General features: G+C 38.5%; 3 protein-coding genes and 1 long non-coding RNA gene across 5 annotated transcripts; 2 read left to right on the top strand and 2 right to left on the bottom strand.

The window, feature by feature from the left end:
* Positions 1-20,891: 20,891 nt before the first annotated feature.
* LOC141611679 (polyadenylate-binding protein-interacting protein 5-like) lies at positions 20,892-23,291 on the top strand. The gene is made up of 3 exons (XM_074430266.1): positions 20,892-21,141; positions 21,921-22,267; positions 22,735-23,291. Exons 2-3 carry the CDS (start codon positions 21,944-21,946, stop codon positions 22,882-22,884), a joined length of 474 nt encoding a protein of 157 aa, XP_074286367.1. The 5' UTR covers positions 20,892-21,141; positions 21,921-21,943; the 3' UTR covers positions 22,885-23,291.
* Positions 23,292-24,615: 1,324 nt separating this feature from the next.
* On the bottom strand, positions 24,616-30,545 carry LOC141611681 (E3 ubiquitin-protein ligase At1g63170). Of its 2 annotated transcripts, none has more exons than XM_074430267.1 (5): positions 30,193-30,545; positions 28,707-29,422; positions 27,019-27,144; positions 26,654-26,927; positions 24,616-25,126 (listed from the first exon to the last, which is right to left on the bottom strand). In XM_074430267.1, exons 2-5 carry the CDS (start codon positions 29,357-29,359, stop codon positions 24,911-24,913), a joined length of 1,269 nt encoding a protein of 422 aa, XP_074286368.1. In that variant the 5' UTR covers positions 29,360-29,422; positions 30,193-30,545; the 3' UTR covers positions 24,616-24,910. The 2 variants fall into 2 exon arrangements, with proteins under 2 accessions (XP_074286368.1, XP_074286369.1); XM_074430268.1 differs by lacking the exon at positions 30,193-30,545 and adding an exon at positions 30,087-30,179.
* A 14,007-nt stretch (positions 30,546-44,552) lies between these two features.
* Positions 44,553-47,788, bottom strand: LOC141614882 (uncharacterized). The gene is made up of 3 exons (XR_012529438.1): positions 47,723-47,788; positions 45,211-45,285; positions 44,553-44,738 (listed from the first exon to the last, which is right to left on the bottom strand). It is a non-coding gene; the product is annotated as an uncharacterized LOC141614882 (long non-coding RNA).
* Positions 47,789-53,596: 5,808 nt separating this feature from the next.
* Positions 53,597-54,121, top strand: LOC141613476 (protein FAR-RED IMPAIRED RESPONSE 1-like). Its single transcript, XM_074432215.1, has one exon. It carries the CDS (start codon positions 53,597-53,599, stop codon positions 54,119-54,121), a length of 525 nt encoding a protein of 174 aa, XP_074288316.1.
* The last annotated feature ends 17,968 nt before the right edge of the window (positions 54,122-72,089 follow it).

Consider the following 72,089-nt stretch of genomic DNA (forward strand, 5'->3'; position numbering starts at 1 on the left):
ATGGGACAAATCTTGAGTGAGCAATACTGCAAAATACTACTGCGCTGGATATAAGGATTTGAGCAAATCGCAAAATATCTGCTTTACTGGATATAAGGATTTGAGCAATACGCAAAAATCTTGCTTATTTGGATATAAGGATTTGAGCAATGCGCAAAAATATTCTTATTTGGAGAAAAGGATTTGAGCAATCTTGCAAAAATCTTTGCTGCTTATTTGGAGAAAAGGATTTGAGCAATCTTTGCAAAAATCTTTCTACTTATTTGGAGAAAATGAATAGGGGTGTGTCGAAACATTGTCAGATAAAATACGCTCGTTGTTGCAAGCGAAGTCTTGATAAAGTACTGCTTCTGATACTCACCTGCATGGTTAGTAGCCACACAAGAATGCAATCTAATATGTGCACGTAAGCAATTATCACATGGACCTCGAATGAGGAAACACATAGGCTTTGCAAAACTTGTTTCTTTATAAAAGTTGTTTAAAACTTGTTCAAAGAAGTTTGTCATTTGTAATGCGTTATGCATATTCAATGGGCTTTAGACACGTGACTGACGCGACGTAGACCCTTTAAAGACGCGAAATGTAGACTTAGGTTTGACTGACGCGACACTAACTTAGATTTGACGCGACACAGGGATGACTTTGACAGACTTTGCTTAAGTATGCGCAACCCCTAGCCAAGTGTGGGTGACAATGCATATCGGTTCCAAAGGTAGAAGAATTGCAAGAATGATGAAGGCATATAAGGGTAAGGCATGAACCATGGATCAGCTGTCTACTTGGACATCTTTTGCCACCGTTTGCTGTGAAAGAGATCCCCTCTCTAAGGCATGATAACTTCGAGAATCGATCTAAGACCTTTGTCATTGTCCGGACCGAGTACTAGCTTGGCTTAAAATAAGATAGGAATAAAGGAAGGGTGGCATCTCGGAAGAGAAGCCCCCAGGATGAGAATATGACTCTGGACTTTGGTAAAAAGGAGGCTAGGCGACAATTAGGAGCCCCCAGTATAGAGGTAAATTTGGTTGTGGAAGGGATGTTAATTGAGGTTGGAAGTTAAAAGTGGGGATGGTTGAGGTGGTTGATAATTGAGATTGAAAGTTGGGATGGTTGGGTCCTTGAGGACTGCCTACGTATTCACGTGAAGTGAAATCAAACCAGATCGTAGTTCTGGGGTTTGGTTAATTTTGTTTGGGTGTTGTGGTTGTATCCTTCTTGTGTAAGAAAGCACTGCCTACGTATCCACCTGAGTAGGTGAAATCAAACCATGCTCGCAGTTCAGGTATGTGCCTAAGCTATTTTGTTAGGACCTTAAAGTGCAGAGGTCACAAGGGTAATATTCCTTTGGTGACTCGAAGAATCGATTTGAGATAACTCCCTCCGATCATAGACCAAAGAGGTAAAATTAATTTTGTAAAAATTTCCTTGTCGTGTGAGCACATCTAAAAGTGGACCCTAAGGATGAATTGGGTATGTCCCATTCTAGGCAGCAAAGTATTGAAGACTCCGTGTATGGGTCAAGGTAAAACTGGATTGGATATTTGGAATGTGGAGCTCGGAAATAAGAGGCTTTGATGAACAAATCTCTGGAGCTTTATTTTGTGGAGTTAAGGCTTTATGGGGTTATGGCTTGTAATGTGGCTTGGAAATGGAATCTCCTGGCTTGACGTAGCCTGAGCACATAAAGGTAGGTTAAAATGATGTGGGTTCAAGTTTCCATGTCTTGGCCCTAAAGGATGGGTATATTTGACGAGCTTGAGAGGATTCTCAAAATTCCTAACTATCTCCCTGGTAACGGTCTCGAGAAGGACTTAGGGTGTGTGATGTGTGAAAGGCTAAGTGAGGGTGCTAGATGACCATCTTTATTGATGTCTTGATTCTATACTGTAACTTGATTCAGATTCACATTCTTGGTCTAGAACTTATCTTTGCTTTTGCTCAGATTCTTGATCAGGTTTTGAAGGATAACGTTGACTTTCGATATTGACTTGTTTGATTGAGCCTTCTTCTTTTGACTCTTTTGTCTTGGATATTGATTTGCTTAATTGAACCTCTTCTTTTGATTCTTTTGTGTTGGATTATGGGCATAATTGTGGCCTTGGATATTGACCTCAGCTTCTCTTGATTGAGCCTTGTCTTTGATCGTGGCTCGTATCGTCTTGAATTTTCTTGCAAAACATGGATTTGGGTCCGACTAGCACCTTTGGTGTGAAACGGGTTGGTCTTTCAGTAACACGGGTTGTTTATTGTGGGGAATGGGCTTGCCTTCCGTCATGGATCGTTTAACAAGGGAGATGGTCTGGATTCGTCCTAGAATCTCTTGAGATAGGCTCGTCCTAAACAAGGGTTATATTGTGGTTTCTATTGCCAGACATGGAATAGGTAAGAAAAGAACACGGAGTTTCAGGTCCTCTACAACTCAGAACGGAACATCGTCTAAGTGCACTCACATCGACTGTCATGTGTTGTTGTTCATTTTAAAATGTCTCAAATCAATTCTTGTTGTCACAGGAAATGGTAAAGGAAGAGACAGGATAGAATATGTGGATTGAAAATTGTATTTTTATTGAAATGAAGAATAAATGTATTTAACATAGACTTGAGAAGACATGTGACTCGTGGGACAGCCCCCAGGTTGTCACCAGGAATGGAAATGGACACGAAGAAAGTTACTAGAACAAATATGAAATAGAAAGCCTAAAACTCGGACTCGGACTCGGACTTTGACTCGATCCTAGAACAAGACTCGTAATCATCGGCCCACGCTCGAACATTTTCTCTTCCAGCAACTGGCTTCGACATCCGGCTTTGAGCATTCACCCATTTGAGCACCTCGTCCTCATCATCGGGAACATTGGAAGGATAACAGTCAAGAAGAGTTTCTTGATAAGTGGTATATCCATGAGGATTGCCTAAGCTACCTTGTGGGTTAAAAGTAGAGAGAGACAATTTCCCGTTTTCGATCATATCCTGAATGACATGTTTGAGCTTATAGCACATCTCAGTATCGTGTCCCCTTCCCCTGTGATATTGGCAATAAGCGTTCTCATCCCAGAACCTAGACTTCTTTTCTGGATCTGGTGTAGGACCGGTAGGCTTCAATATTCGTCGCTCCGTGAGCCTACGAAGGGCATCGATGTATGTAATACCAATGTTGGTAAATTTCCTAGGAGGTGTGCCCTTATTTTCGGAAGCCTTTGTAAATGACCTTGGAGGGTTGTTAGGAATAGATCGTTCACTAGTTACTTTCTCCTTAAGACTGTCAAATTGAGGGTTTGTCTGGACACTTTTCATCTTGAGAGGTTGGGCATCAAACCTCTTACCCATTTCAGCAAATTGATTCTCCATCTTGGAAAGTCGAGAGTTTAGATTATCAATAGCTCCCTCTATTTTGGAAAGTTTATTGTTAAAGGCCATGGAAAGCATGAGCATTCCATTTTGGATATCTTCGTCTTCGAGGACGTTGATTTCTTTATCATCATGATGATTGAGGAGATGAGAACAATCCAGGAATGACTCTTCATCATGCTTAATGATATTAGACCCAAGAGGGTCGGTCTTCTTGGATTTCTTGGCGGAAGGTGGCTTAGGAAGCTTGCCCTCTTCGATCATATCCTGAATAATATGCTTTAGACAAAAGCATTCCTCCGTATCGTGTCCCCTACCTTGATGGTACTGACAATATGAATCGCCCTTCCATCTAGGGAATATCTTTTCAGGGTCTGGGGTTGGACCGATTGGATAAAGTTTTCCCTGGGAAACCAGTCTTTGTAGAGCTACTTTATATGTGGTTCCGAGGTCAACGAATTCCCTATGAGCTCGTCCCGGCCTTCTGAGTGGAGTTTCCAAGAGGTTAACTCCCTTGTCTTCATTGGCCCTTTTAGATGGGCGAATCGTGTTGAAGCTATGCCCTGGCCTTAGGGTATGAGAAGATGGTAAAGGTTTCATCATGCCTATTTTGTTTTCCATATTGATGACACGAGCGCTCAAGTCTTCGACGGTGGCCCGGAGCTTAATGACTGCAGTACTTAGTCCCTCGACGATGACAGATAAACGTTCTTGAACACTTTCATTGGAAATTGCGGAATTCCTACCGAGAAGAAAATGATACGCATTACAACTTGATTTGACATGGGATCACGCATACTAGAGCAACAAACAAAGGAAGGGACAAGATGACAAATCTAGACTTGACTTGTTAATTCGTGAAATGTCGTGAGCGACTTCTCGTGTTTTGAATTCACGGTGCTTGACTTTAATTTAGACTCGAGTGTTGACTTTGACGGAGTGACCCTTATATGATTGACCTTATTGACGGGATTGAAGACACGTGTTGATTCTGGACTCGAGGTTTGCTTATAGGTGTTAAGAAGACTGTTGTAGTTTAGACTCAAATATGAGGCCCATTGAGACTCGTGTGTTGAGCCTCGGAACGTGTGACTCGAGTGTTTAGATCCTAACTGAATTGGGGTAGGGGGTCCACAATGACGGCGTGACGCCTTAGGACTTGACTTGAATTTTGAAAAGATCCAAAATGTAAAAGGAGACGGGTTTATGACTCGACATAGTTCCGACTAGGACATAGTCGGTTTGAATTTTTGACTCTAACTTAGCCCAATTGAATTTACATATCTACATTTACATGGTTGGAAAATATTTTGATTAAAACGTTTTTTTTTTTTTGGACTTTTTTCTTTTTCTTTTTTTTTTTTTTTTACGTTTTTTTTTGTTTTCGTTGGACTCTTTTTTTTTGTTGTTTTAAAATGGGTTTTAGGCCCGACGTTTGACTCGACAATTGGACAGAGTTTCGGCTTAGGCATTTTTCGAAAAAAGGTTTACAAAAAGGTTTTTGATTTTACAAAAAAAGGTTTTGTTTAGAAAATGGTGATCACATAAGGTACAAACAATATACAAGCATTATAACGGGATGCTGAGTGCATTTAAATGGGTTTTGGTTTAAAGGGTGGGTTGCCATACCGAACCATCAAACCCGGAGTCTGTGGAGAGGCTCGTGCCAAACAAGAGTAAGGCCAATTCCTAGTCCATTTCCTCAAGTAGTGAAGGCCCTTGATACAAACAAGAGTAAGCATCATGGTATGGATGACGTCAATCGCTATCCATCCTTAGACCCAAATAAGAATTAGGACCGTTTAGACGGGACGATTGGTCGAATGGGTTGGGTTGGGCCTAGGAAGGCCGAATGAAACGGTCTAGGAAGACCGAGTTATGAAAACCGACAATTGTCTTGTACAAACTATTCCCTAACCTTGTTCAAGTTTCACCCTTAGCTACACGTAAGTGTATTTTCCCCAGCAGAGTCGCCAAACTGTGGACAGCAGGCCGCCCACGGGGGCGCTTGGGAGGAAAGAGAAACAAGCGTTTGCATTTTTGTTGGAGTCGCCACCAATTTTTATGGGAAATTGGAACCGTTCGAATACCTCGTGTCATGTCAAGACACAAAGTAAAGACATGAACACTAAGCAATCGTTACCCTTAGCATTCTATGTCTAGAATGACTCTCGTGGATGCCAATGAACACGGGTGTTCACGGAGATCTGGAGTAAGGGGTGAGGGTACGTATTAGGAAGCTCTTTTGATCGAACACCTAATCCCGCCCGCCTCGATAGCGGCCTCTACTAATGATTAGGGAAGTTATTCGTACTTGATATATCGTCGGCTATATGCATGCAATGCAACATCCAAGTTTTAATCCTAGCATGTGAAGATTAGACTAAGTCGGTGAACACGTAATTAGCATACAATTGGGTTGAAGTAGGATTTAATGCTCATTTACATGTGAAAACATACAAGCACTAAAAGAAATACAATAATTATAGAAATACAATAATGAAAATTACATTAATTACATCGGAATAGACGATTTATGTCGAAAATACCTTTAAACGGATAATTTGAGAAAAAGGAATAAAAGAAAGAAATTAAATAAAGTAACGAACAGGAATTAGCGCGATATTACGGTTAATAATTAGATATACGCATGCTAATAAAACTAGGTCAAGGCAAAACGGAGTTCGGTGACGAACTCGGCCAGAACAAGCAGCAGAAAGCTGCGTCCTTTGGAATAGCGCGCGTGACGCTGCGTCTGTTCCTTGGCTCGGTCTCCGTCCGCCGTGAAGCCGTAATTGCAAGCCGTTAATGTTAATTGGTGATTTTAATGATGGATTAAATTTTTTACTCGGATGGAAGTGATTAATAGGTTATTTAACATATGAATGAGTCGTAAAAAAATAAAACATGAATGAGACGGAATTGAAGCAATTAATATAAGATGGATTAATGATAGAAGTGAAAAATATTAATGAGTGAACAAATTAAATCAATTAATTAGGTTAAATACGATGGACTAATGACGAATATGCGATGAACACAACAAAAGACAGATGAATACTATATCAAAGGTCGAATTCAAAACCCAATATTGATGAATTGAATCTCTATAACCGGAATTGAATTTAGTGACGAAAACCCGCAAATATGAGATTATTTGGGATTTAAGTCGGATTTTAATGAACTAAACATGTTAATGATGAATAAATAATATACATGTGAATTATTATGCTATGATGTCAAAGAATTACAGAACAAACGAATACAAATAAAACAAGAACGAATTACAGAGGACGAGGAAGAAGAAAGGAAGCAGGAACTGCGGCAACCTCACGAAGAGGCGCGGCAGAGGCTGCGCTCCTTCGGAGAGAGGCGCAGCGATTCTTTGCGTCCTTTCTCGACGGTTATCTCTGGAAATCCGTAAAAAGAGGTTTTAAAGCATGGTTTTAGAAATCGGTTTTAATGGTATTTTCGACATAAACCTTACAATTGATGATACAATAAATAAAATACAATAAATAAAGAGAGATATACACCCTCAGACTTACATGTTGACGAAACGAGAAGGACTAAGATATTGATTAGTGATGCTCGACGCGAATGCAAAGAAAGTGCCCTCGTAAGAGGAAAACGATTAAGTTGATTGATTGATTAGATTGATTATTGTGTAGTTGGTCAAATTGGTCGGTCATGCAACGGAGAGGCTGGTACCCGGAAAGATCCGAGCTTACGTGGTCGAAAGTTCAAGCACGTAGGCGCCAATAAGTAAGAACAAAGTCTAGAATGCAAAGGGAGAAGAGAAGGGCGGACACTCGCGTGAGAAATATGAGGAACGAAAGCTCCTATTTATACTAACCACGCGGAGGAATTATGGTAAGAGTTGGATACGGAAGGAAAGATCCGGAAACAACCGACTTAGGTTAAACACGGAAACTTGGACAAAAAGAAAACCCTGGGAAAAGGCGCAGCAGGTGCTGCGTCCTTTGGAAGAGGCGCAGCACTTGCTGCGTCCTTTCCCGGGTAGGTTCCTCTGCGCGTAGAAAACGCGTTTGACAGCCTGTCGTATTTTAGGCATAACTTTCTCTACAAGACTCGTATTTAGGTGATTTCGGTGGCGTTGGAAAGCTAAGAGAAAGATCTAGAACTTTCTGTGAAATAGGCCTGACCCAAAAAAGTCGTTCTCACCTCGTAAAACGGGCCTAAAGTTCGGGTTGTCATTTTAACTAAATGAAATGCACATTTTGTAATGTAAACTTGTAGTTTAGCCTAATGAAGTGACATGAGACTCAAAATGAGATATAATCTCAACATTTTATGACATCCTAACCTTAGGTAGACAAGCACATTGCTTTGACTCGGGATTTGACGGTTTTAGGAAATGAAGACGGTTTCTGACCCGGACTCCAAATGTACTCTAATTACTGCCAAAACGACCGTATCGGCGCGTAGATGACAACTAAGAGGTAGACATTAATGTTTGAGCAATCACTTGACGATAATCTTACGAACTGTCAAAAATTGTTCCGCGAATCAAACATGCGGCCCAATCATCACCGGGTGGTTTGCGGGAGGTGCAGAAACGAGGTGTCTACACATTAGCCCTGATGTCTGTATGCACAGGATAGAGTTGGAAGAAGGCCACAAGCCTTATAGACAGGGTAAACGCAAGTTGAACCCAAAGATGCAGGAAGTTGTTATGGCTGAGGTGATGAAACTACTTGATGCAGGTATTATTTATACGATTGGCAACTCCAAGTGGGTTAGCTTGATTCAGGTGGTCCCGAAGAAAGGAGGGACTACCGTGGTTAAAAATGATAAAAATGAATTAATACCAACTCGAGTAGTGACAGGGTGGCGGATGTGCATTGATTATAGACAGTTGAATGCCGCCACCAAGAAAGACCATTTCCCCCTCCCTTTTGTTGACCAAATGACTGAAAGACTTGCTTCTAACAAATTTTTCTGTTTTCTAGACGGATATTCAGGGTTCTTTCAGATCCCTATTCATCCGGACGATCAGAGTAAGACTACTTTTACTGTCCACGGGGTGTTTTTGCGTATCGTAGAATGCCTTTCGGATTGTGTAACGCCCCCGCTACCTTTCAGAGGTGCATGATGGGGATTTTTTCTGATTATATAGAGAATATTATGGAAGTATTCATGGATGATTTCTCAATTTATGGTAGTGACTTTGATCGTTGTTTAGCTAACCTTGATAAAGTCATGCAGCATTGTATAGATGTTAATCTTGTTTTAAACTGGGAAAAGTGTCAGTTTATGGTCAATGAGGGAGTTGTGTTAGGGCACCTGATTTCTGACAAAGGTATACATGTTGACAAGGCAAAGGTGCAGGTGATTGAGCAATTACCTCCTCCCGTGAATGTTAAAGGAGTGAGGAGTTTCCTTGGTCATATTTGGTTTCTACCGGCGTTTCATTAAGGATTTTTCAAAAATTGCTAAACCGCTTACACAATTGCTCCTTAAGGATGTTGTCTTTGAATTCACTGATGAGTGCCATGTCGCTTTTAACAGGTTAAAGGAGGCCCTAATTTCTACGCCAATCATTCAGCCCCCTGATTGGGACCTCCCATTTGAGATCATGTGTGATGCCAGCGATTATGCTATCGGTGCAGTTCTGGGACAGCGAAAGAATAAAGCTTTGAATGCCATATACTATGCGAGCCGAACTCTGGATGAGGCTCAAGTCAACTATTTTACCACTGAGAAAGAGTTTCTAGCTGTTGTTTTTGCCTTAGACAAATTTCGGCCTTATTTGTTAGGTTCTAAGGTTATTGTTTATACTGACCATGCAGCGTTGAAGACTCTTTTTATTAATAAAGATGCGAAGCCGAGGCTTTTGAGGTGGATACTCCTTTTGCAGGAGTTTGATTTGGAGATCAGAGATAAGAAAGGAGCAGAGAATGTGGTAGCTGACCACATATCTCGTCTGCCGCTGACAGAAAGGGAGGATTTATTGCCTATTAATGATTCTTTCCCTGATGAGAGTTTGTTAGCTATTACTACTTCAGGGTCTTATCCACCTCCGTGGTTTGCTGATTTTGCTAACTTTCTTTGTGTGGGTAGGATACCACCCGAGCTTTCATGGCAGCAGAAGAAGCGGTTTGCCTATGATGCTAGGCAATATTTTTGGGATGATCCTTATGTCTTCAAGGAATGCGCAGACGGTCTCATTCGGAGATGCGTACCTCGGTGGGAGGTGAGGGATATCCTAGAGGCTTGCCACTCTTCTGCTTATGGTGGTCATCACGGTCCGTCCAGGACCGTAGCTAAGGTACTCCAATCTGGTTTCTATTGGCCTACTTTACATGCAGATTGTCGCAGTTTTGTTGGTGAGTGCGATGCTTGTCAAAGATCGGGGAATATTTCCAAGAGACATGAGATGCCACAGGTAGGCATTCTTGAGGTTGAGATTTTCGATGTTTGGGGCATTGATTATCAAGGACCTTTTCCGAGCAGTCAAGGTAATAAATATATCTTCGTAGCCGTAGATTATGTATCCAAATGGGTAGAAGCTATTGCTACTCCCCATTGCGATGCAAAGGCCGTGATTAAATTGTTTAAAAAGATTATTTTCCCTCGTTTTGGTGTCCCTCGGGTTGTCATTAGCGATGGGGAATGCATTTTAAAGAGAAACAACTCAGTGCTTTATTGACTAAATTCGGTGTCCAACATCGTAGAGGTTTGGGGTATCATCCCCAAACTAGTGGTCAGGTTGAGGTTTCTAACAGAGAATTGAAGGAAGTCTTAGCTAAAGTTGTTTCTAAATCACGGAAAGATTGGAGTCTTAAGTTAGCTGATGTCTTATGGGCTTATAGAACTGCGTTTAAAACGCCAATCGGGATGTCACCGTACCGATTGATTTATGGTAAGACATGTCATTTACCTGTTGAGTTAGAGCGTAAGTCTTGGTGGGCTATTTGTGATTTGAATTTGGATCCTAACCTCTCTCGTGAGAAACGCATGACACAGCTGAATGAGCTAGAGGAATTTAGGCTGCTGGCCTATGACAATGCGAGGATCTACAAGGAGAAATCAAAGCGCTGGCACGACAAGAGAATCATCAAGCGCGAGTTCCATATTGGTGATAAGGTACTTCTCTTTAACGCTCGTATCCGTTTATTTCTGGTAAGTGAAATCCGGTGGACCGCCCCTATACGGTCACAGCTGTCACAAAGTTCGGATCAGTTGAATTGGAGACTTCTGCTGGAGAAAGGTTCAAGGTAAATGGCCAATATGTGAAGCACTATCATGGATCAGATGCATATGTTGGGAAGGTCGAGGTTTTGTACTTCGACCCGCTATCAGATGATGAAAAGTGAGGTAAAAGGGTCGTGCGGGACCTCTTAAACCAGCGCTAACTGGGAGGCAACCCAGTTGTATCTTTTTTGTAATTCAGGATTTCTATTTTGTTATTTTATTCAATTTGCATTTTAAGTTTTCTTGTTTTGTTTCCTTTAATTTCATGCATTTGCAATTTCTTGGTTTGGGAAAATTGTACGCCTTTGATGATTTCTGCAGGAATTTATTTTATGCAAAGTGCGTAAGTGGTTTACGTTGTGAGACAAACGGGGATTAAGTCGGGAAACAAGTTTGACGAAATTGAGCTAAATTGCGGGTCTTTGATCGATCGACCGGGAGGTTGATCGATCGACCGACACAAAAGAGAACGAGAAGGTCGTGAATAGAGAGGTGGTCGATCGATCGGGTCAATTAGTCGATCGACCAGTCCGCTGGTTGAGGCGATTAATAAGGGAAGTTTTCATCCTTATTTTCTCATTCATTCACTTCCCAAAAATCTGAAAAACAAAAGAAACCCTAAGTTCCCCCTGCTGCGATTTTCACCTACATCCCGTCTTAATCACTTGATTTTTATTGCTTTAATCTTCAAAGTTCTTCAAGGTATGTCTCTAATCCCATCTTTATGCTTTTTATTCGAGTTTTGCTGAAGCTCCATGCGAAATTTTCGAGTAATGTGCCCTTGAGACGAAAAAAATCAATTTGGGGAAAACGATTTTAGGGTGTGATGTCTGGTCATTTATATACTTTAATTGCTTATTCTAGCCTTTCCCCTTTGATTTTCGACACTAATTAGCAACTAGGAGACGGTTATTTGACTTTCCCCAAATTTTGAAACCCTAATTTGCGTGGATCATCGATTTTGATTCGGGTTTCTAGAAATTGAAACTTAAGTTGGTTAATTGTTGCTAATTTGATTCTTTTGCAGGAACAAGAATGACAAAAGGGAAGGAGCCAATGCGGGAAGGGCGAGTCGAGCCAAAGGCTGCTAAGCGGCCACGCGGACCGCCTCGATGATAGAAGCCACTACGGATAGTCTACTCCGACTATCCGCAGTTATCTTTGATAAACCTATTCAGCGCGCTAAATTCTCCTTCTTTGTTTATTTGTAAAGGTCACAGCTACCCGGTTTCTCCACAAAGACACTTTGGAGAAACTAGGGTTACATTTAGTCGGTCGTGTCCCTGCTAAATGGGACGGGTATGACGGGTCTTGTGGACATGTCTGAGTTCACATATTATGTTATGACCCTTGAATTCTTTTCCTCTTACGCTTTTGATTCCAAAGCCTTTGAGGCTGATGCGACCAAACCCTGCATTTCCTTTCGACTTTTTAATGTTAATTATTCTCGACACTTGCGATTTTGCGGGTTTTCGGGGGTCCGTACTTCGAGGGTAGAACCTCGGACCCCCGACACTCACCGGGCCATGTGGTCTTGTATTGGTGACACTTACGGGTCGAGGAGGACGGGCACTTCCGTCCACTTGCCCCCTCTTCGTTATTTTCTACGGCTAATGGGTAATACCATTTTTGGCCGTAAAGAGTCTAATAATGTGAATAATATTGAGCTTTCAATTTTGGCGGGTTATCTGAACGTTGAGCGTCGAAGAGCCCGCATCTATAACATTGCCTACTTGACCGCCGCTCACTTTTAGACTGTAAGTGAGGGCAACTTGACCACCATTGCTTGTGGCGGTTTGGTGACACGTATCGCCAACCGCCTTGTTTTACTTTTCCCTCGACAGGAGGACCCCATTGACCCTGAGCTGCGTTTTATGGACCTCTCTTACGCGAGGGGTGTCTATTGGATCGATAGACAGATGCGGTGGAAGATTGATTCTTTCATCTGTGACCGCATCCCTGTCACGGGCTACCCTCCTGTCCTGCCCCTTACCACTGTTGAGGGGGCAGTTCAGCCGCCCCTGCCTAGTTACAGGCTCCCTCTGGTGGCGGCCACACCTTCTGCTAGCACTTCGAGGAGGGCTCGTGCCTCCTCTTCACAGACACCCCCTACCTCCACTACCACACCTTCTGCTGGCACAGCCACTTTTCGGCCACCTACCCCCTTAGTTGTCCCTCCGGTCATGGACCAGAGGGCAATGTCACGTGTCCTGGGTGATTTGTGCAGGAGTTTCAACGAGCACGGGTTGGACACTGCCATCGCCCTGTACCCGGTCTACGAGGAGCTAGCGGGGGGGGGGGGGGATGCTTCCAAAGGGTGACTGGGCTCACCCTTCTTACTTTGTCCCTCCAGCAGGCGGTTACCCTCAGCCTGCCAGGAGACCCCCTCCCACTCCTACTGCTGGTGCCTCTGGTTCCAGGAGGGCCACTCCCGCTCCTGCTGCTGAGGAGGAGAGTGACTCGGGGTCCGGAGAGGACAGTGACTCCGACTACAAGGGTGGAGATTAGATGCTGGTGACCTCCCCGTTTTTGGCTGGTTTGGGGAGGTCGTCTTTTGTGAGTTATCTTCCTTTCTATTTTCGCTTCCTTTTATTTTTTTTTCATGCTTTTATTCTCCCATTTTTCTGCTGGTGATTTGTTGTTGAGCACAATGGGGACATTGTGCGTTTTGGTTTGGGGAGGGTATTTGCATATGCCTTTTGTTTTGCATCTGCATTTGCTTTTTATTGCATTTCAGTCACATGTTTAGTGCATTTCTGCTTGCATTTGTTTTTATTTTCACCATTCAAAAAAAAACAAAGAAAAAAATTGAAAAAATGCATAAAAAAACCAAAAATATCACGTTTACTTTTGCATATAGTTGAGTCGGATTGGAGTTTTTAATGATGATTTTGCTCTATTAGTCAAATATGCCATTCCTTGCCTTTTCATAGCTGCTTAGCAAGAATTAAAAGTGATCTCTCAAATTTCGTTATGGAATCCATTTCGGGCAATTAGACTTGACTCATTACTTTTGGCAAACTACTTATACCTTCTGAGATATAGAGCCTATAACTGGTGACATTTATGACCGGTTAATTTAGGATTGAGAGTAGTTACTCCCTTCATTTCATGTTTTGCACGTGTATGAGTTTTGATTGCTTATTGCCTATACGCATTGGTTTGTGGTCGGTATTGCATGTTTGGAGAATTATTGCATCCTCCCCTTTCTCATTTTACCCCATTAACTCCACTATAAGCCAAAATTGCCAGTTGCCCTCAGCTACACCCCATACTTAGCCTACCATTGTGCCAAGCTAGGAAGTAGTAGAGGAATTTGTTGTTTTAAGCTGTTTTGGTTCGCTCTTGTAATGTTGGAGCGGGTATTTTTGAGAAGTGAAGGATTTACTTCAGCCTGAAAAAAGGAAGAAAGGAAAAATTCAGAAAAAATTAAAAAAAAAAAAGAAGTATGTTTACCTGGGCAGAATGCTCTGGAGTGTGCAGGGTGGTCGATCGACTGCCATCATTGGTCGATCGACCACCAGTTCAGATTTTGAGAAAAAATGAAAATGAAAGAAAAAGAAAGAAACAGAAATGAAGAAAAAAAAAAAAAAAAAAGTCTTGGCTGAAATAAAGACACGCCTCATGCGCTTACCTCTTGATTTGGAGGCGTTCGTTTGGATTTTTGTGTTGCCTAGTCAATAAAGGCATGGTTATTTTTTTTATTAAGTTGGAAGAACGGGATTCGGTTTCTGAAGGTTCGTTAGGTACTAGCTTGGCTCTTACCTTCACTTTCCCATAATTGTTTTGCCCCTTCTTTCCCACTTAGCCTCACATATCCAAATTTTGCAATAGTTCGGCATGTGATAGTCCTTGACGGTGGTTATGCGTATGTACGGTAAATAGAATCATTATTCATGCTAGTCAAGCATACATGTTTTGTCGGTCATGATCTAGGTGAGAGACTATACTTTTCTTCCCTCTCTTTTACATATTATCTTACCATTTGATTTCTTTGAGAGAAGAGTGATCAGGAGAGTCCGATTGTGTGAGTCTTGCAAGGTCGAACGCCCGACTTAATTCTATGATATGCATAAATTTGTTCGCTTGATTTAAGCTTTGCAGTGGTTGACTTTGGGCATTAAATGGTTTGGCATTGACTTGTAGTTAGCTCTGAAATGTACTCCTTTCCATTTAGTTTTTTATACGAGTCATAGTGCTTGCTTGGGGACCAGCAAGGTTTGGTTTGGGGAGATTTGATACGTGCATATTCTATACACTTTATCTTCGGTTTTGGCACGTATTTCCATGCATAATTGGTAGCTTAAGGCTGTTATTTCTCCCGAAACGGTTTACTTTGCATTTTCTATGATTTATTGTAGGAATGCGTGGAAGTAGGCTAAATCAAGCCAAATTCGTCCTCCGGAAGCAAGTTCAAGGAAGCCAAGAGGAAGGAGAGTTCATTCACTCACCTTGGGATGCGTGCGAGGAGTGAAGAGTTGATTGGAAGCAACAAGGAGCCATTTGCACAAGCATTTTTGATCGATCGACTAAGCCTTTGATCGATCGACCACCGGAGCTCAGACGAAGCTCTTGTCCGAGTAATTAGTCGATCGACCGTCTTTGACGTCGATCGACCGATTTCGAGTGATATTTATTTCTCCGTGTTAGACTTTTAAAAGCCCAACTTGTAATTAACTTTCAATATCTTTTTATCAAGTAGAACGCAAACAACTTTTAGGTTATGCTTTTCATTCGGAAAAACTTAGTTTTCAGATCTAGCTTGAGACGGAAACCTTTGATTCGAATGCTTGGTTCTTGATATTCAATTAGTAAGCTTTTTATGCAATTCTTCCTTTTCTTATTTTCACTTGTTATTTTGATTCTTGTTTCATCAATTAATTTCAGCAATTGATTTCTTCCCCTTTGTGTTAGTTAGATTCCATTATGTCAAAGTTGTTCTTTATTATTAATTTCGCAATTAGTGTAGTTATGATTATGCGTAGGTAATTCCTTTGATTGGGAATAAGGTGAGCCATGGTATTAAATTAGGATTGTTGTGTAGCATGAGTTCTTCCGTATTGGTCTTGTTATCTTTTGATAGATTTCTTTGCTAGATTGAAAGATTGGTAATTTGATTTATCGCTAGATTTAGAATTTCTCTTGAGTGAAAGCTTTGATAAATTCTAGGGAATTATTAGACCGTGAGGTTATTTGAGCTTTGATCGAAAGACTAGCCTTTTTTTCCCTGAGACCGTATTATGAGACCTCTGCTGCTTGACTGACCTGTTATTTGCTATGGTGAACCGAAGTTCCCGATCCTCTTTCTATCTTGTTAAGAATATTCATTTTTGCAATTAGCCTGTTAGTCAACCATTTTCGAAACCCCCAATTAATCGTTACTTTTATAGACTGAATAATAGCAAACAAAATCAACCTTGTCTCTCTGTGGTTCGACCCTTACTATCACTAGCTATAGTTTTAGTTTGGAATTATAAATTTAACTTTGGTACTAAACGACGGTATCATTGTTTATGCCAAAGCCACGAGTCATTCTTTAAGACACACATACAAAACATGATTGGACCGGACAATGAACAAAAATTAGTCAAGTAAACATCATTAGCATGTTTTCCTTCAAGAACAAGTTCCCTTGTTTTTGCATCAAGAATTCTACATTCACTAACAAGAAATTCATCAAAATTATCATGATCACACAAAAAAGAGACACTAAGAAGATTGTGCTTCAAACCTTTGACAAGCAACACTTTGTCGACACGTTGTGACGATGACTTACCAAATTTTCAATACCAACAATTTCACCTCTTTTTGTTATGGTCAAACGTCATGGTGCCACCTTTGTAGGCTTCTAGTGAGAGAGATTGGCTTTCACTTCCATCCACAATCAAAGTACCAATTGTTGCTGCCTCTCACTAATGCCTTTAACAAATCAAACATTTAGTTTAGGAACCCAAATTAATTTAGGTCCCTTCTTGTGAATCATGTCCTTTACCAAGTCTTTTCGGATTCACACTTGCTTGACAACCTTAATATTTCTTTTAATGCCATTCATTCTCTTTGTACAACCATTAAATACATGACCAGTCTTGCCACAATAATTGCAAATAACATATTCAGGAAATCCAACATGTTTTCTTCTTCGGAAATATGTTTTGCTTGGTTCTTGGTTTCGAATGCAACAGTGCATGTTACTGTTGCATTTGAAAACGAGTCCAGCATTCTTTTCACTTTGTTGTGACTGACTCATAGAAAACTTTAAAACAGCTTGACTTCCTTCCTTTTTCTTGTAAAACTCTTTTGCATCATTTAACTCTTTATTTAAAATCTCAATTTTGGCAAGATAGTCAAGATTTAATGTTTGCACATTTTCAAAGGCGCTCTTAGCATGACTTGTTTCATTGTATAGCATTTCTGCTAATTTTTCAAGTTCCTTAAGATGACTTTTACAAGAGGTTAGGTCAATTAAAAGTGAGTCTCGTTCTTGTGTTAACATAGAAACATGTTTGGTTAAAGACTCGTTTTCCTTTTCAGCATCATATGTCACAGTGGGTGTCTCTGTGACATTCAGCAGTTTGATCTTATTTACAAGAATCAGATTTTGCCTTTTCAGTTTCCTTACTTCCTTCTCAAGACAAGGCGAAATGTTATCAAGCTCCTTTAGACACTCTCTTAGACCAACATTTTCCTCGGCTATGTTTTCAATTTCAATTTGCATAGCTTCAAGTTTATTGTTTTGGACACGACATTTATCAATGAATTTATCTAAGAGTAAACATACTTTGCTTTTGGAGAAGGATCGAACCTTTGTCTTGAGATTATTTACCTCATCTTCGAAGTCAGAATCAGAATCATCGGGATGAGCCATAAGACATTTGAATTTTTCTCTTTTTGGAGACCTAAGGGCATCATTATTAAGACGAGTAGTAAGACACAACTTGGCATCCAATTCTTCCTCAAGGATCTCGTCCTCATCGGAATCGGACATTCCCCAAATAGCACACATTACTTTATTCTTGTATTCCTTCTTAGCCAAGTCACATTTTTCTTTAGATTTGATGTTACCCCACTTTGGACATTCATTCATTTGGTGACCTTTTTCGTCACATTTAATGCAACCAACGATGGAAGTAGATCTCTTCTTTGAAAAATGTTTCTTACTAGAATTGTTGTTAAACCTCTTAGGATTATGACCATTAACAATATCCGCAATATTTCTAGTGAACATTGCAAACTCATCGTTTCCATCATCTTCCTCATTAATTGAGGTTGATTTGAAAGCAAGCCCTCTTACTTTAGAGCTATCACCAAAACGCTTCATGAGAGTTAACTCATGAGCCATAAGTGAGCCCATTAGTTCATTGAGGGTTAAAGTGGATAAGTCTTTGGCCTCCTCAATAGCCGTAACCTTCGGTTGCCATGTTTCTGTTAAACTTCGAAGGATTTTACGGACCATATCCTCGGATTCAAAATTTCTACCAAGACTCTTAAGGTCATTAACAATACTAGAAAAGCGAGAGGAAAGACTATTAATTGACTCATCTTTCATCATATTGAACATCTCATATTGTTGCATGAGAAGGTCAATACGATGCTTTTTCACTTGAGACGTCCCTTCATAAGCAAGGCTTAAGGTGTCCCAAATTTCTTTGGCCGAGGTACATCCGGAAATACGGTTTACTTCTTGCTCACCAATGCCATATTGAAGAATGGACATGGCTTTTGAGTTTTTCTCGACCTTTCTATAATCAGCCTCGACATACTTATCCTCACTTTTTGGGGCACTAGTACCATTAGCACTAGTAACCGTGATAGCAAGGGGCCCTTTTTGGATTATCAACCAACACTCATAATCCGTACTCTTAACATAGTGTTCCATGCGATTTTTCCACCATGAATAGTTATCCCAAATGAAGATAGGATGCTTAGTATGTTTCCCGTCCATGACTATAGGATCAACTCTTTGGTAATTAACCAATATCAAGAGCACAAGGCTCTGATACCAATTGAGGAGTCAAGGACGAGAACACCTAAGAAGGGGAGGGGGTGAATTAGGTGTCCAATTTAAAATTTTTAAGCTTGAATTAAGCTTCTTTGAAATCTAGGACAATAGACTAAACTGATATGGACAATACTTTAAATGATAGAGGTGTTTATACTTAGAACTATTTGAGTTAGAAGTATATACACACGAATTCAGCTCAGTATATGTCACAGTAAAGTCAACTGTTGCACAGACCAGAAAAGTATGAATGAAAGAGTATTTTTTCTTCAACTTAACAATGAAGATATTAAGTGAATACTTTTTAAGTTGAATACTCTTAGCAATGAAAATCTTAAGTGAATCTCTTTTAAGTTGAAAACTTGAAATACTTAGTCGTTTTAAGTTCACAAGTTTGAATCAATCAGCAGGTCTGAGACACAGTATTGAACACTGTGACGCAGACAGATTGCGAGATAAACAATATATAAATAAGGAGAACAAACGTAAAAGTAAATGAACAAACAAGACGATGTTTAAAAAATTGGTTCAGCCTCTACTCCGAGGCCTACGTCCAACCGTTATTTTATTGCTTGTTTAGAAATTTACTCAAACAACTAAACCCCTTACAATGAAAATAACTCGCCAACCTACTCCGGTTGCATTTGCTTGAAGCTACTCCGCTTCAAGACTTCAACTTGCTCAAAGCTACTCCGCTTCAAGACTTAAGTTCTATCTCACTTTGGTTTCAGAGTCTTTAAATCTCAATCGTTCACTTAATGAACATGGAGATCACAATTAAGACCTAAACACGAGAATCATGGAACAAGCTCATATGCCACGGTCAAATGGCCCGAATCGATACATGGAGATTTCTGACCCTTTTTGAAAAACGTTTGAAGACTTTTAAAATAGAAAACAATTTTGCAAATAAGTTGAAGAACAAGAGCTGATGTTTTGCAAAGTGTTTTAACAATTAATGCTCATAAAAGTCTTGAGTAATAAATGATGCAAAGGCATTCTATTTATAGTGGATTTGATCATCTAAGTAGTACAACTTAGGTTAATTAAATCTAATATTAAATAGATAGCCTTTGAGTGATGGTAAGTGTTAGGCTATAGGCTTGGAGCACAAGTCATTGATCAAAATCAGAAAACTCTTCCCAAAACACTCAACATGTGACATTTTACCAAAATGGCAAAAAGCATTTCTAGCTTTAAAACTTTGACAAGTTCAACTTACCATTTTAGTAAAAGGTAAATGCACAAATCTAGAGGATTAATCAATGTGGATTTATGACTTAAAATTTCAGATTTAAAACTTCAACACATTTGACAAGTGACAACTTACCACAAATGGAAGAGTGCTTTAGTACTTGACTAAATCAACTTTCCATTTATGTAAAAGTAGATGCACAACTTTAGAGGAGTCACATGTGAGTTTTGCAAATTGATTTTTTTCAGATTTGTTTTCAAACTGAGATAATTCAAATGTGAAATCTTTGAGAATATGAAATTTGTAAAGATTTTGACACTTAAACATTTCGAATAAAAGTCCCTCCATACGGTAGTATCAGAAACCACAGTGCAGTGCACTGTTGCATGGTTTTGCAGCCACTTGACGTAAATGAGAATGTTACACTTACTCTTACATTTTTCGACTAATGCTAGGATCATATCATTGTCTTGACTTCTTATTGACTTCATCTTGATCATGTTAATCCGTCTTTGAGAGTCCATTTGATTGCTTCAATCACTAAGCATTTGTAATCGTTTACAACATTTGACTAAGGCTAAGGGATTTCTTGTCATAACTTCATCTTAATCATTCTTGAACCATCTTTGGAAATTCATTGAGTGCTTCAAATGCTAAACAATATAACTAAGAAGCAAACAATTAAATAACAATGAAACTTGGCATCATCAACCAAGTGTGTTCTAACACTTATGATATTTTTTTTACACTTTAACTTAATATCCATCTTTGCTCCATACTATATGAAAACTTAAATTTTGGTTACTTTTTTTTTTAATTGTTTATATAACGCCTTTAGTGGATATAGTGATGTAATTAGAAACAATGTTTTCTTAAAACAAAGTTAATATAAAATAATTTCAGTAAAACCGACAATCTTATATGGAGTAAAAGTGTTGAACATCCTAATACAAAATTACTAATAGTAAATTTTATAATTAAATTTCAAATGGAGTTAAATACCAATAATATAATTATTAAATTCTCTAATATTCTTATCTAATAACCGCGCATTTGCGCGGGATCAATACTAGTTAGTATGAAGTAGCCTGACGTTAAAATTACCTTAGAAAAGAAAGGTTGACAATTGTAGGGCGTGAAGACGTTAGACCAAATGCGCCACCACAAACTAAAAACGGTTACCACAAGCCACCAAATAACCAACCCATTTTCCCCATCCCCTATAAAAGTCCAACGACATCAACCATCACCATAATCATAATCATTTTCTTTAATTTGAATTTGAATTGGAATTGATCAATTAATCCTCTTTATTAATCTTTCCAAGAACATCATCCCATCATAATTCTTGTTTTTTCTTCGTTTTCTAATTTCTCTGGTAACAATTCCTACCCTTTTTCTTGATTGTCTATGCTTTGTATATATCCTTGCTGTTCATTGCTTCATTATTATTTTCATGTATATGTTGCCACCTGTGCTTTCCGTCTCGGTTATTTGTTTACCTTTTTCTATTCGGGAATATTTGATTTACGTGCAATTTGGAACATTCCAGTTTATTTAAATTTTGGGCTAACATTTGAATTCTTGTATTTTTTATGCTGTTGACTTCTTGTTGTCGCCCTTTTCTTTATATATATGAATATTTGGGTATGATTTGTGTTTATTATATGCAATTATGCATCAAACGCCTTATTTTTGATCGATTGTTGTTGCAAGTTGATAACTTCCCTATTATTTCCGCCGTCCCAATCATTTGTTTACTAACAATATAAAAAGAATAAATAAATGACTGAGACGGAAAGAGTATATGCCTATGAATTGCCTAGGCGTGTTTTGATGCTGACGGTTATTTACCATTGCATTTTAATGCCATCAAATTTATTTGCATCCATTCGAAATTCAATGTTGGACTTGGAGATTTTGTCATGTTTGATTTTACTAAAGCCAACATGTTTCATATGATCATGTTAAAGGTTGGACTGTTATATGTTGCGAGAAAATATCATTCAAAGATGGCTTTAGAGAAAATAGCGACCATCTAAGTAAAATGGAGATGATATAAATGGGATGGAGGCGTATCTGTTCAATGAATTGAGGTTCTTTGAAGTTTTGGTATATGTGTGGCTGTGACTTACATCGGTTACATTTTTCCTGCAGAGATTTCTGTATAACACGTCAAAATGAAAACAAACGCATCAACTTTGAACCCATTTGCTTTGTCGTATGTGCCAATTGCTAGACGGGAAGTAGAGGATGTAGATAAAGATTTTAAGACAATGTCCAAGGAAGCAGACGCTGCTGCTGTTCATGATTTGAAATTAAAAGGTCACCAGGCTGAAATTCCTCAAGAGATGGACTTTAGCATTATGGATGAGGAATCTGAAATGGACCTAGCTTACCTTCAGATGATATTTCCTGGTGTCTCCGACCAGTCCCTCGCCGATGTCTATAATGTGAATTTGGGCGACTTGGAAGCAGCACTTGACATGCTGTCAATTTTGGAGGTACCTCTCTAATTGCGTGATGATTTTAGCTTTCCTTTTTTAATGTACTCGACTACTGGTATTATCCATGGTGTAAAAAGGCTTTTGTTGTTCGCTTTAGTCTGTACTAACCGTTAGCTGCCAGAATTAATTAAGTATTTGGAAACACATGTATTAGCAAAGATCAAATGTATCTATGATAAAACAGGTCATTAGAAAGAAGGTAGATGGCAATCATGTAAAAGAAATTCAGATATCAGATTTTAAAAAGAAGTGAATACTTGAAACATTTGGTAAAGGTGTTTGAAATTGTGACTACATTATTCATGAGTTGTTACACTTCACTGCTGACACATCGCGATTGTGACCAGAATGGTCACTGATACCGCATTTTGTTCCATTTGTATCAATATTATATATGCATGTATATGTGCTAGTGACATTATTTGGTATTGCATAATGTATGTCAATGATATTTCTCTCTACAGGCTGATGATCAAGCATCAGATGTTTTGAACGATGACAACAGTCGGAGTCCTGTTTCTTCTGGTGAGTGTGTGTCCGTGAAGGCTGTAACAGCTGAAGGTGAAACCAGCACCTCATCTGGCTCTTCTGGAGTGACAACAGTTGCTACTTGACTGTCATTTGGAAATTGACTAACAGCACGTCAAACCTCGTTTTACTATGACTTACTATGTGAATAGTTGATAAAAGTGTGATACGCTAGGTGCCGAGTGGAGTGTGCTAAGCCTTTGCGCTTGGTTTGTAAAGTTATGCTGCTACTTTTCCCTTCAAGAAGCTCTTTGTTTTTTTTCTCTTCAATTAATTAATTTTTTTGATAACGAAACAAAGGCAGTATAGAGATATAGTGGTTTCGGATGATAGTTGTTTGTATGGTGTGGGCGTTGTGGTCTCTGCATTGTTGGAGAGTAATCTTGTCAAATTTAGTTTTCTGGTTAAGATTTTGGGATCATATTGTGTACAAGAATTTATCCTTACTAGAAATCCAAAATGTGTAGAAATAAATCTTGCGAGTTCTCCGAAATTTGATCTTGTCATGAAGAAGTAAACCTGATCTGCATATGATAACATTCTTTTAAATTTTGGTGTACTACTCTATATGAGAGAAACAAGGTAGAAGATGAATATAGTACAATATCAAGGGAAAGGATTTTACAGGTTACCTATTATGTTGTGCATCTCACAAGGGAACTGCTATCACTTTTACACATTTACTCCCGTGCTTCGGAAACTACTATCTACAGTGAACGAAGTGGGGGTTGTGTTTTTGACTCGGTGGATGTTTTTTTTTTAGCCTGCCCTGAATTCTTCGAAAATTCTTATTTCAGACGGACTATTTTCATCTGAAACAATAAGATAGGAATTTGTATCCATTTTATGGTCAAATATAACAATAATGGTTCAGCTAGTGTTACAGCTTATTGGTAACTTTTTTTCCACTCACATTCTCCGTCTTATTGTTTCAGACGAAAATGGCCCGTTTTAAGGGAGACTAACTAAATCTTTTTTATTTGTACTCTGACCCTAGGGATGGTCAAACCTCAGGGCCGACCCAACCCTGGGGCAGACCTGGCCCAAATGTTTAACCAACTCTGTTCGGTCCTAACCTAACCTGAGGCATGAGCCGTATTTGGGCACGACCCATATGACCTGATCTAGGGCCCGACCAAATGACCAACCCAACCCATTTGAAAGGTCTACTTGAAATACAAATTTACAATGCATTGTACTCCCTCCCGAGTCTCCAACTCATTAAATTTCCTACATTCTTATTCAGGACATATCTTAAACATCTTAGAATTTCAAGACATTCTACGTCATGGATTTAACAATAAAATCAACTGCTCTTCGTGTGATCCTACACGCATCTAACTACTTTGACATTTGTTTATTGAACTTTTTAATCAATGTTAAAACAATACACGCATCTAACTACTTTGACATTTGTTTATTGAACTTTTTAATCAATGTTAAAACAATAAACACCTCCGAGTACCGCGTATGAAGAGCGAGAGTGAGAAGAAGATGAATACTACTCCGTATATAATATACCATAAAAATATTCAATATATTCCTCGTATTTATCCATGATGTTGCGCAGTTTTTTTGAGAATTTTTAATCTGTGTTTGCTCCTCTCTGATTCAGGAAATTATCAGTACGCTATTCGCGTTCGCCGCTAAGTCTCCTAAAAAATGAGACATCAACTGAAATATTCACCGCCAAGTCTCCTAAAACAGACAACTATAAACTAAGCGCATGTATCAACCTGTAACGGAAGCATTGTGCGAAGGACGAGTTAGGCAAGATAACCCCAGCTCGTGATTCGTGAGCGAAATGGCAAACCGAATAACTTAAATAGGGCAAATCACAGCTGATAGAAGAAGGTATGCCTCAAATTCGTTACTCATACAAGCCTTTCTTCAAGTATTCACGAATAATCCCTAATTATCAACACAAGTTCTGTTTGAAGCCTATTTCAGCAGCTTACACAACGATATCGACACTCACCTTGACCTATAACTCCCAAAAGGAAATGCTGATGTTGTTGGTCAGAATGCATAGACTCTGTCTTGTGCAAAACCAACGTTGTGATGGCGCCCAATATTGAGATTGGTGCCAATTTTCATGGTATTCCAGGACTCCTAGCTGCTACCGACCCTACTCTCTGCTCGTCGTAGGCTAGCAGTTGCTTCCGCAAGTGTACTAAGCAATGTTTCACCAACTTCACTCTTACATAGAGGGCACAAAGCATTGATTTTAAGCCATTTATCCACGCAATCCTTGTGAAACAAATGAGAACACGGCAATTCCCGGAGTTCGTCGTTATTTGCATATTTTGCCAAGCATATACAACAAACCTGCAAGGAGGTAAGGCATAAGATTAGATAGTAGATACGTAGGAATGTGGAGCCATACATCACTGTCAAAAGAGAATAATAAAGAATGAAGAGCACAATTGAATAGTCTTCCCTATATCTCACCTCCACATCAATAATATAACTCGTATGTTTTCAAAGAGATGTTCAACGTAGCTAATCAAATAGTCTGGACTAAAAGACTTTTATGCCCTAAATAACAATAATGACATTATCCTAGTGCTTTAAAAGCTCCGTCTGTGGCAAAGTACGGGGTAGCGCATATACCATAACCCTGTGCACAGAGGCTATGGTCGGAACTTAGGATGACTCATAATAAAATCGAGTCATTAATTGCATTGACAGTCGGCTACTTAGCGATACATTAAGCACAGAGTTTAGTGAGTCATTTTGCTTTACTCCATTGTATTCCACAGCAGAAGAATAGTGAGTTTTTGACTTTTTGGTCCCAATGGAAATAGAAACAAGACTTTAACCCCAATGGACCATGTTAAGGGTCTAGATGATAATGAACAAAATCATATACTCCCTCAATCCCATTTATATTGTCCTCATTGTCTCCAATATCTCTTTCTGCATCTATTAAAACAGAAATACGACATCCATAGTGAAGTAACATAATGGCAGCATTGATACGCTGTCTCTACATGTTAATTCATTAAGTCAATGAGTTCTTTATTAAATAAAAAATGACCCCTAGACAAATGGGGACACAATATATGAGATGGTTGGAGCATTACTTTTTGGTTATTGTGTCTATTCCCCAGTCAAGAACCCCGGCGAAAACCTGGTTCTAACCCTGAACCGATCCTTGTTCAACAAAAGCCCCAAATCACAGAGAAAGCCTTGCAAGAGGCACTGTGTCAATGATTCGGGGTGGTATATATTCAGTTTTAGTAGAATTCGGAAAACTAAATAGATTGATTTATCGGGCAACCACAAAACCCTTTCCAGTGGGTTGCAGAAGTGAAGGAACAGAAAAATTGAGACGGGAAACCACTCGTTAAGACATGGGGTCAATTGAAAAACATACTCTCACCCAAAATAGTCACTTCGAAATTCGAGAACAAAACTTTCATGACCACATTGCAGAAAGCTAACATACAATAACAGGAAAGGCCACTATGCAATATAGCCAAGTTCACTATGCAACATCAGCTAGATATGCAGGAAGTTAACACAAGTATCGGCATTTTTAATGGTAGGTTAGAACATAATTATAGTGGAGTCTATCAATCACATGGGCACAACTCCAGAACAAAGAAGGTAATACGGTATTTTAAATAGGAAGATAAATTAATGGCTGAGAATCTGAGATAGACCAAAATAGAATACGGAAGCAAATGGGTGAGCCCAAGAGAATAGTTATTCTAAAGTAGCCTTCATAATGTAATACTTCGTATTATTAACTCCTACAAAAAGCACAAGTCTATAAAAAGAAGCAGAACTGAAGCGTGATTGTAATCATAGAAACATAATTCTAGTTAGATGAAGCAAAAGAACACTTACTGCATCTTCTCCTGATATAACTCGTTCCTTCTCAGTTCCTGCAGCCACTACCCCAGATTCGCTAGAACCGTCACTATTTCTGTTTTTCTTCAACTTAAACTTGTAGGTCGGCAGGGCGTTAATTGAATCTGTGGTTGCTCCTCTAGTTTGGTTTAAATCTTCCCTAGAGCCTAACACAGAAATTATGCATGGCAGACAGCAGCAAATTGTGGTACATAATATAAACGGCATAGCATATCCAATGCAACTGAAGACGAGGAACACAACACATAACCTGGTACACATGAAATTTGCTGATTGATTATCTGGCCATACAAATGGAAAAATACTTAATAAGGTCAACTACCACCAAACATAATCATCACCTGTATAAGTTAGGAGCTTCAGAGGAAGAAGCACGGCCACCAAAGATCCACACATTTCCGACGACAAACCAGATAGCAAAGAAGCAATCCAGCCCCATCTTGAAGTACTCAGCTGAGGCCTTGAGCCTGTTGGAATAAGCAATGAGAATAAGAAGTCAAAAACTGTTGCAAGATCGACAAGAATTTCAGAATTTCAAGCTTAGAATAAGAAAACACGCCCTTAGGGTGGCTTAATGCCAAGACAGTAGAGAGTAGCCAAAACGTTATATGGCGCCTTAGGTAAGCCTTTTGCATATAGCAGAACTACCAAGGCGCACTACTATGCAATTCTATATTTTTTCTTCTACCTCTTTACTTGTGTCTTTCCCTTTGTCCCATTACCGGAGTTTATATGTTTATATGTTAACCCTCTTTAGACTCCAAAGAGCGATACTACTACACTACATTTTATTTTGAAATTACAAATGTGTTTGCAAAATTAGTCCGCCACCTGTGCAAGGGTACAACTTACACCCTCTACGACTAAGCTTCCAAGTATATATTTATTGACTTCATACAAGCGTGTTAAACTGAAGAGCACCGGGTTTGGCTCAAAAATGCTGGAGTAGAGTAGACAATACAGTTAGGTCAAGTGGTCAACATACACTATAAATGATGGTTCAAAGCTTCCGACCTAAAGCATTAGCATAGAATCATAGATGAATAATGATTTTATTATGGTCAAATGATGTTCAAAATCAGTTTCATAGTCCAACCAAACTGCCGTAAATAATCCATGATGTGGAAACTGGAAGCATATAGATGGAGTGTAGATAACACAAGGAGCCAATAAGAGCTACATGCGCAAAAACAGACTAAGATAATAGTTCAAAGAGTGGTACTGATGATGCACTTCTTGTAAAAGCAAAATCATACACGTGACGACATGAGCATAGATGGGTGGAGGTGGGGGGTGTTGAAGCTCATGTGGATCATTATCTCAAATGTAACAATTATCAGAACATTATAGTGGAGCCTCCAAGCAATTGTTTCCGAATTACATAAAACTTGTTACAGGCTCAAATTCAGGGATGTCTACAGACGTCTCATCCTGGCCAAAATGGACTACGTGCAACTAAGATACGATACTGAAAACAGACACCATAATCAAGAGTTAGCTACATTCATGATGCATGCAGAATCTTTGATGGTGTATGTATAACAGACTCACACAATTAGTCCCCTTTAAGACAGTTTTACCCTAATATTGTGTAAAAGAGATTCCCACTAGGAAATCATGACTAAGTCAGAAAAACAATCCATTTTACTATACACTTGTGTAAGGTGGCCTTACACAAGAATTCGTGTAACACATATTAGAGAAGTAATATACTACCTCCATCCCAAATTAATTGTCCCCACATAAATCTTGTGGTCAACCAGTGGCAATTTTTTCCAAATATGGACTTACGGAGTAAATAATGATGAAATGTAAAATTTGTAATGATTTAATTTTCTCACAAAAAAATCTTCACATTATCGCTTTAAGTAGTCACTATTGTATATAGTTAGAAAATATCGATCGAAGTCAATATTGTTTGATCTCAATGTCCAACAGAGAATATATAAATGGGATGGTTGGAATAGCATTTATAGAAATTGAAACACAAACATCCGTGGATTTCTTGGGCGAAGAAGACTTGTTGTACCTGGCATTGTGAACCACAGCACCCAAACCACTAGCACTTCTGTTGGATGAACCAGCCGTCCAATTATCATCATCTGGAGTTTGAGCAGCAGTTGAGTTAACATTAGAAGAGCTTTGACCTGATTGCACGGAATCTTGTTCTGCCACTTGACTACGATGAAGATATCGCCAATAGAGAAGAGGAAGAGTTGCAACACACCCAGAAGCATACCCCACAATCCAAGCAAATAATGGAGTTTGTGGATGCTCATTTCCTGACAAAGATAAAACTACTACCGAAACCACAATCTGTACTAAGGTGAGGGCTAGCTCAATAGATATCCACAACCCTGAGTTTAATGGGCTTCTGCGTCTTCTGCTATGTGCATTACCTCTCCTGCTAGTTGAGGAATTACGGGAATTCGGGATATCAGAAATAGGAAGGGACAACTGAGAAACTACGGTGCGAGCACTACTTGAAGGTCTATCTTCAGAGTAAGAAGGATCCAAATCATTAGCAGCTCTATCGTGAACAGAACTAGAAGAAGCAGCCTCTAAACTCCTCCTTATGTCAATCACATGCTCATTCTCATTTCTTCTTTCTGGTTGCTCCATTAGTAATGAGTATTTATCTGACCGACTTTTACATAATAAGTCAACAGACCTACTGGCCATAAAACACAACAAGGTCACCAAGCTCAAGCAACCAACTACACCAACGATAAGTCAGCACGAGTCCTGTTAACCAAATAAACATAAAACATTGTCAAAAACATACTAGGCAACTCCAGAAAGACATTCAATAACCCCTCCGTCCCCACAAATAGTTTACGTTTGATTTTGGATCGACTTTTTAGCTGCCCACATATAAGCAGGGTCCCACGAAAAACGTAAACTATTCCTTTGGGACAATGGAAGTACAAGTACTATACAATGAGGAATCGAGGATCCCTCATTCCCTCCCCATATCAAACAATCCAAAAGCAAAGCACATTTTCGATTCGGAATTTAAGATGATGTATTCAACATGCTAAACCTAATTCTAATTCTTTCCCCATCTTCCACGCCATATTACTAAGAATCAAGACCCACAAATCAAATACATCAAATATGTAAGTATTATCAGCCAAATCATGAACAAAATAATAATAACTAATTGCAACCCAATTTAACAGAGATAAAATACTGAATTTCACTTACAACCCAGAAAAACCCACAAAAAGTTGAACCCGAAAAACATGAGAAAATCAAAAATTGAAGACAAAACCCCAAACAATTAATTACCGACAGTATTAAAAAAAGTCAACCAAGTAAAATTACTAGATACTGATCAAATTTACTCGAATTAATACATACTACGAGTAATTCACAACAATCATCGAAGATTCTAAACATAAATTACTTTCTAAATTGATCAAAATTGGAAGTAAATTGAGCACCCAGAATTACAGCTCAACAATCAACATCGTCAAATTGAAAATATCGAAAAGTTAAAAAGAACAACTTACGGTTAAAGCATCAAGAGAAATGGGTAGAGCTAATTTATGATAAACCCAAGGTTCAATAAGTGCCAACTGCCAAATACTCCCTCCTATTCCCGATAATCCTCCCTATTCATGGGTGGCACGAAAATTAAGGGTGTTGGAATTAAATAAGTTAAAGTATTGTGGTGGGGTGAGATAATTGGAAAGAGGGAAGGTATTGTGGGGATGAGGTGATTAAAATAAGTATTGTTGTGGGGTAAGGTGATTAAAATAAGATAAAGTAGGTGTATTGTGGGGTATTGTTGTGGGGTGAGTTGATTAAAATAAGTATAAAACTTTACTAAATAAGGAAAGAGGGAAGATATTGTGAATAGATGAAAAAGGAAATAAGGAAGGTTATGTAGAATAGGAGGGAGTATATGAGATTTTTGGTTTTAATTTTGGTTTGGGATTTAATTTAATTGGGGAATTTTGTGAATTACGTCGTGTTTTTTTGTTTGCCACGCTTATTTGCGCGTTATTTATGACTCATCACGACTGAGACTGAGAGCAACACCCAAATATTGACACACATCGTGACTCGACGTTGTTTTATCACCTCAAACTAGAGTAGGCAATGGGCCGTGCTTAGGCAGCCAGGTGTGTTTACCGTCGATCCTTTCCCTAAAATTGGCCCCGCCAGCACGGATATTGGCTCCTCGGTAAAGCGCGTGCTGCAGCCCATCGATCCAAACCTACGCCACATGTGGCCATTTCAAGCGCACGACCATTTTTTTCGCCGTGCGTCTCTTTAGCTATGGGCTTTTTGTGCCTTTGTTAGGGTAAGCGTACGTGTCTTTAATATTTTTTTATTTAAAAAAAACGTTATATACTCCCTCTTATTCTATATATTCTTCCCTATTTCCATATTCGGTTATTCGGGTTTTCTTCCCTATTTCCTTTTTTAGGTTGATTTGTGTGGTCCAAATTCAATGGCATGTGGGTGGGGTAGTGTGTATTGTGTGGTCCAAATTTAATTTGTTATTTCTTGAGGCAAAAGGAAAGGGGAAGAATATATAGAATAGGAGGGAGTAATTAATATATTTTTAGTACTTTTTGTTTAATAAATGATGATTAATGGTTTAAATATATACTCCTTCCTATTCATTTTAACTCTCCCTATTTCATTTTTCATCGATTCATATAACTCTCCCCCTTTCCTTATTTAGTAAAGTTTTATACTTATTTTAATCACCTTACCCCACAACAATACCCACAATACTCATATTTTATCTTATTTTAATCAATTTACCCCACAAAAATACTTATTTTAATCATCTTACCCCACAATAATACCTTCTCTCTCCAATTACCTTACACCACCACAATACTTTACAATAAAATAATCCTACCCTTAATTTGCGCGCCCTTTGAAAGGGGAGAGTTAAAATGAATAGGAGAGAGTATTTTATTAAATATTAATGTACTTTTTGTTTAATAAATGATAATTAATGGTTTAAATATATATTTTATTAAATATTAATGTACTTTTTGTTTAATAAATAATGATCAACAGGTCATTCTTCGTGTCGGGCCGTGCCAAGCCCGCCATGCCTGGTGCGTGCCGAGCTCCACCGTGCCTGGGTCGTGCCGTGCCTAGGCCCGGATTTCTGAAGAAAATCGCGTCGGAGCCCGTCTTAAGCCCGGTCATGTCGTGCCCGTGCTTTCTCGCCGGGCTAGGCCGTGCCGTGGGTCGTGCCGCCCACCGGCCCGCGGCCCTTTATGCCAACTCTATCTCAAACTATGGCTAAATTTTGGATTACCTTTTTTTTCAAAAAAAAAAAATAATAATGCTCCGTCAAGGATATAAACAATAAATTTGGGATCCCGCGCAATGAATGCGCAGTATTTATAAAGTTTTTATTTTTGTATTACTTAATCATGCTAAATTAACACCTCGTTAATTTTTCATATTTCACGTCATTTTACTTAATTTTTTCATATTTCACGTCTTTTTGGCAATGATTTTATATATTTCGAGATTTGTAATATATGAACCCAAATTTTTTGGCAATGATCGAGGATTTTTTACTTCGAGATTTGTAATATATGAACCCAAATTTTTGGCAATGATCCAGGATTTTTTACTTGTAGCAATATAGCAATGATTTACGGTATATATTTTTTTTGGCAATGATTGAGGATTTTATACTTATTTTTTGTCAATCAATTTCTACCTTATTTTTGGGCAAGATCATTGATATGATCTAGATTTAGCACATAGTAGAATAGGACGTTATACATATTTTTTGGGAATCATTTTTTACATTAGACTTAGCCCATAGTAGAATGCAAACATTAAAAGCCCAATTAGTAGATAATATTTTAGGCGGGAAAAAACGTAGATTGACCTATTCATTTAGTAAATAGGGGATTATCAAAAAGGTCGATTAGAAGTAATTATCAAAAACAGGTTTATATAGGCTTATATTTTTCTTTGAACTTTGGCTTTCGGTTTAAAACCAATGAATTATTTAGGCGTTAATACACTAGGTTTTTAAGAAGAAGGTTAGTTTAGTAACTTTCTCTAACTATGGTATTTCCCTTCATTTCTTATATACTCCCTCCGTATTACACTTACCTAATACGGCCGGACCACACCAATGGTAACATTCCTTATTTTGCCCACAACATTACCAAATTATCCTTATACCCATTTGGATATTTACATAAAATGCCGCTACATACCCCACTTACCAACTCACAATTAAACCCACAATTACATACCCCACCTATTTTCTTCCCTCTTTACCCATTCTTTTACCCTCTTTTCTTAAAAATCCCATTTTTTACCACGTTACCATTTGTATGGTACGGAGGGAGTATATAAGTAAATGAAGCAAGTGGCCTATTATGGTGTCAGGCATTTAAAAAAATCAGTTGAATAAAATTATCCTTTGTCACCTTTTTTAATCATTTTACTCTATTTTATTTTATTTTTAGCTAAAATCTCAAGTGGGTTCTCCATCGCGGTTTCGAGAATTTACGACCTATCATCTCGAAGATTGAGCAGTGGTATCAGAGCTAGTCCATCCCAAGCCAAATTCATTCCTAAATAAAGGTCCCCTGATGTCGGGAACCGATATTAGGAGTATCCAGTCTACACTAGCTACAATCGTTCATATTCCTCGACAACGACGCGGAAATAAAACCAACTTGGTGAAACCACTTGTTGTAATATCTTAAGTTTTAGGAAGCACTCGGCCGAGTAAGGAGCTATACTCGACCGAGTGGGATAGACCGAGTGTGTTCTTGGTTGAACCCAGACCCTGACTATGTGGCACTCAGCCGCTCAACCGAGTGCTCCGGTTCAGACCTGGAAAATGCGGGTTTGGTTTCATGTTCCTATATATATCGTGAATAGTGTTCTGCCTCTCTCTATGAACCCTAAAACACTCTCTAAACCCTCTCATACTCTCTCTCTCTCTAAACCTTTCATATCATCTTTTAAGGGGATTTAGCTTGGATTTGAAGATTCAACATCATCCTTCATCTTTTCTTTACCTTTTTCATCTTGTGAGTCTTAATTTATTCTCTTTATCTTTTAATTGTTTTCTTAACCCTAGAAATTGGGGGGAAGTAAGGGGTTTTGTTGTTAGCTATAATTTGAGTGGGGATTTGGGTAATTAGATGGTTGTAATAAGTAACTAGGTGTATTATATTATTGTAGGACATGATTGTGATAGGAATTACTTGGTTAATTATAAGAGGAGACTTGATGGAAGAGAAATTCTAATTAGTTGCTTGCTTTTATGGAGTTTACTAAAAGGTAGGGTCTCCCTACTCGGTTTCAACCGTATGAACGTTTATATATGTCATTATTGTTGTGGTTAGTCTCACATGATTGTTTTAATTGCATTATAACATGTTAATGGGTAATTGTGTCTTAAAGGACTAGTTTTTATACCCGTGCACTGCACGGGTGGTAATGAAAATTGTTATTAAAAATAAAACTTACATATTTTCTGGATAACTTTATGTTGTTTAATTTTATTCGAAATATCCTATTTTTTTTCGACTTTTTAACTTATGAGAGGTGAAATCGGAAAATTGGATATAAAATTATTGAAATTTCAAAACGTTTTTATTACCCAATATACATTTAGTTTTACCCATTATTGTACGCTTTTGATCATATTCCACCTCTTATTTGTTCTCCTCTCAATTCTCTACCTTCTCTCTCATTTCCTCTCTCACCCACAATCACATGGACGTCTGAAAGCAGCGTTCGCAATCAACGATCTTGAGACCCACCAACACACCCTTCATTGCAGTGGTGATCGCATCTAAGTATCCAACACCCCGGACCACGACGTCCATCTCAACCCTTATTCAGCAACCCCCACAACTAACCATCACCCTACAATTCATATCTTACGTTCTCCAACTACCCTACCCCATCTTGCCTCCACCATCCCCTACGTCCCGTACCTCCAGTATAACCATCATTCCAACCCCACCCCATGCGTGACCCTCAACCCTACCTTATGTGATTCCCCTTGCACCCCATCATTACCCCCATTGCGACCTCTCCCTTATCACGACCTCCCACTATCAACACCACCCGTTCTTTCGCCTTTCAAGTCGCCAAATACTAATGTTTTTATTTCTTTTCTTTTGTTTATTGAGTAATGTTAACACTCACCTCTCAAAATTGTTAATCATTTTGTCATGTAGCACAATTAATTTGAGACAATTTAATATGGGAGATTGAACAATAAAATTAAAATGGATAAAGTATTTTTTTTTTCTAACACCATGCAAATAGTTATAATAATTATATCCCACAAAAATTCAGGCGTAATATTAAGAGTCACATCATACAAATATAATATATCAAAATTCTAAAATCTCATCCTAAATTTACAAAAATAACTTAGATTATTATTTTAAAAGTGATTGTTATTGTGTACAAAGTAGGAAAGTTTTTCGAAAATTTTCAACCACTGGCAGAATATTATCCTTTTTTCAATAAGTTTTTATTAAGATCCTCGTAAGTTAAGAAATGTGATATTATAGAATGACGCTCATCCATATAGTATCAAAAGACATGAATACTACACACTAATTTACATAAGGATCCATCAAAATACCGTGTGCTAATCATTGCCCTATGTATATTCTAATTTTGATTTATTAGGCATATATATGATGTACGAAATGCTATTCCCCTCGAAATTAAACTTTATTGATTTCTTGATCTTGAAAATGAATTCACATCCAATGATGAAGACTCTGAGCTCTTGGGGATGTACATACTCCATCTCCTTATTAGCTATATGACTTTCAAATAATGTATGGACCCCTGAAATTACTCCGTAGCTATCACCACAAGCTTCAGCAGAAACCTAGACATATGAAAAATAAAACACATAAAAAGACATTAGATTTAAGCTTTTTAGGGTGCTCTAATACAAATAGTACTCGTAATCACCATAAAACATACCTTGGATATCTTTTTATGGACTACGGGCCGGGTTGTTTAGTACCTTGGGTGCATCCCGAGTACGGGTTGCTTGGTACCTTGTGTAATACCTATAATTTTATAACTGAGCACTCGACCGAGTGAGTGGACCGAGTGTCTTCTGGGTTTTAACCCATGTCCTATTTAGGTGCCACTCGGCCGAGTGTCTGGTGCACTTGACCGAGTGTATGGCCCAGAGCAGTTTTGACGAGTTGGGCTCCGTATGTTGGGCCTTGGTATATTAGTTTTTTTTTCAGATTTCCCTTCATTTCTCTACCCTAAACATCTTCACAATTTCTCTCTACCTTCCGAATCATCTCAAAACATCCCAACAATCTTATCCCTTGGAAATCTTACCTTATCTTGAAGAGTTGGTGTTCAAGCTTCAACCTTTTCATTTCTTCACATTTTTAAGTTATTATTTACTCTTTCCTCTTTTTAATTAGGGTTATTTAATGAGAATAATCCAAACTATCACTGGTCTTCTCAAAATAATCCCAACTATAGCTTAACTCATAATAATCCGATTTTGACACTTATTTTTCTTCTAGTACACCTGCCTTAGGTGTGACTTTCTATTACAGGTTAAGTTAGACTTCTTGCAGGTTACCTTCCTATACCAGTCAATCATCATTCATCTTCTTCAATGTCAAACCCAAAACCCAGATTATTTCTCCCCAAATTTGTTTCCCTTGAAAGAATAAACCCATATACTCAATCAAACTCAATGATTTGTCCACCTACTCACCAACGTCAATGGCCCAATACCATCACAACCACCTCCCACGACCTCACCTGAACCACTATTACCAATTGTGCTTCCACCACCATCCGAACGACCCTTAACACTCTCAGCCCCCTCTTACGCGTCGCCACCATCGAATGACCACCCTCCGCGCGCTGCGATGCCCCGCAAAATGCATCGGTGCGCCGGCCTCCTCTTCACTGTCTATGTTTTCAACGTTACTATTAACAAACCATGGAAAACCAGCCTAAACAAATCCCAAGTACCCTCCCTTTCTTTTTCCAAAGCCACCATAACCGACACCGCCGCACTCCGCACCATTTGCCCCAAATACTAGTCATATATTGAAGCTAAAAAAAAATGGGTATAAGAGGATATGTACACGAGACTGGAAAAATCCAAAATGCCCAGAAAAAATAAATTGTAGTTACAATTAGCAAGTTAATTGGTTTATCCATGGCAATTTGCTTCAAAAATTCCATTGAAATTCAATGTTGAGGTGTTGATGAGTGATCCAATAAATTCAACTTCAATAAATAAGCTTAGAAAAGAGTTCTGCCAATGGAGATCTTTCCTTACCTTTTCCAGGACCAAAGCAATGGTGGTAGTGCGTTGGTGGCTGATGGGGGTGGTGATTAGAGGCACACGACAGTGGATGACAAAGGTAATTGATGGGGTAATTTAGTTAGGGTATATAGATATTGTAATTATAATTAGAATTAGAGAAAAGAAATAGTGACTTGAGTAAGAGGTAACCAGTCATCTAGTTCATTATTAGAACATAGTATACAATGTTCTGTTTATTGTGAGTTAAAATGTTGTTCGGATTATTATAAGAAGGTGAGTAATAGTTGTGATTATTCTCATAAATTAACCCTTTTAATTATTAGTAGTAACCTTAGATTTTTGGGGTTTTGTCTTATGGGGATTTAATTAGAGTATTGGGTAATTAGATGGTTTAATTAAGGATTTATAAGTATTATATTATTGTAGGACATGTTTTTTTTTTTAACATGTTTGTGATAAGTATTACTCAATTAATTGTAGGATGTGGTGTAACACCCCCATATACCAAGATGCCTTACCAAGAACCATCCCAGTATATAAGGGTGCTACCATCTCGGTTGCCCGAGGGAAGTAGATCAAATAAACAATAACATAACATTTATTAAATGACTTTATTCTTTACATCATAAACCAACGTGAGAAAGATACAACATATACAACTGGGAGGACTACTAGACATGAGTGACTGCGACATCTAATCCGGTAGCGTGATGACTCGATGCCCTTCCATGCCCCATAAACATCAAGAGAAGTTGTACCTGCTAAACCAACTGCTCACCATCCCTGAATGGATCACCACGGTTTTACAAATAACAACGGGGTCAGTTCACTGAGTAATAAAGGTAAGGAAATTACAATAAAAGCAATGGCAACTATTACACAACTGTTCCACATTCCCCAATCGTGTCTCAATACTGACTACACACTTAAGTGTGTAGTCCTGCCGGTGGGGAACCGCAGCCTTGCCCACCTAAGCCCCGCTCATCACAACAAGCAACAACCTATGTTCCTTAATGTGCACATCCCCTCTTGTTGCGGGTTCCACAAGGGCGTGAAGCCACTCCCGCAAGTGACTCCACTCAGCCAAGGACGCACCTCACCATCATCATAAATCCACCACAACTCAAACAATTAAGAATACAATCAACAACAATACTTATCATATCAATTAAATCACAACATCGCAACTTAAATCAATTATGCAATCGACTAATTAAGTGGGAAAACCCTACCTTTTTGCTATTCCATGAAAGCGCATCCAATAACTAGCCAAGCAAGACTTCGCGATGAATCCTACAAATAGCAATCACATCCTATTACTAGACCATTCGAGACCTACTGAAAGTTGACGACAAAACACAAACTCACCTTGAGACGCGGACCGATGCCGGCAACGACGACAACCCGACTCGACGAATTCCAGCATGAACTATCGCCCTTCTTGGGTTAGTGTCAAGGCCAAGTGAGAGAGTGTAGGGTGATGGGAGATAAGTGGGGGAGAGAGAGAGAGAGAGAGAGAGAGAGAGAGAGAGAGAGAGAGACAGAGAGAGAGAGAGAGAGAGAGAGAGATTAGGGTTAGAAAGAGAAAAGAACCGTAAAAAATGAAATGAGGTTCACGATCTCGCGTTTTATAATAACGCGTTAACAGAAGTGATACTCGATTTAGTATTGATATACTCGGCCGAGTAAGCCCTACTCGGTCGAGTATTCACACTACTCGGCCAAGTGATCTTAACTAGGTCGAGCAATTAGTAACGTTGGTCTCCTAACCTCTTTCATATCCCTTGCTATGGGTTTCCTTTGGTCAAACGGTCAGTCAACGGGTCCTTAAATAGGGCGGGTATTACAGTCTTCTCCCCTTAAAAGGAACTTCGTCCCCGATATTCACTCCACCCATCAAACAAATTTCTTATATGCTTAAAGAAACAATAAACATAGGACACATATCACATTACTTGACAATTAAGACACGTCTGGCACGTAAGTAAAACAAGGGTCATATATACGTCATTTAAGAATAACTACATGTAGCATCAACGGGGAAAGTGGAACTATACGCAACCTTACTAGCATGACAACGACGTTATGTCATCCCCAAAATCAACACTTACATCGTTACCTGCTCAAACCCGAGTCAACCGATATTCTAATATCATATAAGCCAAAATCGTACCATTCGTGGCTCATGATGTTACTGGACACCCAAGGATACACATATTATAAACAAATACTAAAGTTTATCACACTACAAGTTTAAGCAATAACAACGCAACGTCCAGATACTCGATCGAGTATCGAGGAGTACTCGGTCGAGTACGTGATATTCGGCTGAGTATCGGATTACTCGGCCGAATTTTCGAGTCCAGAATTCGATTTCGGCCATTCATGCCTATTTCATCAATACCTTATCCTGCAAAACACATTAGGTATCTACCATCAGATCAAGGTTCACAGTCTAAATGATCCAATAGCAATACGGAAAACGAGTAGCGGCCTTATGGCCAATTACAAACACCCAAAATGAAAATGAGTACGATAAAAGTTCAGCAAATATCCGACCATAAGTCTAGAAAAACAAGTCTAAAAACAAAGCGAAACTCAAATGTCCGCATCCTCTTCCATATCCTCTCCACCTCCGGTACCCGATGTCCTTGCTCCCTGATAAGCTCCAGATGAGTAGCCTCCACCGCCGGTCCACCTTCATGCCTCGTCTAGCTGACTGCATAGTCGGCTCCCCACGGTCCTGCGAGGCAGCCAAACTCGGTCTCCGTCGGTGATCTCCAAACATTGAGGTCAATCCCATAACTATGAAACACTCCGGTGTCAACCCCGGGTCCTCTCCGCCAAACCGGATGGGCTAAGTCCTTCCCGATACCCTGGTTGTAAGCCATCTCATACATGTTTCGTAGCACCAAGGTAGAAGAGATCCGCTCGGTCAGCTCACTAATCTGCATCCTAGGGTCGTGGATGGTGGGGTAGGGTGAGTACAGCGATGAGTAAAAGTTAGGTGCAGAAAAGGAAGGCTCCGTCTTAGTCTCGGCCACTCTAGCCGCTCTCCCTCTACGGTGCTCAACGGGTGGGGGAGGGATCGTCTGCTTCTCCGAAACGGAGATAGGCTCAGGTAAATCTATAAGAATTGTAGGATCGATCAAGTAAGACTGAGGGTCAGGTCTACGCTCACCACTCCCCGGGTCATACTCTGCCAGGTGGTCCACCACCGGAAGGTGATCGAGATCGGGGAGTATCAACCACATAGACCCCCTCACCCTTCAAGCAAAAGACCCATCCTCTAGCTTCCTAAGCCACCTATTATGGGCCTGTGGCACCAGTACTTCACATCCATCGTAGGAGCAGACTCGAACTACCCCATACCCGACGCAGGCGGAGCCTCAAAATCGGTCAACCTCTGGGCCAAGCGGGTCACTATGGCCCCACAAGTAAGATAGCAGCTCGAAGACCGTGCCATAAGAGCCAAGCTAGAGTATACAACTCTGTAGATACCCGGTATCTGCTGATACTCCAACAAACACCCGATGATTATCGGACTACAACATGTTTTGGAATCGCGGCGTTTGATCGACAGTTTGTGCACAACTTTACGTCGGAAAACTTAAAACGATTTCGAAAATAAAAAAAATCAAAACATTTCAAAAATACCTGGAGTGTTTAATGCACGACGACGGGGTCGCAATGACACTAACTAGAGTCAACACCGACACCGGACCAAAAACCGACTCAAAAATTCAAATCCCGACTCCAACAACGAGTCAAACCGAGTCAACCACCAAAAACAAAACATTTCAAACCTTCTACCTTAAGTTTTCCCGGATTCATGAATGGTCAAGTACCAAACATGTGACTACAAAACCTAGGATAGAACAAATCATGATTGCGTTTGTTGTGAAAGCAACAACACACCTCGAAGACCCGCGACGTGGCTCGCGCCTCTTTGAGCAGCCCAGGTGGCCACGTTGCTCAAAACTCACACAACCACTCATTCTCCTATAAATACCCCTCAAATGCCACCCATTTGAGACTTACGCGAGTGTCCGCCCCCTCTTTTCTCCCTTAAAATTCTCGACTCGACTTCTTAAGTCACAACCCGACGCGTATTTACGACCTACCGATCGTAAACACGAGCCTTACACATTGTTTGGTACCGTCATCGTGCATTAAATCACTTGACCGACCATTTCGACCACTACACCATCACTAAACTTTTAAAACACTCTTTTTACTTACCAAAACGGTTTCAAACCGAGTTTTTTTTCCGATCAAACGAGTTATTACACTTACGTCGGTCACTCGCCATAACCAAACATGTAAGTATGAGGGTGTAAAAATCCTCTTTTATTATGTTTTCATTTTTTTCATGACTCTAACATGCTAAAACATGCATAACATGAACCAAAACATGGAATAAACGAGCCAAAACTGATTTTTGGTCTGAGGCAGAAGCCACTTAGGTCGCCAACTAGCCCGCGCCTAAATGGGGTATTCAGACCAGAGATCAACCGTGTTTGTTCTCGTCATTTCCCTTAATCCATTTTTCATATTTGTAATCGGTTTTCACCATTTCAAGTATTTCCGAACCATTTTTATTTTATTTCACATGTTTTAGCCATAAAGCATTTTCACCCTTGGTTCCGCATACCATGACGGTTAAATCCGTGTTTCGGTGATAATATTTGGTTAATGACATTTAGAAGGTATTTTAAAGCCTTTTATTTCATTTCTTTACATTTTCAAACAAACATATTAATCACCAACACAAAGTCATCCTTGGTTCTACATACCATGCCGGATTTTAACCCGGGTACGATGATGAGTATCGACTAATTACATTCAAATGGACTTAAAACAATTAGTCCATAATTATTTTCAAAACTATTCATGTCAAGTTTGTCAAATCGAACCCGACACCGAATATTGTCAAAATAATGACGATTATTCGAGTCTAGTTCTCCAAATAAAAAAATGCGGTCTAAACGACCCCTTCAAATCAAACCGGGTTCAAATACCCATTTTCAACACGTTTTATAACGTTTTATAAAAGGTCAGAACACGGCATATAAACCGTGGGCTAACCCGCGCCTAAACAGGCTCTCCATTTCTCATTTTCAAAACCGGAGGGAGGCCCCTTACACCGCCGGCTGGCTCGCGCCTCATATAGCCGTCTGGTACAGGGCCTGTTCCCTTCCAGCATTAGTCTAGGACGATCCCGACTCCGGTTAACCCGGATATAGGACGGATCAGATGACTATTTGATTATCCAAAACCATATTTGCAAAATGCCTTACTAAGACAAATGGATCATGTTATGCACCCTAAACCTAATATGGTAAATGGATGTTTAATTTCCGTCTTGCATGCAAATCAACCATTAATCCAACTAGACATCTTATACTTGATACATGGATTAAATCAACCGACTTAGAAAGCTCTCACATGTTAGGTTTAAATTATTGGATGCGCATTCATGCATTTAAACCGTTTTATCAACTTTTGCATTCAACCAACCAAGATCGATCAAGAGAGGCCGCTAACGCGGGCGGGATTGGGTGTCTGATTAAAGGGCTTCCCAATACGTACCTTCACCTCTTACTCAGAAACTTTGGATAGTGGACGACCTTATCCAGGGCGTACGAGAGTCATTCTAGAGATAGGATGCTAAAGAGGGACGATTTCCTTATCTTTAGTACCTATGTCAAACGCTACTTTGTGCTTCGATTTGACCGAGGTATAAAGTGGAATTCGAACGGGTTCCAGGCATCCCACAAATGCTTGGTGGCGACTCTGAACATCTCTAATCGTTTTGAGACCCTTACCGAGACGAAACCGACCGATCTAAAACGATCCGGTCGAAGGCATTTTTACGCCGCCGAGCGTGGCTTTCAAAAAGACCGCTATACGTCCACAGATTGGCTTGGCGTGTAGGTGGCTATGTCCACAGATTGGCGACTCCGCTGGGGATAACTAGGACACTTACGTCTTTGTGATCCCTAGATGGTGAGACTCGAACGAGGTCTTGGTTGGAATGCATTATTTGGTATTACGGTCACGGTCGGGTTCCTTGTCCGGGCCCACAACCTAACCCTTTTCGACCAATTCGCTCGTTTCGTCGGCGTGAGTTTTCTCATCCCCGCGTTTCTCATCCCGATTGAGTCAAGCATACCGTTGACGTTACACATTTCTGTTTCGTCAAAGAGCTTTCATCACTTTCGAGCACGAGGCTAGGGCACCCTCCTTACACATTTTGTTTGGATTGGTATCCCTCTCGCAAATAGGGGTTTGATCGCTTGGTGTGTAACCCACCCTTTTAAGCCAAAACCCGTGTGAGCATAATGCATAATATAATGAACTGCGAGTGCTTATGTGCTACTTGATCATAAGTCCTTCCGTGTCATTTTCAAAACTTACAAAATCAGCTTTTTGCGCCGTTATAATGGCCGTTTCAAACCTCGGTCTTTCGCCAACCGATGCACGCCTTTCTAGGCCGTCATAATGACGATTTTCAAACTCGGTTTTGTATAACCATTTCAACACGCCTTTCTAGGCCGTCGTAATGATGATTTTCAAACCTAGTTTTGTATAACCATTTCAACACGCCTTTCTAGGCCGTCGTAATGACGATTTTCAAACTCGGTTTTGTATAACCATTTCAACACGCCTTTCTAGGCCGTCGTAATGATTTCAAACCTGGTTTTGTATAACCATTTTAACACGCCTTTCTAGGCCGTCGTAATGACGATTTTCAAACCTGGTTTCGTATAACCATTTCAACACGCCTTTCTAGGCCGTCGTAATGACGATTTTCAAACCTGGTTTTGTATAACCATTTCAACACGCCTTTCTAGGCCGTCGTAATGACGATTTTCAAACCTGGTTTTGTATAACCATTTCAAACACGCCTTTCTAGGCCGTCATAATGGCGATTTTCAAACTCGGTTTTGTATAACCATTTCAAATCACCCTTTTTACGCCGTTATAATCGCCGCGTCTAGACACAGATTTTAACCCGTTTCGCACCGACAATGGCTCTTTCAAAACCTGAGAAAAGCACACGCCCTTTTCTCGAGACATTTTCGGGATCCCGAGGACCATGCACCGTCCCCGAGACCTCTTCAAACATTTCAAACTCGATTTTCAAAACATACAATTTTGAATTTCAAAAACCGTCTTGGGAAATAATGCACTGTTTTCCGAGCCGACTCAAACTCAAACCGTCTTTTGCAAATAAACTTAAGACAACCCTTTCAACTGATCGACTTGCGGAGATCTCTATCTTCGGAAGCCGCCCATTAAAGCGACAAACGAATCTTTTTGAAAATTTCTATTTTCGAAAACTTCAGTCCACCTTTCCAATTCCGCCTCGTGTCTATCGAGTCAAATCAAACGTACTTATGAGTCTTTACTTATGAGTCGTCTCACCACGAGACCCGTCCTGTAACACCCCCATTTATTTAGGAGCCTTTAGCTAGACATTCCCAAATAAATAGAACTGTTACCATCTCGGTTTCCCGAGGTAGTGAATAACAAAGTACAACAAACCAAAGTACTTTAAATTAAAACTTTAGCGATTACATGTTATTACAATTTAACCAACCAAAACTTAATATAAAATAATTACAACTCGCAGCGGAAATAAATAAAGTGACAAAATATTCTATGTGGTCTAGACTTCTAGGTAGATTGGCCAAGTCCTCACGCATTCCCACAAGCTCCCAAGTCAGCTAATCTTTAGTACCTGCAAATCTGCTCCCCATTATGGTTCATCACAGGTGTTCACGAATACACGGTCAACCACGAGGTTGAGTAGGATAAAATACATTAAAACAACCAATCTCTCACAACTGTCCATATTCAGATCTCATTTGTTCACATGTCATATCTCGACATCATTGTCCACGTTATCCACCAGAGACTAAGCCTGGGGCAGTCCAAATACTCACACACGTTATCCACCAGAGACTAAGCCTGGGGCCTTCCAATTAATCACACACATTATCCACCAGAGACTAAGCCTGGGGCAGTCCAACAACCACTCACATTATCCACCAGAGACTAAGCCTGGGGCAGTCCAATTCTCATAAACCACAACTCTAACAATTAACAAAGTTAATCACTCAATTAGCTTAAATAAATAAGCAATCATACACCAATCATCCTTTCAATACATTCACGTATTAAACACGCAAACCCGATATAGTTGAGTAGATTATCCTACCTTGCCAGCGAATTCCAATAACGCAGTCCGAGTAAATATAAATCCAATTAACACGGCTTCTCACAAATGCGTCACCTATACAAGTAATTATGATAATTATTAATTACTCTAATCTTATGAATCAATTAAATCAATTATATAACTAATTATTCAATTAATATGGATTTATTGTAATTCTAATTCCCGACCCACAAAACCCGACACTTAACCCCAACAGTAACAGGCAGACTGGACCCACCAATATTTAGCTAATCCTTGTAGCATTCCTAACCTCATCGCATGACAACAACAACACAATACAACACCTACCATCAGCTCCACCACGACTCACCACCACCAGGTCAGCCACCACTCAACCGCTGTCAACAACACCCACAACCCTTACCAGCCACGCCATCACACACGGCTTACACCGTCGTCCTAACCACAATCACCAACAACAAGCAATACCGACATCGAAACTTACTCGACAACTAACACAAATCCCCAATCAAACCACCACACGTACCCCCAATAGCCTCCACCGTGGTCTCCTCTGACCCACGGTGGTGCCACCAGTAGAACCCTAGCCAAAAGTCGTGGTCAAGCCGAGGTAAGGTGGTCCTAGGTTCAGCTATTACACGGTTTACTACAAAACCCCCCAACAACCAACACCCATCCTGCGTACTTCCGGCCAACCACCCACCAAGACACCACCTTTGTCCACCTTTGTCCACCCTTACACCACCCCAAACACCGACAACACCACCTGAACCATACCCACCCCGAGTTGGTCCCACACGACCCACGAAAAGGGTAAGTAACTGTAATACTCCGTATTTATAGGTCTTGGGGTACTCTATCGAGTAGCCCTTACTCTGTCGAGTAAGGGCAAGTTGCGAAATAAAATAGTTTCTGACCTGTTGGGTACTCGATCGAGTAGCTGGGGTACTCGATCGAGTAAGGGGGTACTCGATCGAGTACCTTGGGTACTCGATCGAGTGTCCGGTTTTACGGGGGAGTTTTCTCGGGTTTTGTTAATTACGCGATTAAGGTATTTAAACACTTTCGTCCTTGTTCTAAATCACTTTTCACAAAACCTAAAACCTGTTTAAGAGAGAAAGCAACTAGTCTTCTTCCTAATCGCGTTCTTGACAATTCCGGAGTTCGACGGTCGGTTTGCATCGTAGTTCGCGTCGTTGGATTTCCTTGCGTCGAGGGTAAGCTTTTAGTATAATTTATATTATGTTTTGATAAGATTGATGAAACCCTAATTTGGGAATTGGGGGTTTTTATGAGTAGTAATTGAATGGTAGTCTTTATGTGTTATGTATGATAGGAGGAGAATTCGTAGAGGAGCCGTTTTGATACAGCTGTAGATACCGTCTGCGTATTGTGCTTTCCAGGTAGGATTTCCTACTCAGTATTAGTCCCATAATGGGATATTGGTGATGTGCTGTAGTTAGTTGTTTGATAAAGATGATTGTGATTGTGATTGTGATTGTGGTTGCGTTTGTTGATGGTTCTCGAGATGCGTTCTCGGCTGAGTGGGGTCACTTGCGGGAGTGATCTCACGCCCTAGTTTCGCCCTTCGTGGAACCCGCCACGAAAGGGGATGTGCACATTAATGGACAGGGTTATCGCTCGTACGATGAGCGGGGCTTAGGTGGGAACGGTGCGGTCCCCCATCGGTGTGGTCGGGTCCAAAGTGGACGGTCAAGATTGAGATGATGGGAGTTGTGTGTGTGTGTGTGTGATTCAATTTGTCTGTGTATCTTGTTATTGTTATCTATATTGATTGTGTGATTAGTACTGACCCCGTTTAAATGTTTTAAAAACTGTGGTGATCCATTCGGGGGTGGTGAGCAGTTGCTTGACAGGTATATTTTGGATACGCGTGGGATCTAGCTGGGATGGAGTCATCACATATCAGAGTCTTTAGTCTTCCGCTGTGTTTATTAGAACAGTTCCTTTCAGTTGGTTTATAGTTTGAGAACAGTTGTATTTTTATGTACAGTTGGGTTTGTAATGTAATCACTTAAACTTATTTAATAAAGTATGTTTCTTCATTGTCTTATGATTGTCATGCCTCGGGTAACCGAGATGGTAGCATCCTTATACCTAAGTGGTCCTGGTAAGGCACTTGGAGTATGGGGGTGTTACAGTAACCCACAAAATTCCTTCAGCAAGCAACACGTGTAACAACCACGAAATCCACCCACACAACCACCGCCTCTACGGTCACGGTGGTCCACGGCTAGGTACAAGGTGATAGGGGCAGGTATACGAGCTGGGCACTACCTTGTTCTCCACGGTTTAACAACAACATTCATAATTCTATAAAAACTCTGAACAACCCGGTCAAACCCCCTCTCACTGGTGGTCAACGGCATCTCGGGCCTAGTCAACGGCAGGGTCGTGGTTGGGTCGGGTCACGGCTAGGTCATGTTGCAATAGCAAGGTCATACGGTGGAGTATATGTTAACAAATAAAAGTTTTAAGTAAATTAAGACGGTCTTATGCTGAGACATACCTTAGACCTGAGATTGACTTTATCTTCCTAGAATCCTCCATCTATTCTCTCTGTCCTTATCAGATTTATGGTAAAATAAAAACTATTGTATGAGGTGAAAGTAGTATTTATAGGGGTTAGGTAGGACAGCTTAGGAAGATGTTAGGAAATAGTCGTCTTATAATATATCTTATTATTATTATATTATTATCTACCTTACTATTATTATTATTATTATTATTATTATTATTATTATTATTATTATTATTATTATTATTATTATTATTATTATTATTATTATTATTATTATTATTATTATTATTATTATTATTATTATTATTATTATTATTATTATTATTATTATTATTATTATTATTATTATTATTATTATTATTATTATTATTATTATTATTATTATTATTATTATTATTATTATTATTATTATTATTATTATTATTATTATTATTATTATTATTATTATTATTATTATTATTATTATTAGGGTAGAGTTAGGGTGAGAACGGGGCTTATCGTGAGAACCGTGAGAATGACTCTCAACCGTCCATCAAATAAGACTCACTACTGAGATTAAAGTATTCTTTGTTAAAATTTCACGAAAAACAAAAAATAAGAGTGTACATGTCAGCAATATCAAGCCTACGTAACAAAATCAAACCACACGAAACAAAATCAATCGATTTCACCATTAATCCTTCCTTAATTTGTAAATTTTTGTCTTTCGATATCAAATTTAGTGATCTAAAATCGTTTATTCATCATCAATTCTTTGTGTTCAAGCGCAAATCGAGTCAATTTGTTCAAACTTTTGCATTCATCGGCTATTCAGTTATTTCAAGATCAAAACTTTGTAAGAAAAATCGGAATTGATTTGGTCATTCATCTGGAATTATTGTTTTCTACAACCAATATTGAGGTATGTTCATTCAATGTTATTTAATTCGTTTCTCAATCGTTGTTGAATTGATTTTATGATGATGTTAAAGTTGAATTTGATTAAATTCAACTTAATTTCTGATTTGATTAAATTTAATTAACTAGATGTAATGTACTGAGTAACCACAAAAACATTAATTTTATAATGAAAAGTGTTAAATTAGGGTTTATAGTTTGTTTGTTTGGTTTTAGAAGGATGATAAACGCAAATGTACTTTGTGGTGAGAAACAATGTACTAAAAATAATGAGAAAGGAAAAGTGTGCAATTTGAAGTAACTGAAAAGTAATTTTGCATGTAAAAATAATGTCTTTGTGTTGGTTGTGTTGTTGTCTTTGTACACATTTCATAAGGAAATGTCCAATCGTCTTAGTGAAATGTGCATTATATATAATAAGTATGTGCATGTGATAATTACGTTTTGCAAGTGGTCTTGCAACTGTTCAATATGTCAAATGACGGATTGTAAGTTTTGCTTAAGTGGTGAAAAGACACAACTATTCACCTTAATTTCAATATTAATTCTAAATGTACATTATATTAATTATAAAAAAACATGTTCCATCAAATAAATTGTCCACTATCTATAGTATATTCATAATTTGCATTTTCTGATAATTAGGTGCAACTAAAATATCATTAAGCACTGTTTGGAAAATGTACATTATATAATATTAAAAGGTACATTAAATTATTTAAAAAAGAACATGGAACATTATTTGGAAAATAAATGTGCTTTCAGTTTAATTCAAATGTCCATTACGTATATTTATAGTGTGAATATCTTTGTTTTATGCGAGACATTTAACTAACATATATAACTTCTCCCAATTTATTAATTACCATGATTATGTTTGTGGCAGTTGAAAAGACACAACTGTTCACCAAATTTAATCTCTTATACGGAATTAATCCACTATATAAACCAACGAGTACACAATTACTTTTCCATCTTACCTTCATTTCTAAAACCTTTTCCAATAACCAAAACTTTTAATCTCTTCAGAAAAGTATTTAATTTTCTTAAAAAAAAAAACAATGGACTACTCAAAATGCACGATATTTGCCTACAAGAATGATGCTCACAAAGAAAATTTCATGAACCATTATAGGGATTGGAAAGTAAGCCAGTTTTCTTCAAACTGGTTTGATGGAGATGACATTCCTGTGGAGATGGATGTACCATCTCCCAGTAGTCCTTTACATTATTTCCTTACTACTCAGCCTTTGCTCGAAATTTTGTTTGAGCGACTTGGGAGGGAGGAAAAGAAAAACATGGCAATGGTGTGCAAGGGCTGGTCGAAGTGGTTCCTTATAGGAACGGAGTCAGAGGTAAAGGAAAGGGATTATTATCGAGGGGTGGTTCGGGAACAGCAAAATGGTATAATCACTGTCACAAAGGATCAGCGGCTCCTAGAAAGATTCTGCCTTTGCACGACTCTATCTAGTCGTGCAGAAATAATTAGACATCATAAACAACAAGCACGACAATTTAGAAACTGAAGAGAAGAATATGAAATTGAGGAGCAGTCTGGTGATGAGGATTATTATGACTCAGACTATTAGATTGGTTTAGAAATATATTAAGTTAGTTTTCTATTTTATTGTTATTTTGTATTATCTTGTGTTTTTTTTTCTTTTTCAGTATAAGCCTTAGTAGGCTTTATCATTTTGAAAGCCTTAAATGGCTTTTGTAAATATTTTACTAATATTAATGAAATAGTATTGTGTCTATTTGTTTGTTTACTGTCATTAGAATTCAATACATTTTATATATGCTCTATCAAAATGGACAACAATATTTCCTATGAACATTAGCAGTAAAATAAATGTTCCTTTAAAGGCATGATAATGGACATTCGAAGGAATACATTATATATGAACCTTTATTTGTACGAAATAACTTGCTTATGTGGTGAAAAGACGCAATTATTCACATTAATTTGAATATTACTTCTAAATGTACATTATATTAATTATAAAAAAACATGTTCCATAAAATAAATTGTCAACTATATATATTCGTAATTTGCATTTTTTGATAATTAGGTACAACTAAAATATTATTAATTAACCGTTTGGAAAATGTACATTATATAATATTAAAAGGTACATTAAATTATTTAAAAAAGAACATGAAACATTATTTGGAAAAAAATGTGAATTCAGTTTAATTCAAATGTCCATTACGTATTTTCATAATGTCCATATCTTTGTTTTATGCAATAGATTAAACTAACATAGATAACTTCACCCAATTTATTAATTACCATGATTATGTTTGTGTCAGTTGAAAAGACACAAACTTTCGTAATTTAATCTCTTTTAATCAATTAATCCACTATATAAACCCAAGAGTATACAACTAGTTTTCCATCCTACCTTTTCCAATAACCAAAACTTTTAATCTCTTCAGAAAAGTACTTAATTTTCTTAAAAAAAAAAAAAAAAAAACAATGGACTACTCAAAATGCCTGATAGTTCCCTTCAAGAATGATGCTTACAAACAAAATTTCATGGCCCATTATAGGGAATGGAAAGTAAGCCAGTTTTCTTCAAACTGGTTTGATGGAGATGACATTCATGTGGAGATGGATGTACCATCTCCCGATCGTCCTTACATCAATTGCTTACTACTCAAGATTTGCTCGAGATTTTGTTTGAGCGACTTGGGAGGGAAGAAAAGAAAAACATGGCCATGGTGTGCAAGGGTTGGTCAAAGTGGTTCCTTATAGGGAACGACCCAGAGGTAAAGGAGAGGGATTATTACCGAGGCGCGGTTCACGGAAATGAAAATGGTGTGATAACTATCGTAAAGAATAATCGGATGCTTGACAGATTTCGCATCCGCACGACTATGACTAATCGTGCGAAATAATTAGACATCACAAAAGACAAGAATGACGATTTTTAAAGGAAAGAGAAGAAGAATATGAAATTGAGGAACAGTCTGGGGATGAGAATTATTATGACTCCGATTGTTAGATTAGTTTAGAAATATGTTGTGTTATCTTCTCATTTTATTGTTATTAGGTATTATCTTGTGTTTTTTTTTTTAAGTATAAGCCTTAGTAGGCTTTACCATTTTGAAAGCCTGAAATGGCTTTTGTAAATATTTTCTAATATTAATGAAATAATATTATGACTATTTCTTTGTTTAATGTCATTAGCATTCAATACATTATATATATGCTATATCAAAATGGACAACAATATTTCCTATGAACATTATCATTAAAATAAATGTTCCTTTACAGGCATGATAATGGACAATGAGCATATTAGAATTGGATTACTGCATATTAGAATTGGATTCTTTGCATTATTGACGCAATAATATTCAATATACTTACTTACTTAACTATTGTTGAACCAGACAATGAGTACAAGTGATGCAACTACGTCTTCTTCTACAAATAATGACTTTAAAACACCAAGGACAAGAATTGAAACATTAAATGCACTCCAAGACATTCCATTCTGTCCGAGAGGAAAAAAACCTAAAGTAGGACAAGTTTTTGAAACGCTAGAATCAGCAGAGTTATTCTACAAAGAATATTGTACAATCTGTGGGTTTACGCCAAGGCTTGCAACAACAAAAAGGATTAAAGGCAATGAGTTACCAAACAGTTTTGCATTAAGGAATGTTGTCTGCAATAGGCAAGGTGTAAAGGAAAGTAGGAAAAGGAAGAGGACGACATCGATACCGATCTGCTCGAGAATGATGCGAGAAACGGTGTGACAGACATAAGCCGTGTGAGGCCGATTACAAGAATTGACTGTCGTGCATTAGTGCAGTTTAAATACCAAGAAAATGGAACTTATATTGTTACCAGATTCGATGAAGCGCATAACCATCCACTTGCTTCGCCTGAATCTACAATATTCTTGAAAGGAAACCGAAAAATGACAGAGGTACAGAAGCAATTTGTCACAAAGGTAAAGGTGCTAAAACTAGGTGGTGTGAAAGCCTATAGAGGTTGGAAGGAGCTGTGTGGAGGTTACAACAACATTGGGGTTATCGAGGTTGATTTCAAAAACTTTGTCGGGACATAAAAACCTACATTGGTAATTTTGATGCACAAATGTTTGTTGAAAATCTTATAGGGAGAAAAGACACATGCAGTTCATTTTACTTTGATTTTATAGTAGATGAAAACAAGTGCCTGGCTGGAGTGTTTTGGGCAGATCCGATCTGCATAAAGAACTACATCTTTGTTCGGTGAGGTTTTATCAAGAGATGCTACATATAGAACAAACAAGTACGATATGGTGTTTGTCCCTTTTCACAGAGTTGATCACCACAAAAGGTGCATAACGTTTGGAGCTGCGTTGTTAGGTGATGAAAGTATTGAGTGTTATACATGGTTGTTCAAGACATTTTTGGAAGCAATGGGTGGGTGCCAACCGAGAATTATAATTACCGATCGGGACAAATCAATGAAGTCGGTGGTCCCGGAAGTGTTTAAGGAGTCAACACACGATCGTGCATGTGGCACATAATGAAGAAACTAAGAGAGAAAGTCAGTTATCAACTGTTTCAAGATGAGGATTTTAAGACCAGGCTCAATAGGTGTGTTTGGAACAACCAACTTGAGCCCGATGAATTCGAAGAACAATGGGGAAAGATAATGACTGATTATCAACTTGTAGAACACGAGTGGTTTTTAGATTTGTATAATCTCAGGGAACAAAGTGGATCCCCGCCTACTTTAAAGATGTTTCAATGTCCGGCTTGATGAGGGTTACTTCTAGGTCCGAGAGTGAAAACAGTTTCTTTGACAGGTTCCTCACACCTCATTTGACCCTTGTTGAGTTTTGGGTGTGCTATGAGAGTGCCTTGGAAGCACAAAGACACAAGCAATCCAAATTGAACAGTGACAACAAACACTCTTAAATCCCACGGAAAACAAAGTCAAACCTTGAAGTCCATGCTTCTGAAATGTACTCGCACAACATTTTCAAAGACTTCCAAACAGAATTTGTTGCAGCTTTGTCTGATTGCCGTTTTAAAGATGTGGAGAAGATTGATGAGACAAAAATATATATTCTAACAGACTTGCAGATGCCAAATAAGTCATGGAACGTAGCATATTCACCAGATAACATGGAGATTACTTGTTCTTGTTCTATGTTTCAGAGAATGGGCTTGTTGTGCGTGCACCGCCTTTGGATTCTACACAACCAAGATTTTCGAAAATACGAACAAGACATAACGCAAAGATGGACAAAAGCTGCAATGAGTAAGCCTGTCTTTGACAAAGATGGCAAACAGATAGATGTCTCTCAAAAGTTTTTCGATAGGAAAAGTTTGAGTACCGAGCTGTGGCAAGAGGTTTATTCTTGTGTCAGCGTAGCTGAGTGTGATGATAACGACATGAAGCTTTTGATTGAAAAACTGAGAGATATTAGATTGGATATGATTAGTAATGTGAAGTGTACAAAGCAAAGAAGAAAGACAAGATGAAAGAAATAGAAAAGTATGTGGGCTGCAAAATACCTGAGAAGTTGGTGATTCATGTTCCTAAAAAATCTAAAAACAAGGGTAGGACCAAGGGCAAGAGAATTGAATCACAAATGTTAAAAGCCCTAAAGAAGAGAGGAAAAGAGAAGAGGTATTGCAAAACATGTGGCCGCCAAGGACACAACTCTAGAACTTGCAAAGAAACAAAACATCGACGGTATCTATAATTTGGTTTCTTATTAAAGCATATTACATTAATGTTAAATAATTATTAAATTATACAAGCATAGCGGATAGTATTTACCTTCCAAAATCTTCAATCTTATATGGAGGCACATAAGCTCTTTGTGCAATGAACATTATGGTTGTTCTAAAGGCACAGATGAAAATTTCAGCAATGTATATTTGATTAACATTAAATCTATTATCAATTTAGTTGTTCATTTTGGCCATTTTCTCCTTATAAAATCTGATATTTAATCTACATTTTGATGCATATTCACCAAATACTACCATGAAGATGACGACGATGAAGGAGATGAATCAGATGATGTGGAGGACGACGATGAAGAAGATGAATCTGATAACGAAGTGGAAGGTGCAAATTTTTGATTCAAGGATAGACATCCATAATATACACTACGAGAACATTCTTAAAGGCTTGTATGCACAATTCGATTATACTGCCAAAGTACATTACTCTTATAGGGAAAGTATATTTCATTTTTATTAAAGCATCATTATTGTTGTTCTGCAAGGAACATTCTTAAATGCTTGTATGTACATTACTCTTATAGCCAAAGTACATTACTCTTATAGGGAAAGTATATTACATTTTTATTAAAGCATCATTATTGTTGTTCTGCAAGGAACATTCTTAAAGGCTTGTATGTACATTACTCTTATAGCCAAAGTACATTACTCTTATAGCCAAAGTATATTACATTTGTATTAAAGGTTCATTATTGTTGTTCTGCAGGGACAACATCAACTTGATTGGAATTGTTTTCCCAGAGTACAATAATTTTAAGACGTTTTGCACAATAAACATTATTGTTGTTCAGTAAGAACATAATAAACTTTATTGAAATTTGTTTCCGGAATATAACACTCTCTTGAATTAAATTTTTTTCAAACTTCAGGTTGTACGACTCGCAGCTTCCTCAATATATGTTACATTACTCACACACGTCACAAACGAAACTAAAAAAAGTTTTTACGGCTTCAATTCAGCATCTTCCTCATCTTCATCATCATATTCTTCCCATGGCAGTGGGTTTGAACGGAAATCCATTGCCTTCTTTAGTACAGCATCAAAACATACATTGCCTTCTGTTGAAATCATATATGAAATGTATTTCTTCCGCAGAATCAGTAGGGGAGCATCCTAGCAAAATAAAGAAAACAAGGGATTAGAACATGTACAAATGTGTACTGAATTATGTATTAAAAATAATTATATTACTTCTGAAACTCACATCGCCTTTTTAAGCCCACAGGTCCAATTTAGATTACCCTTAAATGTCTCCATATGTCTCATAACGTAAACACCACAATCAGTCTTGTTAGTGTTGTTTCTCCACTTCATCTTTGCAAGAATAGGCTGCAGTTTTTTAATGCGATCAACTTTTACCTTTGAAACACCGATGTCTTTCAAGTATTCTGCTAGAACATTACGCTGGCGGAGAAGGGGTGCAGAAAAACATTAGGACACTAATAATTATGAGGTACAATATCACAAAAATTAGAAAATTAAGACAGACACAAATTTTTTGGGGAAGGTACACTCTATGTAAAGTCATTGTACATTCACAATAATGAATAAGAACAAGTATGTAGTCTTTGTTAAGCAAAAGAGAGCATAGAATCTTACAAAAAGACAAAGTGGTCTATTGTGGAAAAATTCTTCCGGTTTTCCGTCACGATACACATTATCAATGATGATGAACTTATACTTGTTCTTTGTCAATGACTAGTAAATTGTAATGCCTTTTATATATAATCGGGAAGAAGAATGTAGATTTTAAAAGATTTAATTAGGCAACAAGCAAATTAAATATAACATGCAGAAAGAGTGTATATTGTCAATGCTAACCAAATCAATTCTATCTGGGTTAACCGAGAATTGGGTAAACTCTTCTTTCATTATATCCTTAATCACAATAAAATTTTCAACAGTGTCCACTTCTCCATGAAGCATCATTTGTATGCAAGACAAGTAAAGTTTTTGATGTTAATCAAGGGAAAAAACATTACAAAATTTACTTGTTGAAATAAGTTTATATAAATATTTGACTTACACACACAGCTGTGGTGAAAAAAAATCGATAAGGCTCGGAAGAGTTTCTTCTAGATTCCTTGGCATTCAAAAGTTTTGCCCAACAATCGATCACATCACTCGTTAAATATTTAGATTGTCGTAGCGTTGCCATTTCAATACGCCGAAGAGAAATTTCACCCACATGCACAAGAAGTTCCCTGGTTCAGGACTACCAGTGTTAACTCAAAACAGGATACAGAACATTTTAAATTTAAATATTGTACATTAGTAGAGATATATATATATATATACCTGGCTAAATCGGTATGTTTTCCTCTACTATACGACACATAATCAGCAATGCAATTCTGAAACTCGCAAGAAGAGGAGTAATAATGCATGTATCTCGTGCTTAGTAAATTACGATTTGCAAGGATGCTCAGAGACTCTGGTTGACTTCTTTCATGTTCATGAACATTTTCATTGTTGATGACTTCGCCCTTGGTAGTGTCACCACTGTCAACCAGATTATGCTCATTTATACTCTTGTCGTTTGTATTACTCACATCTGTCATGTTCTCATTCTTCTCAGAAGCATCATAGCCATCTGGTATAATATTCCCTTCTGTACAACCTACCTCCATTCTTCTCTTCTTAACCATAACAGTCTCATTGTTGTCAGGGACACCAATATCATCGGTACTCTTCTCTTTCTTTCCAACTACCTCATCTTCTATCTTCTCATCCCCAACAGTCTCATCACCCTCGTATAATTCTTCATCAGACAAATCCAGTTTCTTTGGGAAGGGCTTCTCTTGATACTGCTTCACCTTTGTTAAAACGTCATCACAAACAATGTTGCACTTGGATGAAACCAAAGTGCAAAGATATTTGATTCTCAATATTCGAAGTCCATCCATCTACAAAAGTTAAAATATCTTTAAGATAGGTAACTTGTAAACAAGAATGTGCTTTTAATACTTTAAGAAAGATCATTTAATTAAACCAAAAGTACATTTACAATTATTGGATATAAATTGTTTAGAAACTTACGTTGTTTTTTGTCAACCCACAAGTCCAATACTGACCCCCCTTGTACGTTTCCATGTGTTTTATTGTGTAAATACCACAGTCAACAACATTTTGATGGTTTCTCCAAGGCATTTTCAATACAGCAGGCTCCATTGCTCTTACTCTTTCCTTCAAATCACCAATGTCATTGAAATATTCTGCCAAAGCATTACGCTGCATGGAAAAATTCAGATCAAACTATATAGAGAGACCATGCAAAAAATATGACATTGTAAAAGAAAAAATAACCAATGAAAGGCAATGAACAATTACCATATTCCAAGGTTTGTTTCCATAACGAGTTTTTGGGGTTTCATCATGTTGTTGATTATCAAGAATGACAAACTTGTTCTTCTCCATATTGAATACGACGCGGTAAAAATGCTTGTCGGATATTATTGGGAAAAAAACTGTTTTATATAAGAAATGATTAGAAGATACAACAGACATAAAATTAGCAAAGAGAAAACACTATGTATTGACTATATATATTGTATGAGCTAACCATATCAACTTTTGTCACATCAATAATACCAAAGATGATTTAACTCATTTCTAAAATGCCTCTTGAATACTTCCAATTCTCTTTCAAATTTAAATTCTTTCCTTTGCCCTTGAAATGCTTGCTGCACACAGAACATAATATTGTTCTATTAATATACACTTGTATAACATAAAATTATTGTAATATAGAATGAAATAAAATTTTACATACAAATACGAGGGTTGAAGCAAAGAATCAACGTGGTGTCAAGATTTTCTTTCAAGTTCATTGAAATTCAAGTAAGTGACCAACAATCAACCACAACATCTGCGCTATATACCGAGGTGGTTTTAGAGATGCAAAAAGATATCGGGTACCCACGACATTCTTAAACTCAAAGAGCTTCTCACTGGTTCAGACGTTACACAAAACAAGTCAGTTAATTACACATATGTACATTATCTTTATTAATAATGCACATAATACCCAAACGAAATGTACAGAATGATTAAATAAAAGGAACATAATGAGTAGAATAAAATATACCTAGCAAGAACAGTGCCTTTTCCCTTGGTGTAGTAGACGTAGTCGCAATACAAAGATCTTGAAACTTAGATGGCTCTGTACATGGGTCGTGTCTCCTCTTAGTAAATCAAGTTCAAGTACTAATATCTAAGCTTGGATTGGGATTGGTTGCCTTAGGTTCTTCACTATAATCTTCAGATAACATGCTACATACAAGGGTATTTATAAGATTATCCGTATTGGCTTCTTCCTCATTCTCTGCGTCACTATCAACATAAAGATGCTTCGAATCATTTCGTACATTTTTGTCATCATCTTTTTTATTGTCAACATTCCCATTTTCACACTCCCCTTCTGACACCTCTTTGTTGTTGTCACACTCCTCTTTTGACACCTCTTTCTTGTTGTCTTCATTCCCATTTTCAACCTCAACTGATTCAACTTTGTTTTCTTCTGACTCTCCTTTTGACACCCCTTCCTTGTTATCTTCATTCCCATTGTCAACTAATTCACCTTCTTTTCTCAATGCACAAGGCTTCTGGAATAGTTGAAATGTATCAAATTAAAGAACAATACACTTAAGCACCAAGTTAACATAATATAACAAAAAATATGATCAACATATTTACCTTTTTGTATGTATAAAAAATCGGCCTCTTCAATGACATGCTTTCAACCTGAATACTATTTTTTAAAGTTATGTTTACATTATTCAAAGCTTCAACAACCAAAGGATGATTACTAACATCAATCTCAGCAGCAGGAACAACATTTGGAATATCAGCAACATTAATACCAAAGAACTTTCACTTATCACGTGAGTCGTGCTCATTTGACAAATTTAGTAAACTAAATGCATGATCACGAGCTTCGAGCAGCAATCTGTTCTCCTTAATTATTGATGCTCCTTTTTCTAACTTAGCCTTAACAGATGATATGTTCTGAGCTAAACTAGTTATACATTTAGCAAGATCAAGAATATACTCCTCCGTGTAGTCCTTTGTTTGATAGACAGATTCGACACTTGTATTGTCAACCACCTCCTCCATTGGTGCTTCCAACTTACCATTTCCAAACATACCGCTTTTCATCTCATCCTTCTCTCTCGATGTTAACAAACTACTAGTCCAACCTACCAACGTATAATAATCTCTCTCAACTTTTCGTTCCACATGAACAACGCGATCAACATAGATAAGCTGCAAAAAAAAAAAAAAAAAAATTAATTACAAGAGAATGAAAACGTACCTTCCAATGTTAAATTAATTTATGAACTTCAAATATATTTTTTGGGACTTTTTACCTCCAAAAACAACAGTGGCCCGCCGAAGTGAGTCTCCTTTTCCACCCACTCAATCTTGCTTTCTTGCAAACTTTTTAAGAAAAAGGAACACCAATTGTAATATTTGATTTCATCAACATTCATCAACGATTTTAAAACATGATGATTAACCAAAGGCTTTTGCGTGTTTCTCATTAGCAAAGAAACAGCAAACACAACAAAGTTAACCTTGAATTCATCACCACCATGATCATGATTTATCAACCAATTCTCAAGCGTTTTGAGTGGAACTTGTCCATCTTTTATACCAAATTGTTGCTTCCATTTGCCATAAAACTCTTGAAACTCTTCGATTCCAGTATGAGTTTTGGATAATTCAACTGTTTTAGGGCCTATTGGAAATCCAAATGTTGATCTTACATCAGAAACCTTCAAGTACAACTTCTCACCATCAAGAAGATCTATACGGTTTTGGTATGGGTTATACTGCTTAATTAACCAGTACCCAAGCTTTAAAGGAATGGAACGAACTCTTAACCAAAACAGCCCACTAAATCCAATCTCTTCTAGCACGCACCACTGTTCGTATGACAAACGTTCAACTACCTCAACTATTCCTGTAGGAGACATTCTCGTATATGCACTTTTAAACGAAGAGAAATCAAACTTCTGCTTACACTTGGAACCCAATACCATCTTATTACTTACTTTACCCTTTTGAGGACTTTCTTTCTGTGCAGTAACAATTTGTTTATTAACAGAAACAATTTGTTTCTTAACCGCAAGATCATCGTCACTTTCTTCATTTATCTTCTTTGCGAAAGATTTTATAGACTTAGATTTCTCGTTAATAGTAGCTGATTTACGCTTTCTTGTAAATGGAGCACACTCATTTTTACCATCAGTGGAACTTTCAGTTGGTGGAAAAATAAAAGTAACTTTTCTCCGCTTTTCAGATTTTTTATCTTCCTGCTCCATAGTCTGTAATAATAAAATGAAATTACGAAACAAGTAGAGATAATCGCAGATTATCTAATTTTAGGAAATGTACATTAATCGAAAATATAATGTTCTTTTAGATGATTCAGAACAATTTCTATATTAATAACAAACGGCACATTAATTTAAGCTGAATGTCCATTATATTATTACCTTCAATTAAAAACCCAAAAATTCACAATTAGAGATAATGAGCAGTTACCTAATTTTACGAAATGTACATTAATAACAAATATAATGTTCTTTACATATTTCAGAACAGTTCCTATATTAAAACAAACGGCACATTAATTTAAGCTGAATGTATTATATTATTACGTTTAATTGAAAATACAAAATTGACATGTAGAAATAATCACCAGTTACCTAATTTTAGGAAATGTACATTAGTCACAAAGATAATGTACTTTTAGATGATTCAGAAAGATTTCTATATTAAAAACAATACGTGATTAATTTAAAGTCGTATGAACAATATATATTATTTCCTTCAATTAAAAATTCAAAATTAACAGAAACTAGAAAGTAAATATTAAAAGAATACTTCAGAGATATAAAATTGGGGAAGAACAATGCGAATGTGTTTCTAAAGGTAGAAGAAATAATTTATGCACATTAATCCGAATTAATTTTTAACAGTAAAGCAGTATAAATATCAGAAATCAAAACATCAAAATTATACTGCTATTGAACAATTAAGTGATCCAAATTAAACATTATATTAAGTTATGATAGAGAAGAAACGAAATTAAAAAGAAAATACCTTAGTATAACGGAGGAAATTGGGCGTAACTTCAAAATTATACTGCTGTTGAACAATTCTCCTATGACAACGTCTATACTGCTAATGTAAAACGACTGAGCTAAAAACTGGTTACTACTTTTATTTTTTTACTCCGTTTCTTTTTTCTTGTAGGTAGTTAGTTACTATTGTAATGTAACTGTTAAAAAATAAAGGAAATGATAAATACATTTAATACCCTAAAATAGTTAGTTAGTTACCTTGAAGCTTGGCCACTGCAGTCCCCGAAAGGGGTGGCTTACATGCTCTATGTGTTGGTGCGAGAATGCATGCACCCGGGGGGGATTCAACCGCCTCGACAACATATTTTTTTTAAAAAAAAAAAAAACAAAAAACAAAAAAAAAACGACACCCGACGGACCAAGTAAACCTTTTTTTTTTTTTTTTTTTTTTTTTTTTTTTTTTTTAGTATAACAGGGAACGGGGCGAGAAAGAGTTTAGAGTTGGATTAAGCGGATCCTTGCTTCTCATTTGAAGGTGGCAAGACAAAAAGACACCCTAGAGGGGACGAGTGAACCCTTTTTTGGGGGGTCGGGTATCCTAAAACGGGACGGGTAAGGGTTTAGGGTTTGATTAGGCGGACCGCTACCGCGGATCCCCCTAATCAAACCCTAAACCCTTTCCCTTGCTTGTCATTCGAAGGCGGCAAGACAAAAAGACACCCTAGAGGGGACGAGTGAACCCTTTTTTGGGGGGCCGGGTATCCTAAAACGGGACGGGAAAGGGTTTAGGGTTTGATTAGACGGACCGCTACCGCGGATCCCCCCTAATCAAACCCTAAACCCTTTCCCTTGCTTGTCATTCGAAGGCGGCAAGACAAGAAGACACCCTAGAGGGGACGAGTGAACCCTTTTTTGGGGGGCCGGGTATCCTAAAACGGGACGGGAAAGGGTTTAGGGTTTGATTAGGCGGACCGCTACCGCGGATCCCCCTAATCAAACCCTAAACCCTTTCCCTTGCTTGTCATTCGAAGGCGGCAAGACAAAAAGACACCCTAGAGGGGACGAGTGAACCCTTTTTGGGGGGCCGGGTATCCTAAAATGGGACGGGAAAGGGTTTAGGGTTTGATTAGGCGGACCGCTACCGCGGATCCCCTAATCAAACCCTAAACCCTTTCCCTTGCTTGTCATTCGAAGGCGGCAAGACAAAAAGACACCCTAGAGGGGACGAGTGAACCCTTTTTTGGGGGCCGGGTATCCTAAAACGGGACGGGAAAGGGTTTAGGGTTTGATTAGGCGGACCGCTACCGCGGATCCCCCTAATCAAACCCTAAACCCTTTCCCATGCTTGTCATTCGAAGGCGGCAAGACAAGAAGACACCCTAGAGGGGACGAGTGAACCCTTTTTTGGGGGGCCGGGTATCCTAAAACGGGACGGGAAAGGGTTTAGGGTTTGATTAGGCGGACCGCTACCGCGGATCCCCCTAATCAAACCCTAAACCCTTTCCCTTGCTTGTCATTCGAAGGCGGCAAGACAAAAAGACACCCTAGAGGGGACGAGTGAACCCTTTTTGGGGGGCCGGGTATCCTAAACGGGACGGGAAAGGGTTTAGGGTTTGATTAGGCGGACCGCTACCGCGGATCCCCCTAATCAAACCCTAAACCCTTTCCCTTGCTTGTCATTCGAAGGCGGCAAGACAAAAAGATACCCTAGAGGGGACGAGTGAACCCTTTTTTGGGGGGCCGGGTATCCTAAAACGGGACGGGAAAGGGTTTAGGGTTTGATTAGGCGGACCGCTACCGCGGATCCCCCTAATCAAACCCTAAACCCTTTCCCTTCCTTGTCATTCGAAGGCGGCAAGACAAAAAGACACCCTAGAGGGGACGAGTGAACCCTTTTTTGGGGGGCCGGGTATCCTAAAACGGGACGGGAAAGGGTTTAGGGTTTGATTAGGCGGACCGCTACCGCGGATCCCCTAATCAAATCCTAAACCCTTTCCCTTGCTTGTCATTCGAAGGCGGCAAGACAAAAAGACACCCTAGAGGGGACGAGTGAACCCTTTTTGGGGGGCACCGGGTATCCTAAAACGGGACGGGAAAGGGTTTAGGGTTTGATTAGGCGGACCACTACCGCGGATCCCCCTAATCAAACCCTAAACCCTTTCCCTTGCTTGTCATTCGAAGGCGGCAAGACAAAAAGACACCCTAGAGGGGACGAGTGAACCCTTTTTGGGGGGACCGGGTATCCTAAAACGGGACGGGAAAGGGTTTAGGGTTTGATTAGGCGGACCGCTACCGCGGATCCCCTAATCAAACCCTAAACCCTTTCCCTTGCTTGTCATTCGAAGGCGGCAAGACAAAAAGATACCCTAGAGGGGACGAGTGAACCCTTTTTTGGGGGGCCGGGTATCCTAAAACGGGACGGGAAAGGGTTTAGGGTTTGATTAGGCGGACCGCTTCCGCGGATCCCCCTAATCAAACCCTAAACCCTTTCCCTTCCTTGTCATTCGAAGGCGGGAAGACAAAAAGACACCCTAGAGGGGACGAGTGAACCCTTTTTGGGGGCGGGTATCCTAAACGGGACGGGAAAGGGTTTAGGGTTTGATTAGGCGGATCGCTACCGCGGATCCCCCTAATCAAACCCTAAACCCTTTCCCTTGCTTGTCATTCGAAGGCGGCAAGACAAAAAGACACCCTAGAGGGGACGAGTGAACCCTTTTTTGGGGGGCGGGTATCCTAAAACGGGACGGGAAAGGGTTTAGGGTTTGATTAGGCGGACCGCTACCGCGGATCCCCTAATCAAACCCTAAACCCTTTCCCTTGCTTGTCATTCGAAGGCGGCAAGACAAAAAGACACCCTAGAGGGGACGAGTGAACCCTTTTTGGGGGGCCGGGTATCCTAAAACGGGACGGGAAAGGGTTTAGGGTTTGATTAGGCGGACCGCTACCGCGGATCCCCCTAATCAAACCCTAAACCCTTTCCCTTCCTTGTCATTCGAAGGCGGCAAGACAAAAAGACACCCTAGAGGGGACGAGTGAACCCTTTTTTGGGGGCCGGGTATCCTAAAACGGGACGGGAAAGGGTTTAGGGTTTGATTAGGCGGACCGCTACCGCGGATCCCCCTAATCAAACCCTAAACCCTTTCCCTTGCTTGTCATTCGAAGGCGGCAAGACAAAAAGACACCCTAGAGGGGACGAGTGAACCCTTTTTGGGGGGACCGGGTATCCTAAAACGGGACGGGAAAGGGTTTAGGGTTTGATTAGGCGGACCACTACCGCGGATCCCCCTAATCAAACCCTAAACCCTTTCCCTTGCTTGTCATTCGAAGGCGGCAAGACAAAAAGACACCCTAGAGGGGACGAGTGAACCCTTTTTTGGGGGGCCGGGTATCCTAAAACGGGACGGGAAAGGGTTTAGGGTTTGATTAGGCGGACCGCTACCGCGGATCCCCCTAATCAAACCCTAAACCCTTTCCCTTGCTTGTCATTCGAAGGCGGCAAGACAAAAAGATACCCTAGAGGGGACGAGTGAACCCTTTTTTCGGTAAAAACGGGACGGGAAAGGGTTTAGGGTTTGATTAGGCGGACCGCCACCACAGATCCCCCTAATCAAACCCTAAACCCTTTCCCTTCCTTGTCATTCGAAGGCGGGAAGACAAAAAGACACCCTAGAGGGGACGAGTGAACCCTTTTTTGGGGGCCCGGGTATCCTAAAACGGGACGGGAAAGGGTTTAGGGTTTGATTAGGCGGACCGCTACCGCGGATCCCCCTAATCAAACCCTAAACCCTTTCCCTTGCTTGTCATTCGAAGGCGGCAAGACAAAAGACACCCTAGAGGGGACGAGTGAACCCTTTTTTGGGGGGCGGGTATCCTAAAACGGGACGGGAAAGGGTTTAGGGTTTGATTAGGCGGACCGCTACCGCGGATCCCCCTAATCAAACCCTAAACCCTTTCCCTTGCTTGTCATTCGAAGGCGGCAAGACAAAAAGACACCCTAGAGGGGACGAGTGAACCCTTTTTGGGGGGCCGGGTATCCTAAACGGGACGGGAAAGGGTTTAGGGTTTGATTAGGCGGACCGCTACCGCGGATCCCCCTAATCAAACCCTAAACCCTTTCCCTTGCTTCTCATTCGAAGGCGGCAAGACAAAAAGACACCCTAGAGGGGACGAGTGAACCCTTTTTGGGGGGACCGGGTATCCTAAAACGGGACGGGAAAGGGTTTAGGGTTTGATTAGGCGGACCGCTACCGCGGATCCCCTAATCAAACCCTAAACCCTTTCTCTTCCTTGTCATTCGAAGGCGGCAAGACAAAAAGACACCCTAGAGGGGCCGAGTGAACCCTTTTTGGGGGGGACCGGGTATCCTAAAACGGGACGGGAAAGGGTTTAGGGTTTGATTAGGCAGACCGCTACCGTGGATCCCCCTAATCAAACCCTAAACCCTTTCCCTTGCTTCTCATTCGAAGGCGGCAAGACAAAAAGACACCCTAGAGGGGACGAGTGAACCCTTTTTTGGGGGGCCGGGTATCCTAAAACGGGACGGGAAAGGGTTTAGGGTTTGATTAGGCGGACCGCTACCGAGGATCCTTCTAATCAAACCCTAAACCCTTTCCCTTGCTTCTCATTCGAAGGCGGCAAGACAAAAAGACACCCTAGAGGGGACGAGTGAACCCTTTTTTGGGGGGCCGGGTATCCTAAAACGGGACGGGAAAGGGTTTAGGGTTTTATTAGGCGGACTGCTACCGCGGATCCCCCTAATCAAACCCTAAACCCTTTCCCTTGCTTATCATTCGAAGGTGGCAAGACAAAAAGAAACCCTAGAGGGGACGAGTGAACCCTTTTGGGGGACGGGATTAAAATTAGGGGGCTGAGTATCCTAAAACGGGACAGTGAAGGATTTTCGGTTTGATTTGGCAGACAACGGTCTGCCTAGTGCAACCTCAAACCCATTCCCTTATTTTAAGAGGATAATCTTTGAAAGAAATGCGGGGTTAAAGCTTTGGTACATCGTTACATAGTAATATGGACATTTGTAAAATGTTGAAAGTACATTATAGTTGTTCAGTCTTGTAACTGGCTTTACATTAGAAAGGGTCAATTGTAAACAGTTAAAGCTTAGGTAGATGATAATAAGTTAGATTCAAATAAACATTCATAATAAACTCCTAATATGTTCTGACAATAATAATTAATGAAAACGCATATGTTTCAAAACTTAACCGCATATTATAATTATACATAAATTAACATCAAAGTTCTTAACCCTTTCTACGTTTACTGCAAACAGATGGATGAACACTGCTCTCACCCTCCAGCAAGTCCTCCTTTAGATGTCTCTTATAACCGTCTATTAATTCCATAGCCTTCACGACTACTGGCCAAGGTATAGTATTTTCACCATCAAGAAGAGCATATGATTCTCGAACAGCTGTGACACCGGTGAGAAACTGACGGTCCATGTCACCTGGTATCTTTTTTTTGTCTATTAGCTTCAAGTTGTCGGGCTATGCTGTCTCTTTCAGCCGTGATAAACTTCATCTGCGCTTCAGCAATGTCCAGCCTCTGTTGTAGTGACTTTGCATTCATTTCAGCTATGTCCAGTTTCTCGTACAGCGCTTCCTGATGTTCTTCTAATACTTCGTTTTTACCAAGCACCTCAATAAGATGTTGATCCAGTGAATCTCTTTCACGTTTCGTTTCAGCGAGATCATACTCAACGTTAGCGAGTTTTTGCTCGATATCCGACATTATTTCCATATTGGTAACCGAACTCATATTCTGGTTCAGGCAAAAAATAAACGTATTTTAAAAAGAGTGACAATAAACTTAAGGCAGTATGGGATGTACCAACTTCAACCATATTTAAGGCCATACTGTAGGGTAAAACAAATTAACGTGGGCTTTCACATTGTATAATCATGCAAAGAGGAAACAATGTTATTGTGAAAACAGATTACAAAGAAAAGGTAAAATAATCTTCTCCCGCAAATATTAAGCACATTGCCGATTGAAATATCTACTATACTTAATTTTGGCAAAACGTTCGAGCCACAAATGCGGTTTGATTTTCGGACACTGAAACAACTTTTAATTCATCGGGGACTATAGTATATATTTCTTTTAATCAAATAATACTTATAAATGAAATAATCTGAATGTTATATAGGCTACTATATTACATAAACCAGATCACCTTTTCAAGGGAGTGAAGACGTTTTATATATGCTATATCAAAGTGCACAACAATATTTCCTATGAACATTATCAATAAAATACATGTTCCTTTAAAGGCATGACAATGGACATTGGCAGGAATACATTAGATAGAAACATTTATTTGTATGAAATAAATTACCAGAGCATATTACAATTCCATTCTTTCGCATTATTCTTGCAATAATATTCGATATACTTATTTACATGAAGATATGCATTTCTTTTGCAGGGAAAAAATAATAAGAACAAAAAAAAAAAAAAAAAAAAAAACAGAAATTAGAGTACCTTTTTAAGGCAGTGAAGACGTTTTCTATGATTATTCCTTAGATTTTGTAATTACCACACTAGTTTAGGTAAGTATTTATAGTGAGTTTTATATATAAACTGCTTTGGATAAGAATAGGAGAAGTTACAATTTATGAGTGTAGTATTATTTGTCTTTTCACATGCATTAGTTTACAACTTCCATTTGACACATGTCTCATTTAAGCAAATAATCATGAATAGTGGTGTCTTTTCACTTGAATTATTTTACAACTTGCATCTGAGAGTGTAATTATTAGATGAATTAATTTATATTATTTAATTTAAATGGTACATTGTTAATGCACGTAATGGACATTGTAAATACAGTGATGGGACAATTCTTTTCATGATGTATCGAAAATTCAAAAATTACAAAAGGTACTACGTCAATATAATGAAATATCATTAACAAATAAGAGAATGTACTTATATTCTTATATTCTGAATGGACATTGAAAATCAACAGTAGGTACAAGGAGTATGAGGTAAATATAAAACTTATACTCAAATGTACCTCAGCTGTTTATATATAATATTACTCGGTTTGATTTAATAGAATAAAAGCAAGTTCGACTGCTGGTCGGGAAATTGACGTAAGGATAGAGTCAAAATCTTCTTCTTCACTGTCTACAACAACAAGATTTTCTAACTCGGGTGCCAAATGATATTGAAACAGGTGCAACGTCCTCCTTGTTAAGAGATTGTCTGTCAAGTAACAAAGACACCTTCGGAAAACCATTACATTATCCCTGGTAGTCGTTCTAATCCCAAATGAAATGCTTGTCTGTAATTTGCTTTCATATTCCTCTCTTAAACGGGCTTCCTCATTGTGTAAGATAAACATCTTAGCCCAACACTTGCATACTGCTTCCATGTTATGTTTGTCAGCTTGATTAACTTTTTGAAAGATTTGTAGCATGTAAGTTTCATCTTGTAGTAATCTTGTGTTTTTGCATAGTTATCCTCCACCCCGCAATTATGGCGTCCTTCCCATTGAATAGCCATCCTAGCATTGTCTTCTTTGCATCAAGATGATGTGCAATGAATTGTTTTCTGTCTTCCTCTTCAGAATTTGTTACCAATCCCAAGCAAAATAATGACATGATTTGCTCTCGAGATGATTTAAAATGGTTATGCCACAATGTTCATTGGACGATAGCATTTAGAACATCATACTGTAAACTTTAAAAACAGTATTAATTAAACGATGAACACTGTGAGCAATATTCGAAATTGAGTAAATTGTACAATTAGTATTTTAATTTACCTATTACTCGTATTTCATATGTTGTACACAATTTTCGTACTTGCCCCAATTATCCCAACACACGTAAAATCTCACACAATTGTAATCAATAAATAACATCCCATTAAACTTGACATGAACATCCAATTAAATTGAAAACGATGAAAATGTAACCAACAAAAGAGGCGTGATTTTCAGGTGATTTTGCCAATGATTTAAATCAACCAAGTATAATTACCTAAGAAATACACCAAAAGAATGGACGAAATTCAGGACAATTTAGTAAATGAACGTGATTACCTGGCAATGAAGAAGTATTGAAAATGAAGGTGGAGTATAACCAAAATTTATGGAGAAGTTACCTAATACTCCGTAGTTGAAAGAACTATTTTCTTTGGAAAGATTGTTTGAAAGAAGTATTCCTTTTATCTATTTTAGATTTACACCTAATTGTGTGTTTTATAATTGAACATAAATTGGCTATACTTCCATAATAGGGTATTATTAGGTCCACCCTAGATTTACGTGTGTTGGGGTTATTTGGGCAAGTAGGAAAATTGTGTGCAACATATGATATAGAAGTAATAGTTAAATTAAAATACTACGTACTAATTGTAGATATTTACTCAATTTCGAATATTGCTATTAGTGTATACGGAGTATTAGTGTATACGGAGTATATTTTTTTGTTTTCCTTAAAATGAACATTCTTGTATTAAAATGACCATGCACGATATAAATTAATTGTATCAATTGTGAGATCCTAAAGCAACAAAGTTACACAGGATGTAAATTTGTTTTCCTTAAAATGAACATTCTCGTATTAAAGCAAGAAGATCATTGATTTTGGTGAACATTTGTTTTCTTTAAAATGGACAACTGATCATTATAGAATGTACATTATAACAAGTACCTTGGATAAATGCACATCCAGTACAAAAGCAATGCTTCGATGTACATACGCCAAAGATCAAAAGTACAAAAGCAAACTAATAAATCATATTCGGGAACTATTTGTGAATGTCGTTACATGCTAATGCATGTCTAATAATCTTTATTACGATGTTTGTTGTGCTCAAATGTTAGTAGCGTGCATAGGTACTTGAATCTCAGCATTGTCAACGATCTCATCTGCAAAAAAAAAAAAAAAAAAAAAAAAAAAAATGAAATTAGAATTTAATAACCAACAAAATAACATTGATTTGTTCTAAATAAGTTACAATTAAAATGTAAAACTCACATCAATTTTGGACAGTCCACAGTCCCAAGTTGCTATTCCCATAAATGTTTCCATGTGCCTCATGGTGTAAATACCACAGTCAAAAATATTTCTGTTATTTCTCCATGGAAGCATTGCTATTGTAGGATCCATGCCCATTACTATATTACTTTTCTCCATAGTTGATTGATTTTCACCCAAAACCGTGGAAAAGCATCACCCTGTAACACAATACTAAAAATTAGACGAGATGAACCATAATATACATGAATTTACCAATGCAAGTGAACGATAATAATTCATAGTTGAGGAGAATGTAAATTTACCAGTTCAAGTACACTATCACCATACTCTTCTAAGACACTCCCCCTTCTAATGCGGTTGTCAAGAATAATGAGACATTTCCTTGGCAGGTCGAAAACGTACAACACAAAATGATTCTCAAGTGCAATAGGGAAGAAGAACTAGCATCGAGGAAAGAAACAATTGTAAGGTCACTGACAAATAAAGGTTAATTTCATGTTAAGTAATAGCACATTTTGAAAACTTTGGCAAGACATTCACCGACTTCTATTTAAATAGACTACTACAAGTAATCTGAATTTAATTTCAATTACTAAATGAAGTGAGGGACTCACTAGTTCAATGGATGGAAGATCAATCCACTCAAACTCATTTAATTCTACTTCGATGCGGCGCTTGAAAGGTTTGTAACGATGATCATCAATAGAAGCACTTGTGTTCTTCATTAATAAAAGCGCACAATGAAGATAAAATTTTAGTAATGTGAAAATGTTGGAAATAGTAAACTGAAACACATGAAAACAATGACCAAACTTACATATGTAAGTGTACTAAAAAAGAATCGTGTGGGATTGGTTGGATTCCCATCCTTTTCTTTGTAGTTTAGATATGCCGACCAAGAATCTATGACAAAGCTTGAGATATAGTGATACGGTTTTAATGACAACAGTTGATCCCAACCAAGGACATTATTTTTGAACTCAAATAACGTATTCATCGCACAAAAAACAATAATAGAATTATGATTAGCAAAGCAGATATGTAAAGATGAACTATGTAAATGAATATAAAAAATTAAATCTTCTGTATGTAATTACCAACTGTTATCCACAGAGCCGTGGCGGTGAACACATAATTTGAAATCGATATTGCATTGATGTCAAAGGTATGAAGGGATTCATGTCGTCAATAGCATCAAGGAGAGGTTCACAGGAAGGACTCTTACTAAAATGATATTGATTCCCTGTTTTCGGATATAAAGATGGACGATCAGCAGACAATTTCTTTCTTTTTTTACCCCGCTCTGGTGCTGCATAAACAGAAGAGTCCTCATCTTTCGGGAACACACCTAAAACCGAATGACACACAGCGTATTTGTAGGCGCATCCTTATTCCTTTCAAAGAATTAATTTTCTCACTTTACGAAGAGCCGCTATGTGTTTGCTAGCGGAAGTGGGCTGTTTGTTGAAAACCTGGTCTGTTTGATATGACGTTTGAATTGGTGTTTTAGTTAAATGAGCAAGAATTTCTATCGGTGGCATTCGCATGACTTGTTCCTAAGGTAGCCCTAACAATGTCATGTTTGTCCCTCACAG

Source organism: Silene latifolia, chromosome 11, assembly GCF_048544455.1.
Source record: "Silene latifolia isolate original U9 population chromosome 11, ASM4854445v1, whole genome shotgun sequence".
Taxonomy (NCBI): domain Eukaryota; kingdom Viridiplantae; phylum Streptophyta; class Magnoliopsida; order Caryophyllales; family Caryophyllaceae; genus Silene; species Silene latifolia.

What these genes read in the sequence shown, in the direction of transcription:
- LOC141611679 (XM_074430266.1), top strand. Translation starts at nt 21,944, where the DNA reads ATGAAAACAAACGCATCAACTTTGAACCCATTTGCTTTGTCGTATGTG. An exon ending in ACATGCTGTCAATTTTGGAG is followed by an intron (nt 22,268 to 22,734) that starts GTACCTCTCTAA and finishes TTCTCTCTACAG; the next exon opens with GCTGATGATCAAGCATCAGA.
- LOC141611681 (XM_074430267.1), bottom strand. Translation starts at nt 29,359, where the DNA reads ATGGCCAGTAGGTCTGTTGACTTATTATGTAAAAGTCGGTCAGATAAA. An exon ending in GCTGTGGTTCACAATGCCAG is followed by an intron (nt 27,145 to 28,706) that starts GTACAACAAGTC and finishes TTATTCCAACAG; the next exon opens with GCTCAAGGCCTCAGCTGAGT. An exon ending in TTATATCAGGAGAAGATGCA is followed by an intron (nt 25,127 to 26,653) that starts GTAAGTGTTCTT and finishes ACCTCCTTGCAG; the next exon opens with GTTTGTTGTATATGCTTGGC.
- LOC141613476 (XM_074432215.1), top strand. Translation starts at nt 53,597, where the DNA reads ATGTACTCGCACAACATTTTCAAAGACTTCCAAACAGAATTTGTTGCA.